Here is a 66646-nt window from a genome sequence, read left to right as displayed (position 1 = left end):
AATATGTAATTCAAAGTAATATTTTTTTGGACTATTGTTATGTTGTTTAATGATCTTACATCATATATGAATATTTTGATTGGATTATGATGTATATATTATTTTGTAAAAAGAACTTTAACATGTATTAAATTTCAACTCTTAGCCTGACTATGTATTGAACCCTACTAATTGGGTGTTATGCATTGGCACTCTGACTATTATTGAGCTCATTGATTCTGCTTCTAACCCCGTCATAGAGTATAAATATGGTATTTTGGTCCACTCCGTAGAGTATAAATATAGTATTTTGTTTCACTCTATAGGGTATAAGTGTGGTATTCTAGCTCACTCCGTAGGATATAAGTGTGGTTTTGTTTCTCGCCTGGCCACAAGGTATACGTGTGGCCATATTTAAAGGCTGTTGATTTGAATATGATTTGTTTTGAATCAAATTTATGAATGCGCATATGAATATTTGAAGATATAAATTTTAATGAATTTGTGTTTTGAAACGGAATTGGTTGTCTCTATACTGATTCCTAGTAATTTCTGTTTTACTACTGTATCTTACGTTATTACATAAATTATCTAATTAGGTTATTCATTACTTACAAGAATGTCAAGCTCATTATTCTTTCTTTTTTTTCGATTCTGAGAACTAAAATGGCACAGGGTTATGATCGGAAGAGTGACCATAGGCCAAATTTAATATCTTTAATTTAGAATAGGATTTGACTAGAGTTTGATATAAGATCTTTTAAATATTGTTGGTTCTATGAGATATTAAAATTTGATTATAGTTATTTAAATTAAAGTTTGAATATTGATTATTTAAATTTATTTTGCTGCTTGTTTATGATATCAAAATGAGATGCCTTGCATACTTGTGGAGAAAGTTTTTTGAGAGTATGCAACAGTTGTCGTAACCCCTGGCTCACAATTTCGACTTGGGGTGTGACAATTATTATGGTATTAGAGCATAAGTGGATAAATGATAATATATAGAATCAGACATAGGATGAGTGCAGATGGGTAGACACTATTCGAGAATGTAAATATATATTGACTATAGAATAAATTATTTGAAGAATTAAGACATCTTATTGGAGGATTTCTAAATAAAGAAAAAAATTGTACATCATCTATTTGATATTTTCGGATCTTTTCATTGAAAGACATTTAGTGAATCTAGAGAATATTGGCGGTTTAGATTAGAGTTGTGCAACGAAAGCATGGTTTATATTTTTTTAAAATTAGTCAGATACGATAACTTTGATTTGAGAACTATGATTACCTGATTTGGAAGAAGCATCCTCAACTCTTTGAAGACTCTATTAATAAAATTTTAAGAACGAAATCTTTTATGGGGAGAATGTAACACCCGACCAGCTAATAAGGAACTAGGCATAGTTCACTTGGTCGGCCCAAATGTAAGAGTTCGGGTAGAAGATGAAAAAAAAAGGATAGAGCCCTGTTCGACTTGGAGTAGGAGACAGACTCCTCCATTTCGATTTTCTATATAGAGCTAGAAAACCTAGCCTCCAACAGCCATTTAAAGACCCTACACCCCCTTCGCCTCACCGTCGATAGGTATTGTTGATTGCCACCGCTACACCATTGTTGCCTTATTCTCCTTCTCCTATTGAATTCCAATGGCCTTAGCTCATGATGCGCACCAAAGATTTTAGTTAAGCACTCACCAGAATCCTAGGTTCTAAGAGGGATTGTCAAAATTATTTGAACCTATAGTTTTGTTTCACTCGCAAGGTAAGTATGATCTGCCCTTTATAGATTTTTTATTTATATAATATTATTTTTATATCAAATAAGTTGTTAATCAATTTATATATGATTTTATGAATTTTATGTATCACGCTCCAAATCCGAAGCATGACATTGTCATGCTATCGAGGGGTATAACCTATAATAATATGAAGCCAACATTACATTTAGCTTTCAATTCCATCACAAACAAAATATAATAATTAAAAGTCTAATCTTATCATCCATTAAATAAAACTAATATTGGTTCAAAGTGTCTAATCTAAACATAAGTACAAAATCCATAATCTTTACTATTCAGAAAATCACTGACTACAATTTTATAATCAACTGAAGAACTAAAGTTCTGATTTGTTATATATATCGCCAAACTTATTATCACGAACTCCAAGCCTAGATCATTCTTCGTTCCTATTAACTTTATTCATCTAGAGAGAGAAAAAAATAAAGGTATATGAGTGACACGGCTCGATAAGTAAACCTTTCATTATCTTACCGAATCAAGCATAAGTTTTTTTATGTCAATGCATCATTTAAGAAAAATAATAGATATTCCAAGATAAGCATTTCATAGTATAGAATATTTAAATATTTTATAATTTTTAATTGAATTAAAATAATAAGAAATAGAGACGATTAACCGGATGATAGCTTTCGACAATTTCAGGTGGGTCAGGCCTGAGCGATTCAATCAATAAATCATAAGGCATGGACTCTATCAGGGCTAAGATCGTTTAACATAGTTCATCATCAGTGGGCTCCATGGACACTTGACAAGGTCGAGTGATTGGTTCAATAGGTGACGCGGGCACTAGAACAATTTAGGGCCTCTTTTCAGGAATCAACTTGGGTTCGTTGGTTAGGTCAACAGGACCCAATTCTGGGTTTCTTAGATATTCTAGAGAAAAAAGATAGAGAGAGAAATAAGAGAGAAGAAAGAAAGAGAGAGAAGAGGGGAGAAGAGAGAGAAACCCCCTCTTTCCTCTCTTCATGAACAAGGAGGCTTGTCCGCCCCTTCTCCTTTCCTCCACCGCTCCTTTCCCCACAAGTCCAAGGGGGCAGCCATGGCAGCTTGGCTCTTACTCGTCGGCGGCCATAGGCGACCGCAGCCCCGGCCAAACTGGCTTCCAAAGATGGCTAAGCTTAGAAGAAGAGGAAGGTGAAACAGGGATTGCCCTATTTCATGCATTCCGGCGGCTCGTCAGCCCCAGATCAAGCAGTGGCAGCAGCCATGAAGCCGAAAATCCAAGAGGAAGAAGAAGCTTGACCCATAACCTCAGTCCGATGAAGTTCCGATAGCATTTCCATCAAGGAATCAATGAGGAGATTCGGAGAAGAAGCTTGGAATTCGCAGCTATACCTTGAGAGATTGGTGATAGAATTCAATAGAGGAAGAGGATTAAATAGATGAAGCCCTCGAGTTTTAGATGAACTTGGATGGCCTTCGATCTTGCTGAAATTGGAAGAGGAAGAAGACTCCAATTCGAAGTCTTCTTCTTCCTCTCCTGATGCAACAGTATAAGCTCCGGCTAATAGACCTATTCTTCTGGGACCGACCCATTAGCCCAAGTAAATTGGGCTGGGCTACTATATTATGAGAGGATGTTTCGAATGAAAAATAAATATGTAATCTAGAGTAATTTTTTTGGACTATTGTTATATTGTTTAATGATCTTACATCATATATGCATATTGATTGGATTATGATGTATATGTTATTTGGTAAAATGAAATTTGACATGTATCAAATTTGAACTCTTATCCTGACTATGTATTGGACCCTACCAATTAGGGATTATGCATTGGGACTCTGACTATTATTAAGCTCATTTGATTCTGCTTCTAGCCCTGCCACACGATATAAATGTAGTATTCTAGCCCACTCCACATGATATAAATATGGTACTCCGGCCCACTCCGTAGAGTATAAGTGCAGCAATCCAGCCCACTCCATAGAATATAAGTGCAGCAATCTGGCCCACTCCACAAAGTATAAGTGAGGTAATCTGGCCTACTCCACAAGATATAAGTGCATTATTTCGGCCCACTCCACAAAGTATAAGTAAGATTTTGTTTCTGACTAGTCATAGGGTATAAATGTGGACATAGTTGAAGGCTATTAAGTTGAATGTGATTCGTTTCGAATCAAATTTATAAATATGTATATGAATATTTGAAAGATATAGATTTTTAATGGATTTGTATTTTGAAACCGAATTAGTTATGTTTTTACATTGATCCGTAGTTATTTGTGTTTTACTATTATATCTTATATTATTATATGAATTATTTAGATAGGGTATTCATTACTTCTAAGCTATCGAGCTCATTATCCTTTCTTTTTTTTCAGATTTTGAGAACTAAGATGACACTTGGTTATGATCAGGAGAGTGACTAGAGGCCAAATTTGATATCTTTAATTTAGACAAGGATTTGATAAAACTTTGATGTAAGTTGGTTCTTTGAGACAATAAAATTTGATTTTAATTATTTAAATAAAGTTTGCATATTGAATAAAGTAACTACTATATATATAAATATATATATATACACACACACCAGGAAGAACTAATGTTGAAATCAAACTATAGAAATTTGTAAGCTGTGTTAAGAATTAAGGGAGTGTTTGCTGATAATAAGAACTTAAGATGGTCCGGTCGCTGAATCTATAATATATGCATCACAAAGAGCATGACAATCCAAGCATCTGCAATGTTGCTAGCTAGAATGACTATTAAGAAGTGATCATTTATATGCTTCCCCACAATGAAGCCTTTTCTTCATAGCCAAGAACAAAATATTGCAAGATACTAAGATACTCATAGTCTTTACAAGCCCATTCATGAGTTGAAAGGGAAAGGAAGTTACTAAAGGCAACAGCTAGCACATACTACGATCCTAAATAGTTAAGCCTTTCGAGAGCTCCTGATTTGCGTGGAACCATAAAGGACCAAAACAAAAGGGGAAGAAAAACAGCACAGAAATGTCCGGTACCACTAAAGTCTTGAAGCTTTAAGCCAGAAAGCAAGCATCTCTCAAGCCTTGAGTGCTCAAAAGAGTGAGTAACCTACTTCAAAAACATCAGTTAGTGAGGAAGCTGGTGGAGAGGAGTCCGAAACCTGAGGCAATGACCCACAAACTGGAGCTTGCATCAAGGAAGAGCTAAGATCCCCCATGCTACTAATAGTGGTGGCAGGGAACTCGCATGCACTAAGTTCCCACAGTGGCTCATCCAACCAGAACCCACCGTTCATTTCGGTGAGGCAAGGGAAGTCCACTGAGGTCATTGCACCCATTCCACCACTGTAGGCATCAAAAAGAGCCCCATTTGTTGCAGAATAAGAAGAGGAGGCACTGTTGGAGCCATGACTCTGAACTTGGCTAGGAGGGGAGAGGATTTGGGCATTCAACTCACATGAGCTGCTGATATCCTGGCTTGGAGAAGAGTGTTTTGGCGAGGACCTGAGGCAGCTCTCAGGGATTATACTGCTCAAGTAACCGGACCGGCTGTCATCGGAGAATAGGAAGTCATTAGCAATGTCGGTCTCCATCGATGAATTGGAGGTGGGCATGGTGCTAGTGTTGCCACCGGATTGGAAGGCGAAGTGGTGGCTCATGGGGCACTCACTTGGAATACTCTGATTGGTAGTTTGCATGGATGTAGGGACAAGGAGGTGGTGTGGTTGGGTTGGAGGTGGTGGCATTGGTGGTGGGATGAAGCTTTGGGAGTGGAAAGGAGTGAGGAGGGAATGGAAAGTGGAGATGGGGGTGTCTGTATAGATGAAGTTGGTCCTGGCTTGGGTGCCTTTCATGGAGAGGGCAGCCCTGTCATAGGCCAGGGCAGCCTCTTGGGCTGTGTCGAAGGTCCCAAGCCAATGCCTTTCCTTGGTTGTAGGGTCCCTTATCTCAGCAGCATATCTCCCCCAAGGCCTTCTCCTCACACCAAGGAACCTCCCCGGCTCTGTGGGCTTTCTCCTCCCTCTCCTCTCGGTAGGTGAGGTGGCTGGGGTTGGAGATGATGTTGATGGTGATGAAGAGAATGGTGAATGTGATGTTTTAGCTTGGCAGAAGCCCATCAGGGGTGTGCTGTGGCCTTGAGCTTTCTGTGCTGTGGTGTCCAAGGACTTTGAGGAAGACATTGGTTGGAAAGGTGAGGAGAAGAGAAGAGAGGGAGCTGAAGGAAGGCAGAAGTGGCTATGAGTGAGGTTGTTTGGGTATGGAGTGGGGTGGGTGTGAAGAGAGGTATAGGGGATTTAAAATGTGTGCTGTTGGATATGTTCGGAGGGAAAAGGACATTGTAGATGGGATAGGGGATGTCATGGATTCATGACCAGCATCACAAATTAAAATAGCACTTTCATATTGTATTCATTCCTGGCTTTTATTTTCTTTTTTATCTTTTAGTAGTTATGAATGCATAATTGAAGGGAAATAAGTAGTATTACGATGCTCCAAACTTACTAGATTTGGTCAGCTAATCCTGTTCAGTTCTTCCCTTATTCTATTCAAGTAAACTGATAGTTCCTCTCTTCAATGTTCTTCTTAAATTAATCTGCTGCACATGGACATACCGTGTATTGGGAGTGTAAAAGATAGCACAGAATTTTTGTGGATCCTCCACCTATTCGCTGCTTCGCATTTGTAATTTTGTATCAAGAAGTTTCGGGGCATAATTCATATAATATCGTCGGATACCTTGCAGTACCTAATACCTTGTTTAAGAATCAGAACCACATTGGATTGCCTTGGGATTATATTTCTCTGATAGTCCTAACCTCTAACCAAAGAGTTCTACATATATATCTGATGTGTCATCATAATGTATGAATGTGATGTGAATAAAGTTGTAATCAAGCCAAGTAGAGAAGGCAGAGATTGATATGTTAATCGTATAATTTGCATTCGCATGGCCATGTCGGTTTCTCAACATGTGAATTTAAAACAGACCTACTAGGCTTTCTTTTCCTACGTAAGCTTCGCCATGTGCTTCCGCATTTTAAGCGAAATAAAAATGGATCAAATTGCTGAAGAGCTACTTGTCTGCTTCAAAATTTTCAAATGGAGCAGTTAGGATGGTCTTATAATTAATATGGAAAATTTTTGACCAAATCAAGACATTCTTTCCAATAGTTTTGTCTTGCTTTGTGGGGGAAATATAAAGCTCAAGTGACTGTCACATGAGGGGGTTCCTTAGTAGGCCCCATGGATTTCCTCCCTTTGACTCCCTCAATGGAGCCACCTTCGGTTTGTTTGCTTCATGTGCTTGAAACAAGTGGGCAGGCACAAAGGATTATGAACTTAGATTACAAAACAATGGGATTAGATTAGTGCGTGGGTGCATGCTCGTATAAGTCCTAATTATAACAACTCAAGAGGCAATCATATCAAAATTAGCTAAAGGAGAGAACTATGTCTTTCATGTCTCATCAAAAGTAATTTGGAAAGGCAAGGAGGACATTGAGGGGTCAAAAAGAGAGAAAAGGATCAGCATATATAATGCCTAATCCAACACTGAAGACTATTTAGTGGGTCTCATGTTAATTTGATTAGAAGAAGAACAACAAGTGGAAACAGGGGACTTGCCTTTGCATCCTTTTTGCTCAACCTTATCAAAAACTTGGGTCTTGACAACACCAACACAAAACTCCAAATTTAACCCAATGGCCCTACTGCATCTTTTTCTTGTTTTCGGCAATCCATAACCAAAGCACCCCAATGCCCCACCAGTCACTACCATAGCCTTAGTCTCATTATAAAAGTACATCATACTGATATATAAGATTGGAAAAGAAAGAAGAAACATCAAGAGGCTCACCTGAGGTTGAGCTAAGAATTATGAATAAGTTTATTAGGTTTTAAACGTCCGTGACGCAACATGTTCGGTCTCGGAATCTATGACCCTTGACTTCTCCACTTAGTATTTTGTTTATTTTGAGGCATATGATGAGCTCCCTTTGATCCTTCCCAGTTGTAGAAAAACGAACAGGCTCCACAATAGCAGATGTTTTTGAGAAGTTGCCCTTCTTGTGTGCCTAGTTTACTGAAGCAGCATTTCAAGCACTACTCCAATCTTAGCATTGTCTGCCTACTCTCAATCTTTGATACAGAACAAAAGGGTCCTCCACAAGCTATCAGGCTCTAACAACTACATAAAGGTTGATCATTTCCTTAGGTGTATATAAGCTTGTATGAAATTTTGAACATCTTCCCTTCTATGAGATTGATAATATAAGTTGGTAAATGTAGAACATAATAGCTATAACAGGAGAGTCATGCTCATCTAAAAAGGTGTGAGGAAAGGTGGTCTATGTGGGGATATAATGATAGTAAATAATAGAAGAAAATAGTGAGGGTGGGTGATTTCATTGGAAGGGTGAGAGAATAATAAAATTTAAATGGTGAGTGAGTTTTTCTTTACCAAATTGTAGTAGAAATGGATGGGGCACAACACCCAAAACAAATGCTTTTGTCGCTACTATAGGTCGCCCGGGATTTTGGGGATGTCTTTATACTACTTTGACTTCAGCTTATAATAGGGGGAAAGAAGTAGGAGAGAGAGATGCTTGGTGATTGCCCACCTTAATCTCCTTATTTAATTAACATGATGAAACGAGGACTATAAAGAAGTTAATGATGGACATTATAGCATGTTCATGGCTTCATGCATCTCAAAGTCTCAAAGGGCATGGGATTTCCTCCAAGAAGTCTTAGATGGTTTTTCCTGTAAAAAGATAGATTGCTTGTCAAAAATGCTGAAGGCCAAGTTATAGATGAACATGACCTAGCTTATGTTGAGCGCCATCGAGCACCACATCAACAGTGCACCATAGGAATAAACTCCGACGAGATGAGCAAGACGGCAATCCAAAACAAGCACGTGATGAATGGAGCCCAGAGAAATGAGATGAGGTGATTGGCATGGTGCACCGACATATAATGCACGTAGTGTATGATATAATTTCTCCTATCTGGCCTAACTTGAGTCCTTGTCATGCTCAAGCTATCTAACTTTGAGTTCAATTGCCTGCCTTCTAAACTGGACCATGTATATTGTAACATGTATTATTTATATGGCATTCTCATAGTGTATGCACTAAACATGTGCTACTTGAGCAATGCATAATGAATCTCTCTCTCTCTAGTTAAACTTGGGCCAGGCCAAATTAGTTCAGGCAGAGTTATGTTTTCAGTATCGACCAGAACTGGAGGTCCTGGACTCAAGTTAGGATAACTAAGACTTAGGGTGAACTATATCAAGCCTAGCATTATGCACTGCTAAGTTCAGGGAACACCCATTGTTTGGTCAAAACGTAGTACACGATAAAAAGGTACCCATAACTTGTTTGGATTTTAGTATTTGTCAGATATCATGTTAATTTGCAAAGCAACTGACATTTAACACCAGACTTTTAGTGATTTTGACGTTGCTCTACCAAAGAATGGGGGAAAAAATAATGGATATATGGGAGATGATCAATATCACATTCATCTGCAAACGAATTGAGATAAAGTTTTATGCATCAAAAGCAGCCAATGTAGGCCCAGCCATACTTCAAGTTTCCATGAGCCTACTTTGAACAAAGCTCATTTAGTTCCCCATCAGTTGATACAACTTTTGTCATTCAATAAACTCGCCTAGGGAATGATAAACTTATTTATATATGCATATAATCTCGTACTGCTTATGATTTCTCTCCATCGCCTTCTTTTTGAGCAAGAAGTCTTATCAATCTGGAAACGTGACCAGTGAAAATAAGCTATTCTCATTTAACGAGTTTAAAATCTTAGGAAATTCAGGGACATGGATATATAATTTGTTCAAGCCATTAAAATTTTCTCCTCATATGAATTTAAAGGATATATAGTAGTTGGCTTCTAAGAGAGAGAGAGAGAGAGAGAGAGAGAGAGAGAGAAACTCCAACTCACTTAGCCATGACCGTAAGATCATGTATATAGGGTATCAGTTTATTCAATGCTCTATTATTGGGTGATCTCTATTGTAAGGTGAGAACTTTGAGATTGGAAATATGATCGCAATGCAGTTAGCTGAAACTAAACGTTTACTTTAGTTACAACAAAAGTAATAGTATCAGCATCATGTTGTAGTATTTAGCTATATATCTATGCCATTCATTTGAAGAATTCAAAAAACAAATGCATGACACACATGTCCATCTAGTGAGATAGCGGCCAGCTGATGAATTCTATCGTAAACAATTAAGAGAAATGGTACAATAACTTATAAGCCTCACAAACAATGCTAAAAGTAAGATTAAGCTTTATAAAATTTCGACGTAGCTATGTGGTGCTAATTATCCTGCTGTTTCTTCAAAATTGTTTTCAGGAGTCCTAGTTGCATCACATTTTTCTGGGCATATGGTGCACAACTAGTAGAAATGCTGCATGTTGTCAGATAAACTAAGAGCAGCTACCAAAATTAAACTCTCTTTATAACAACAGTTAAGATTCATGATATGAATCTTAATGGTTGTTCTCATTATAACTGCATCTCTCTCTCTCTCTCTCTCATTGGTTCATTTATGTCTCCATGGTTGGAAGAAGTGTGAAGCCCTCATCCAAAGGAAATGCTGACTGAAAGAATGAAACAGTGGAGGATTGAAACAGTGGAGAGGAGGAGATGGGCGACGACTACAGCGCCCTACAGGATCGTACATAGGTACGTGGGGGGCGGGATCTCGCGAGCGTAGGTTCGATTTCGATCTCCACCGAGGTAGGGGAGGGGTTTTCGATTGCGCGTGCTACAGCGAGATACGGCAACCCAGCCTTAATATTATAGATAGAGTAGAGATAGCTCACGTAGAGGGGGGAGGGGGAGGGAGAGAGGGGGAGAGAGAGAGAGAGAGAGAGCTAGAGATCGAGATCTTTGTGGCCGGGTCTCCAGGATTTGACGTGTCCAATTGATGGCAGGAGGAATGGGTGCAGTCTGAGTAGAATATCCTCCATTCTTCTCCCGAATGAAGATGAATGAAAGAAAGGTGTCACTGTTCCAGTTCAACTCCCAGGGTGAATGGGAGTCAGAAACAAACTTCTCCCAAAAGGTTGGGTTTTGGACCGAAGGGCTTGCGTGACTTTGCAAATTGGGCTTTGCATGAAGGATAGAGTTTGACAAATGAAAATGGTTATTGACCAAAGAAAATGGCCATTGATCACCAAAGTCTCTCTCTCTCTCTCTCTCTCTCTCTCACACACACACACACACACACACACACAATTCTTTTAAATATTAATTTTGATGTAAATATGGATGCACATTAAGTTGGATCATTGTGTTACTTCCTTAGCTAGCCCAATTTTTTTAAATGATTAAACATGGTCTTCAACATAGATGGGGTCAAACTGGTAGTTTAATGTAATAAATTGAAGCATTGACCCCCATAGTCTCAAATAATATAAGTCAAATATATTTTGAGATTTTGGCCAAGATGATGTGAATTGATGAGCTGAGATTTTCTGATAGTTAGCATGTGGTAATTGATCTCATTTTACTATTTAGATTGATATGTTGGTATCTTGGTCATTATATATTAATCAATAAATGAGAATATCTTGACTATCTCAAATTTATCTAGCCTACTATATGGGAATGCGGAGATATTGTAATACACCCACCTTGAGCTTTTATTAAATGAAAGAAGAATATACATGAGGCATAGAAAGAGGCTGCCACATACCGTTACCTTTTACAATTAAGCTCTCAAATCTTCTGTATAGCTATGAATCAAAGGTGTATTTTTGGGGCTGCAGAGTGCACCCAAAATTTGAAAATGGATAATAGAGTCATAGAGATGATTATGGAGTGAACCAAGACTGCTTATTTGAGAAAGATACAATGATTCCTCTTCTTCTATAATTGTTGACAAATAGCTTCTCACGCTTTCCTTGTCTATGGCACACTACAAAAGAAATAACATTTTCCGGCACTTTTTAGAGTCTTTAATGATGCTTATAAGCGTCGATAATTTTTGTGCCGACGCTTCCAAAAACGTCGCGAAAGCATCGAACAGGTGAGGGTGGGATTTTTTTTCTTTCCGACGCTTTTTGAAAGCGTTGTTATAAACAGACTCTACGCCGATGCTTTTAAGCATCGTCTATTTTGGATTCTGCCGACGCTTATAAGCGTCGGCCGAAATCGAATATAGGCCAACGCTTCTTAACATCGGCTCATTTTGGACTCCGCCAACGCTAATTAGCGTCGGCTCATTTTGGATTCTACCAACGCTTAATTAGCGTCGGCTCCTTTTGGATTCTATCGACGCTTTTAAGCGTCGGCGAAATCCAAAGCATGCTGGGCTTTCTCCGATGCTTAAAAGCGTCGGCCCAAGCTTGGACCACCCCTTGCCATGCCGGTTTACTTATTGCGTCGGCAATAGTGATTATTTTTAAATATATATATATAAGTAATTTTTAAACCTGTATACATTACTTTCCAACACAAGAAACACACAATATAAATCACATAGATAACAAAAGTCACGTCACAAACAAGAACTTTTCATTCGAAATATTCATATTATCATATTTGATTACATTATACTTTGAAAACATTAAAAACATACATATCAAATTCCTAAATAAATAATCTACGATATATCAAGGGTCGATGGCATTATCATCTCTACGAGCAGATAAAGTATTAGCAACCTACAAAAAAAAAAGAAGACACTTTAGAAAGTAAGAATACGAAAGTCATTATGTTCGTGCAAAAATATGTCATAATTATGTAAAATATTCAAATAGATTTAGTTATTTGCCGGAGAGACAAATTTCTGCAATAAAGATGAAATCTGGTCAAGCTGATCCTACAAAGATTGTATCTTTAACTCATAGCTCTGCTTCAACTCCGCAATATTGGTCCTATGGCTCTGCCTTATCTCCTCTATCTTATAGCTCTGCCTTATCTGCTCTATCTCTATCTTCAAACTACAAACCTCTGCAGTGCTACTATCTTATCTGGCATCTTGGGTATATCGGCTCACTGCAGACAACTAAATGTAGGTAACTCCAACTAAGAGATGATTATAGAGTGAACCAAGACTGCTTATTTGAGAAAGATACAATGATTCCTCTTCTTCTATAATGTTGACAAATAGCTTCTGACGCTTTCCTTGTCTATGGCGCGCACGATTCTCTCCTTTCTCCAAATTGTCCAAAAAGAAACTAGGCTAGGAGCATCACCTTTGAGGCTCAAAGATATTAGAACACACTATAGCATATGGATTTCAATATGTCTTGTTAGCCTTAGTAGTTAAAGGAGGTCATATAAACCTCTGAATTCTTCATTTTCAATGAAAGTTAGAGGGCCTAATTATCTTGAACATGTTCATCTTGATATCAATGAATGTAAAAGTTCATATAAACATCTAAAGATCATGTTCTTCTTTATATCATTCAATCCTCAAAATAGCTATGATATCGAATTTTGAATAAGCTCAATCCAAATTATTTGATGTGACTTTGATTTATGCAAAGCCTAGCCTAATATGTGCAAGCCTAAATAATCCAATTGAAAACTTAGACTCCCGACTCCTTACCTGAAAACGAGGGTGTATGACTAATAAGTAAACATGGAAATTTATTATCCAATGCATCAATCCAACCTGCTAACAAGCTATTTTAAGTAGGTTTAGATTTGACATAAATAGATTTGGGTCATAACCAAGTCAACCTACCTAGACCCATTTATTAAATAGGTCAAGTTCGTATTTAGACTTTTGATCCATTTAACCTATTTTGGCTCATTTGATAGTTGAGTCAAACCATGATCTGATCATTTAACCTGTTTAAAATCTGTTTAACATGCTTAACCATGTTTAAAATTTACTTAAAATATTTTATTTAACCCAACTTGCTTAACCTATTTAACCTGTTTAAGTCTATTTAATTTGATAAAAACTCGTTTAATCTATTTAAACCCATCTAACTTGATTCGACCGACTTAGTAAATGGGTTATATGGGTCGAGTTGAGTTACCTATTTAACAAATAGGTCCAGTTCACATCTCAAGACCTATTAAAAAATAGGTCGAGTTCGGGTTGACAAATTTTTAACCCGACCCGACCTATATCTAATTTGACCTGACTGAATTGTCATCCCGACGACTAAGCTAATGCTTAGGTTACAACCGTTGTCTCATACATTTAACAAGCAAAATAGAAAGCCACACTTTTATATACCTAACATATTGATATTAACAAGCAAAATAGATAGCCACACTTTTATATACCTAACATATTGATATTGCCTTTAAAGTATCGGAGAATATTCTAAACAAAAGTAAGTAAAACCAAAAAAAAAAATCTATCCTCTAATGAGTCGGTGAAGTGACGATATTTGAGGATGCATTGATGGTTTTGGGTGTGATCCTACATCTGATAATTGAACTCCCGATTTAGCTATTGCACTCTCGTTTCTCTCTAAGCTGAACTTGAACTAATTATGGTATATTTCTGTTATAGAAGGGGGTATATGTGGAGTGCCTGTGGCAAATGGAGGCTCAAGGATGGTAGATTGGACTAGTTTAAGCTATAGTAGAATGCACACACCACTCTGCTGCCATTGCTGACTATGCACTTGAAGTCAAAGCAATTGGACTTCTAAGAAACTTTTACCATCACCTTGAGATAAGCCAAAAAACCAAAAAAGATCTTTGCAAGAGGAAGAACTGGGATCCATTCCACATTATATACCATCCCATACCCACATATATACCATCCATGCTTGCAAACACTTTGGATAAGAAAGCTGGAAAACCCATAGGGATGAGCTTTTTTTTGGGTTGGAAAGTTAGCATATTGGTTGCGATATGGAAAGCCAAATATTCGGCTTTTATGACCATTGATTTATGTAACTATTGAAAATATTTACTTCAAAATAGTTATAATTTAATGGAGAATTAAAGGGTTTGCAAGCCATAGTGAGATTTAATTTGGATTGGCTAGTTAATTATATGAACTGACAAGAGACAACCACGAGAGAAAGACATACCTCGATGAAAAAGAAATGGTGCTAACTTAATCAAAGAGAGGAGTAATTAATTAGCACGCATTTGTAGACGAAATTGCCATAATTTTGTAATATCTTCATTAGTATCAGTCCAAGGCATTTTGGAGAACTCCATGAGGATAATAAAATCTATATATCTATTTGCTTTTAAGAGTACTGTAGATAAAGCAAGCGTAAGCTATCATATGGGCCAACTCAAGATTTAGTTCGCCTTTCAATAGAGGTTTTTAGCACAATGGTAGGGTAGGTCAAATGGCTAATATATTCTGTGCCAGAGCACGCTAGAAGTCTTTTGCTAGATTGGATATAACCATTAAGTCCTCTATGTTACTCTATTTGTTGCTTTCTGATTAGGATAAATTGAGAGAGTTGGGATCCTTTCCAGACCGATGTTGGACTGGGGAGGGCCAACACGAATGGTTTTGATTATTGAGTTTATTCTGAGCTCTTTAATGCACTTCAGAGGTTGTGCCATTAATTATCTGATAAAAGGATCAGTACCCAAACTTTCATTCAAAAAATCTATGCCCTCACTTCTAATTAGTTTTTTTTTGAAAAAAAAGAATGATGAGAGATTCTAACCCCACACCCTACTTTATACCCATGCCCAACTCTCTACCAAACCCAAGTCCCTCCAGATCAAACTGAATCCAATGCTCGGAGAATTGGGATACTGAAAAATAGGGGTTCAAAGAAGGGTCGATGTTCTTCTAAATCGAACCCCCACCCTTTGTCTAAAGTGGCAAGAGATAGTATTATCCGAAGTAATGTTTAGTGGTCACTTCTACTTAATAGTTACAAACCTAAATATAAAATGCACATGTGTATATTTGTAACAATAGTCACCAAAGGATTGATTGACCTAGGCACTAGGCATGCAAAACCCATTCGCTACTTTAAGGGCATGCTTGGTTAGGAGGAGTTAGACTCTATAATGGAAATAAGAATGAGTGACTCCCATTCTAGCCATTTGGTTAGAGGGAGTTCTATTTCCATTATAATTCCAAGGAGAATCCGAATACCCCAATCTCCCAAAACTCAATTTCTACTCTCCCTTAGTATTTGAATTCTATTTTGATTTCAATCATAAATTAAACATGTTGGCAGATTGGCCACTCCAATTCTCATTCCAATCCATTCCGATTCTGGTCACGAACCAAATATGCCCTAAGTTCCTTGTCTCTTTTAAGACCCGATGAAATTATTTTGTTTCTGTAAATTGTTTATAAAATCTTTAGAGTTTTGATAGCAAGGGTTTATGTCTTTCGAAAAAAGAGAGAACATAAAGAATAATAAAAGTTTTCTACAAATACTATCTTCAACATCAATCTACATATGGTCAAGGTAAAAAAAAAAACATGAATTCAATGATGATAACAAATAGGAACTTGCTCAATCATAGGTCCAATTCTCATCTCAAAGAGTAGCAGGTTAGTAGTTTAGTAATTTAGTGAAATCATTGATTCAAAAAAATGGCCAGTTCAGATGCCCGTGATGGGCCTCACCCAGAGAACTGAGGCTAGCAAAGTTTGGCCCATAAGTTCTTGTTTTCTACCCTGTATTATAGACATTTGCAGTGCTTCGCTTACATAGATATTGGCATGGTATCATTAATTCTCTGCCATTAGGATTAATTGCATGAGCCATAGATGTCAATTTCGATTTTGTTTTCCAACTCGCTGGTCCCAAAACCTTAAAAGCTAAATGAAGAAAGTATGCAAAATGTTTAATATACTGTTGCAGTTCATAGAATGGCTGTCTGTGGATTTTATAATGTGACAGGAAAGTGTGCGTTCCTTATTCTTGGGGGAACAATGTTCCAAAGGATGAAGAAATATGCTTCCGGGCCCCTGTCTTTCATCAGTGCACTTCATCCTTCCATGCACTCATACGTTTGAACAATTGGAGTTCCAAAAAACTGCTATTAAAAATTAATATACAAATTCATAATGTTATACAGGTATAGTGACTACTCCACTGGTGGTCAGTTTATGTGAGTTAGAACTGTTGGAACAATATTATATGGAGGACATGACAATTAGCTATTGCAATTTGCGACGCTAGGGGATAATTTATTCAAAATCCTATGCACTAGCTAGCATGCATCTAAAACTTTAGGGAAAATTAGAAAGGACATCCTCTCATCATTGTGCCAATCTCAAAGGCAACCCCTCGATTTTAAAAAGTTTTAAATGGATCTCTCAAGTTTGTAAACTATTCCAAACTAGTCATATAATTCATCTCAGTTAACTGGGTAGTATCACATCACCATCATACGGTAACATAAAATTGTATTATAACCAAACTGCCCTTCATATCATAAAAGGATCGTCCATCGCACAATAGTGTTAAGACTCACCTTCCTTCGTATGAATCCACCATTCGATCATCTATTGCATAGATCTCAAAGTGCTTCAAACTCCTTTATCAGCCTCCTGCACATATCTCAAAGCAACCAATGCATGACTAGGATCATTCATCCACTTGCACAAAGCGACTAGTGGATGTCATCCGTATGCACAAATCTCAAAAGCAACCAGATAGATAATCCAGATTATTCATCATTTTGCACATATTTCAAAGCAATTAGTGGATGATTAAGATTATTCAGCCACCTATATAGATCTCAAAGCCTAGATTAGTTATCTATCAACACATCTCAAAATTGGATGGATGATCGAGATTCATGCGAATAGGAAAACGAGAAAGGGCATTTCCTCCATCCCAACCAATATTGGTGATGCCTTGTCCCATGATTCGAGCTCGAGAAATTTGGGTTTGGTATGGTGAGAATGGGTTGGGGCAATTGGAGAGGTTGAAACAATGCCGCATCGGAGATCATCGAGGCAGACTTCGAAGCTGGAGATCAAGAGATTAGATAAAACTGGGGGAAAATTAGAGTTTGGGAGGATGGGGAGCCTTGGATTTTGGGGAAAAAGAAAGATTCGCCAAATTTGAGGGGCAATGGCATGTCGGTGTTGCCAGTGCTACTGTGAGAGGCTCAACGATACTACCCTCTGTGCTCTCTGCCGGCCACTGGCAACGTGGAGGAAGAGGAAGAATAAGAGAAGAGGTGATTCGAAGGGGATGATGCTCACACTAATCTCAAAGCACCGCAGATGATCCAGATATCATTCGTTGCACAAATCTCAAAGCATCTGCAAATGATTCAAATATTTATCCACTTGCATATATCTCAAAGCAATCACTAATCTCAAAGCAACTGCAAATGATCTAGATATTTATCCACCTGCACAGATCTCAAAAGCGATCAGTGGATGATCAAGATTATTCATCCATCTGCATAGATCTCGAAGCAATCAAAATATTCAATTGCCTGCATGGATCTCAAGGTGACCATGTGGATAATTTAGATTATTCATCCATCTGCATAGATCTTAAAAAAAAAATAATGGAATAGGCTAAAAGAGAGAAAGGGCATTTTCGCCAACTGAAATGGCAAGACTAATGCCATCCGTTGCTCGGGGAGTCAAATGATCAGTTTGGAACAGTTTGCAAACTTTAGGAACTCATTTAAAATTTTTTAAAGTCAAGAAGTGTCTTAGAGATTGGCCTGAAGTTGAGGAGGTGTTTCTGTAATTTTCTCAAAAATATAAACATATCATGTTAAACATCAAAAAAAATGAACTTGTTATATGTCTCTTCCACCCCTCTCATCGATCACATATGTGGAGAGATACATGGACCATGTCTAGTTTGGATGATCATAGGCTCATTGTGATCAAAAAGAATTTCACCTAAGACCACTTTGCTCTAGCAAAATTTGCTTTCCAAGTTGCGACAAAGTTTTCCACTTTCATATTCCTTCTTAGATTTCCACATTATTTCACCTTTACTGTCATTTGAAAAACAATGATGATGGCAATGAATTATTGCCATCCACATGATTGTAAGTAGAAAAGCATTGCATTGAATTAAAAATATCCAATGCAATGCAATTAAAATATGTCCAAGTACAACAATGATTACAGTGATTAAAGCAGTTATAGACTTAGCAATTTTAAGTTAGGTACTCGCCTTATAAGTTTCCATGAACAATCAAGAATTGTAGAATGAGTAAGAAAGATATATATTACAGGAGTCAATGACTTCTAATCACAAAAAAAATGCTTTATAAATCTACTTTTACATAAAACCTCCATAGTGGGTTGTTGAGACAACGTAGGCACTTATTATGATGATCTTGTATTTTAAGTTTTCTTAGAACTTTTGAGTGTTATAATTACTATGATGATCTTGCAGTGCCAAAAACAATAATAATGCAACCATGGCCACCAAGTGTGAAAAAACATGGGCCAAAACTTTCATCTTAATAGCACATTTTGAACATGAAAATTAAATTCAGACCATGTCTGTCTTGTGCTGCATTGTCACTTTGCTGAGTTTTTTTTTCAAAAAAATAATCTTTATGTTGATAAAGTAGTTTATATTATTAGTTCAACCCGGCATGGGTGAATCCAGTATTCGAATTAGTGAATCATATTATTTACTTCATAGGCAACTGTTGGCAAAATGAACACCTTATGCTCCTTATACATTGTATTCACTATGCCACTGTGGTGCTTAAGTGGGTTATTGTTTTCTTACAGGGCCCAGCTATCATTCTCAACAACCATCCAATGTGGGCGTGCATCTCCAATGCTGTCTTCGCATTATTCTACCAATGTAATTAGGCTGGATCAACAAATGTCCTGCTGCATCCTCTGATGATGTTTCTTTGCTCATGGGCATTTGTTACATGGCGATCCATTCAGTTCGACTCCAAAGTTTCCATACCAATGTCATGGGCATTTGTCGTATGGCTCTTCATTTAGTTCAACTCCAAAGTTCCCATACCTACGGCTCATAGCATCGACATCATGTAAATGGACCACTTTCACCACTTATATTTTGCAGATGGTTTAATCAAACCTAGACCATCAAAGTTTTGAGCCGACCAGACTAATATGCACCTTTCATAAGGAAATAGTTCTCTCATGTCCAAGTTGATTTTGAAAACTAAGGTCTCAAGCGATCTCAACCACGGAAGGTTAAAAAAATTGCAAAGAATCCAATCTTTTGTTAAAAATCTAGGATATTAAAATCTCGGCCAATATAGTAAATTAAAAATTAATAACTTTATTAGGCCATTGATTTTAAAGTTTATTAATTAAAATCTAAATTAGGAAATAAAAGAAGGTGGTTGAATAATATTGGCGGATATTGTTACAATCCAGCACTTCACCCAAAAAGGCTGGTTGGATATTTTTTATGGGTTCCTTAATCCTATATAAGTACCCAGGATCTTCTCGGCGAATAACTGATGTGGGACTAAATACATATCCGCACGGGTTCCCACATACTCCTCCCGTTCAAGTCCTGACGTTCTCGTCAAGATAAGGGTTCAAATCCATTTCAGTTTAATCACAACCACCACGATCGGCTCGTGGTCAGCTTCTATAAACCCATGCTGCAGTATTCTCTAGTCCATATAAATTATGGACCGAGTTCGCTCCGATACCATTTGTTATAACCCAAGACCTCACCCAAAAAAGCTAGCTGGGAAGTATTTTTTGGTTCTTTAGTTCTGTATAATTATCCAAGATCTCCTCAACGAATAATAATTAGGGGACTAAATACATGCACGTACGAGTCCTCATAGATATTTTTATATCTTATTGAATAATACCTTGGTATATTTCTTTATATTGATTGAGGTATTAGTGGACTGAGTTATTAAGGGCTGAGATCTACTATACATCGTATTGGGGGTGTATCAACATGTCCACTAAGATCTTAGTTAAGATTAAAAACATGGACATCCGTGTGATGGTTCATATAGAAATTAGACATAACAATTATGCAATGTTTGCTTATATATTGGTTTCTAGCCATCATGGTGACAATATTCTCTGTGTTTTTGAAAAATTCTTGAACTACTCTCAATTTTTTCTTGATGGGTTATTCTTTGAATTATTGCCAAAAATGAATTGATCCAGAACTATTTAATTATTCATGAATTATATTTACAATTTATTTAGAATCATGATTAATTTAAAGAATTTCTGCATTATAAATTAATAATACCGTATATTATTCCTAGCACTGATATATAAGAATAGCTTGTCATTGATTATTTTTGTTTTCTTATACTTATTTGGATTAATTATGCTTTTTGTCTTCTAAGTTTAGATTAGTTTTTTAATAAGTCTCTAAACTTTCAAAAGCTCAAAGTTGGTCCCTATTATTTCTTAACTCTTCTAATTTCCTCCCTATTCCGGCTATTTTTCTCACCACAAATCACTTCTGGCATTAACCGATGATTACGTAACTGATTATATGGTAGAAACCTCTTAGATAGATGATTAATTGGCCGAATGGCGATGATGTGGCATAACATATGAATTTTTTTTTATTTCAATGATGCCGTTTATGGATAATAATGGGGCACATGCTGTGGAATTTTCTGCCCATAAGTGTCCAAGTGCCCCATCATCATCCATATGCACGTCATCACCCATATGTCTTGTAATCACCCATTCACCATAAATTATATTTTCAGTCCTCTAAGTTTCATAACTATTTTTACATGATTCTTATAGTTTAATAACTCTTATTAGGTCTCTTGCTTTCAAGTATGATTTAATGTAACCTTTCCAGCCTTGCGGTGGGGTAGGTGACGATTCTGAAGTGAGACGAGTTTAAAAAGCTAGAAAAGGTTTCAGTGTTTGAAACGAGGAGGCTGGGGATAGATCCGGAGATGGTCTTAAAGTAGATCAAGTTTGGGGATCTAAATATCAGGGTCGTGGCCGCAGTGGCAATAGTGGAGAAGTACACAGGCTCAATGTTCTCGGTCTCACCATCATCAAGCTCGTTGTTGTTGCTGAGTCTCTCCTTAAAGAAGGATGGGTTGGTGATTGTGGAATATGCGATTAAGGAGCTCAGGCATTTGCTCGGGTTGGAGTAGAATGAGGAAGTCAAGAGAATAAATGAATTAAAAATAGAAATCGTTTTCTTTATTTTTTATCCTCTTCTGCCTTCTATTCTTCTTGGGTTCGGATCAGACTCTCTCCATTTGCATTTAAAAAAAAATGGATACAGTAGATGGAATGGAAGATTAGATGAATAATATGTGATGGGGTGTTATATACGAGCCATGGTAGTGTAGATTTTTCTTTTTTTCCCTTGTGGATGGAGTTAAGGATATGATTGAAGATGGAGTAGAATCATATATTTATATATAATCTCTTTGTATTAGTTTTAATTGTCCTCTTCATAGTAGTTTTACATTAAATCACACTTGAAAATCAAGGAATCTAATTAGAGATTTTAAAATATAAGGACTATATAAAAACAATTGTGAAACTTAGAGGATTAAAAACATAATTTATGGTATATAAATGATGACATGGCATATAGGTGATGATGTGGCACTCATTGACTAAATACTTTTGGACGAACAAAAATCATATGGTGCGCGTACCATACTAGATCGTATGGCGAATCTCAAAAAAAAAACGGAAGTCCCCACACTCCGCCTCGAGTCCCCGCAGCGCCCCACGTTTCTAAGTGCCCCCCACCCTCAATTCCCAAAATACCCAACCCACGTTCCCAGACTAATCCCCATATTTTTTCTTCCCAAAATGCACCCCGTTACCATTTTCTCCTCTATTTAAACCAGCATCTCCTCCCATCCCTTCCCCTGTTCCAAGGAAAAACAGAGCATTGGTTCCAAAGGATAACACCATGAGAGATAGATAGATAGATAGATAGATAGAGAAAGAGAGAAAGAGAGAATATTGATACATAGTTTTCAGAATATAATATTTAAAACATGGTATTCGCCAATATATATGATTTTTTGATACATTATCTATAGTCAGAATATGTCAACTCTTCAAATTTTCAATGATATATTCATCTCACATTAATGCATACAAAAGTGCCAAAAATGGAGAGATATTTACAACTAAAAGTTTCTAATGAACAAAAAAGGGTACGCATAATCCAAGCAGCAACCTCTTTCCAATCAATTACCTGCAATGCAATAAAAACTTGATGAGCTCCAGTAGATATGTTCACTAGATTTTTTAAAACTTTAAAATGAAATATGAATAGTAATGTTAAGTAAAGACTTCTAGTTAAATGTCCATATCTTTTCTCAAAGTTTAGCTTGCGAGGCACCAACTGTTGTTGACTTGGAACCATGTAATACTGCAAAATATAAATACATATATTATCATGATATATATTAATGAGAGATACCAACTAATACTAAAAATGTTGTTAACTTGTACCATATGCGGGTTGAGATGATAAGGCACCGAAGAATTTGGATATGGATATGGGCATGTTTGAGGAGTTCAATTAACTAAATGATTCATATTTCCTTGCATTATTGAATCTCAAACATTGATGGAGCATCCATAATAAGGTGTATGTGCTCTTGTGAAAGAATAGATGATTCTTGAGAAGGAACAACATCACCAGATCCTCCTAGCACATAGATGTTAATAAGAAATTGTCACACACAACAAGTTATAATATTCAATTGACATATTAAGTATTATAATTCATAGATTATCAATTAGCATCACTTACTTGTATCTCCTTTCGATATAGCTTCTCTATTCTTTTTCCTTCTTTTCTCAAGTGCACTCTTCATCCTTTTAGTGGTTGGACCTTTCTTAATAGGTGGGGGCTTGATTGTTATATGATTGCTAGGTATCTCCATATTACATATTTCTGATACAACATTTTTTTCTTTTCCATTGTCAACATTATTTATATTCATTTGATGTAGCATCCCTTCGACCTCCGTAGTCAATTTATCAAGTCCATTTTCTAGAATATTTAAAATATCACTTGAAATAGCACCTTTGACTGCAACAGCGATTGCCTTTTGACATACTCTGGTATAATAAGAAGCCAATGTTTCCTTGTCATCTGAATGGACCCCTAGGTTGATGACTGTTTGAGAATGCTCCATCTTTTGCATACTTAGTCCATCGTTTTAGTATATATTTAGATGGCAAATGAAGAATATTATTATAATGAAGAACCTTCAGTGCATGCAAACATAAAATGCCCATACTCTCAAATTTTAAACAGCTACATTTAACTAAGATATCAAGCGAATTAAATTCAACAAAACAAGGATAACAACCATCTAATGGAGTAATCTTATAAGTGTATTTGCCGCCCTCACATCCTATACATTCACAAAGACATGCAAGTTGGCTCTTGAACTCCTCTTCGAAATCACTAGAAACATGTCTTGTATATTTTTCAGCTGCTTCAAGTAACATAGGCAGTCCTCGAACATAAACAACTGGTTTTGTTTGTCTTGATTTAAAATCTTCATACAAGGGAATTGGATAGAGATGGGTTGGAGAGATGGCTTGATGAAGAATTGGATAGAAGGGAAAGCTTAACGAAGAAGAAAGAGGATATGAATAGTCTCTCTTCTTGATACGGGGACACAAGAAAGAAAGAGGATACGGTGGTATAATTATTTCTCCTTGGAACAGAGGAAGGGATGGGAGGAGATGCTGGTTTAAACTGGGTATTTTGGGAATTGAGAGGGTGGGGGTTACTTAGAAACGTGGGGCGCTGCGGGGACTCGAGGCGGAGTGTGGGCTTCCATTTTTTTTTTAAGATTCGCGTACCATACTGACGTGGCCGAAATAGGAGCGCGTACCATACGATCTAGTGGTGCGCGCACCATATGATTTTTGTTCCTTTTGGACAAAAAATTCCATCCCACATCATCACCCATTTGCCACATCATCACCTATATGCAATACATCACCAATAGGCTATGCAATCACCTATCTAAGCGGTTTCTGCCACATAATTAGCCACGTAAACACTGGTTAATACCAGCAGGAATTTCTGATCAGAGAAACTGCAGGAATTGAGGGAAAGGATGACATTAAAACAATTGTAAAATAATAGGAACCAAATTTGAGCTTTTGAAATTTAGAAACTTATTAAAAAACCAATCTAAACTTAGAGAACCAAAAGCATAATTGACCCTACTTATTTTTAAATAAATAAATATAGAAATATCTTAAGAAAAGTATAGTTTTTTATTTTTTTCTTTTAGTAATAAAGAATAGGGCTGCAAATGGGTCAGGTTGAACTAGGGTATGCCCCAACACAACTTGATTTCATATTTGGATCATGGTTTGGAACCATATCTAACTTATTAGTTGATTAGGCCAAGTTCGGTCCACAAACAACTAGCCTAAAATGTTTAGGCTCAAATTGTGATTGGATAAATCAAGTTTGCAGTCTACATAAACCATTAGCTTTTTTAAACCTAAAATATAGTAATTGATAATTAAATATGAAATTGTTTAAAAATAAATATAACTAAAAAATTCATATTAAACTTGAATTTCATTCAACAACTTTTAATTTCATCAAAGAAATTGATTATTTTTAATTTTACAAACTATATTTTTCAATATATATATACTTAGAATATTATAAATAAGAATTTACCAAAATAAATAATAAAATATAAATGTTTAAATATAATAAAGTGAATATGCATGTGAGATGTAGTTATTGAGATGGAAAAAGAGTTCATTCAATGAATTAAGAGAGATATTTCAAATGGAGGTAGTTTACATGGTTTGGATTTTTGTGATGAGCTAGATCAAGCTCATTTCAGTTCCGGCCCTTTTTTTTTATACCTAAATTAAGCTTGGATGATATCGGGTTGGATGGTTTAATGATACAAGATTCAAACCCAACCTAGAATTTAGAAGCATCTAATTCTTTAGCTCATCCATGGATCTTCGAATATGGATTAGACTGATCTAATTGGGTTAGAACTGGGTCAGGCCACGGGTGTGGACCCGATTTGTAGCCTTAACTATGCTAGAAGCCACGATAGAACGATATTCTTAATGAACGCAAGCCTTATAAAAATCCCCGCGCAGTATCTCTCGGAATCCCTTGATCCTACGGTCCGGAAAGCAGCCACCGACCGCATTCCATCATTCGCCGCTGCTCCGGGTTCACACTGCTGTCTAACCTAATGCAGCAGCTGCCTTTATATCCAATCATTATCAAACACGTTACGGACTTCTTGCGGGCTCCACGTGCATCCTGCCTGCCAACACCAGCTGAACTTCGTCAAAGTCCGAGACCAGATCGGAGCCCGTGGCTTCCCCAGTCAAAACCAAGTTTTCCCCATGCTGACCGGCTGCCCCCGGTAACCAACCCCCAAACCCCCCCCCCGCGTCACCGGCGTTTCCCAGTAACGACACCCACCTACTCCCCAACTCCCATCCATCAATGCGGACTGATACTTGATCTTCACCGTCCATTCTCCATCATCCGTCCACGATCTCCTCCTCCCGAACCGCCCGACCCATCCTTGGACCGGACAACCGAGCAGCAACTCGCTCCCTGATGCCCACGCGTCTTCTCCCGATTGGTCGTCGCCGAGCGTCGAATAACCCGTGTCCGTACCCGTCGCGCCAAAACCACCGCTCTGCCACTCTTGGTTACCTCGCTCGAACATTACCAAACTACCCCCCCGCTCGCATTGCCGACAGTCTCCCATCTCCGAGGACGCCGCAGATCCGCTGAACCCCTGAGGAAAAAGGACAACTTCATCAGCGTATGACCATTCGCCGCGTGTACTGTTCGCCCACGTATCACGCCATAGGCGTACATCCCTCCGTTTCTCCACGGGGCTAATCATCCCTGATAGCATCCACCAGCGCAGAATTGAACGCCGCGTCAGCAACCGGGCAATACCGTCCAATTAAAAATCCGACCTAGGGGCTTAAACGTAATTTCACAAATATTGGGGTTTTCGCTAAAACAGGAAGGGATTAATTTAATTCGAGGACTAGTTTGCAGTTTTTTTTTTTTAAGGGGAATTACGGTTCGAGAGGGGGCAATTAATAAATACGAACTTTTTGTACCAAAAAAATAGATACGAACTTTGGCTTATGCTTGGCGGGTATAAAAACCAAGAGACGAGAAGGGCCGAGCGAGAGGGCGAGAAAAGATCAGAGCGCTTTGAAAACGGGGGAGGAAGGAAAAGAGAGCAGCCGAGAGTAGAGACAGAAAGCGTGAAAACACGAAAAAAAAAAGAGAGAAAGAGTAAAAGGGGGGGAAAAAAAAGAAGTGAAGAGGGGGGAAAATTGTCGAACGCGGTGGAAGACGAGGGGAATCGATCCTTTCAATCTCTCTCCATTAGGCCAATCCTGCTCGATCGGAGGCTTCCAGAACCTTCGGGAGCCTTCTAGAAGGCCAACACGCACGGCCGCCCGCGATTCCCGGGATGGAGCTGCACGGACGGAGGCCCGCAACGGAGGGCGCCCATCCGGATCCCGACACTGGCGTGGAAGGTAGTTGCTACTTGTTTTCTTAGATTTTTTTTTTTTTTGGGATATTTTTGGGGGCGGAAATTTGGGGGAGTAGTTAGGGTTTAGAGTTTGGGTGTGGAATTGGGCTGATGGGAGATAGTGGCTTTTTTTGTTGGCCGCTGCGGTAGAATCCATGTGGAGGTTGGGATTGGGCGGCGGCGGCGGCGGTGATATGCCGTACCCGGAGCGACCCGGCGAGCCCGACTGTGCCTACTACATGCGCACCGGATCGTGTGGCTATGGCGAGAGGTGCCGCTACAATCACCCCCGCGATCGCGGAGCGGTAAGGTTCCTTTGATCTTTCCTTTGCAGTTGATTCAACTAGGGCTTCGATATTGCTATTGCTTGTAATGTGTGTGGTTTTATTGCTTTCGAGTCAAGCTGGAAGTGTGTTAAGTTCATTGATTGAGTTATGGAGTAGTTAAATATGAATTTAATGAAGCAAGTTTCGCATTTTTGAGCTATTGAATCCGGCGAGATGTGAAATTTCTATGCTTCATAGCTTTTGCTGATAATTGGACAATTAAATCATCGTTCATTGAATTTATGGTATTTATGGATACCTTATCTAGCGAAGCGGCGGTGGAAGGACCGGAGTGGGAGAGTATCCAGAGCGCGTGGGCCAACCTGTGTGTGAGGTACTATGCTTAGTTTGGCATGTGGTCTTGTTTAATTTTGGAACTTGGTATATTGAAACAAATTGAAATTGGACCACTGTCATGGTGGAAATGGTGGTTCGATGGATAAGAAAAACTTTGTTTTGTTTTCGGTTATGACACGCCCAATGTTTTGCAGTATTACATGAGGACCGGAACTTGCAAATTTGGTTCTACGTGCAAGTACCACCACCCGAGACAAGGAGGTGGATCTGTGCGGCCAGTGTTGTTCAATTATTATGGATTCCCGCTACGGCCGGTTGGTGATTTTTTCCTAGATTTATGTCGACTACGTTTTTTTTTTTTGTTTAGTGGGCTCTATCTTGTTGGTTTGATGTAGTTTGTTTGGGCATTGCTGATCATAGTAGTGGGATTACAAAATGCAGGGTGAAAAAGAGTGCTCCTACTATATGAAAACAGGACAGTGCAAGTTTGGGTCAACCTGTAAATTCCATCATCCACAACCTGCTGGTGCTTCAGTGCCTTCACCTGCACCTACATTTTATCCAACGGTGCAGTCTCCTGCAGTTCCTTCACCTCATCCATATTCATCTTTAGGCGGTTGGCAAGTGGGAAGGCCTTCAGTGTTGCCTGGGTCATACATGCCAGGGTCTTATGGTCCCATGCTGCTTTCTCCTGGAGTTGTTCCAGTTCAGGGTTGGGGTCCTTATCCGGTTTGTAAAATTCTTTTGGCGCATAAGTTTGCCTTACGCTTATTTTTGTGTGTAGTGACAAGAGAGTGAAGTTGAGATCTCTTATTCTGTATTGTTCTATATGAGCAGGCTCCTGTAAGTCCAGTAGTCTCCCCTGGTGGGCAACAAACTGTTCAAGCAGGACATTTGTATGGGTTATCCAGCCAAACTGCTTCAGTCCCTGCTTACCCAGGACCTTATACTCCAGTATCTTCCTCAGCTGGGCCTTCAAGCAGTAGTCAGAGGGAACACACATTTCCAGAGCGACCTGGCCAACCTGAGTGCCAGTTCTACATGAGGACAGGAGATTGTAAATTTGGAGCCACATGTAGATACCATCATCCACGAGACTGGAGCATACCAAAAACAAACTGTGCTCTTAGCCCTCTAGGTCTCCCTCTTCGTCCGGTATGCATCACCGCCTCTTTTTAGTCTCTTTTGTAATATAAAATGTGGGCTGATTCCCTCATCCTACTGTTGATTATCTAGAAATGAAATTATTATCTTTTTACATTAAAGTTCAACTGGGATGTGTAGGCTGATGTGATATTTGCATTTTGTAACAGTGCTTAAGCTGGAAGTTGTAGTACAACCTGTGACTTCTATTAAATCTTCAGCATGATGAAAAATTGTTATTCTCTTGGTACTCTCCCGAAAAGTCCTGGATGTTAAACATATGTTGATTTCCTTGTGTAACTAATTAACATTAGAACCTTTAGAACATGTCGTGATCTAAGGGTATGGCATCAGGTAATACGAATCAGGGACCTAGTTGGAGGACATGGTTGAGGTATATATGTGTATCTGGGGCATTTAAATTGTCATCTTGGTTTGACTGCATTCCCCTCCATTATTGCTTTACTATGAAAGTTACTTTAGATCCATTTGTACGGGGAATCCTGTCACTTCTGCAATTGATAATTTTCTTGTTTTGAAGAATTATGAATCACATTATCTTTTTGATATACAGAGAGTTCTTCCACAACTAACTCTAACTACTAAACTCACATTTGCGAAAGGAAACCTATATATTGGAGAAGATAAACACAGAGTTGTGATAAGAGACATAATTTGGATAATAGTTGTCTATTAGTTGAGCATTTATATCTCACACCCTACGAGAGATTCATGGGTTTGACTTAAAAGCGATGAGTGGGAGTTTTGATGAGTGTGATAGTGTATATCAGATGTTCTAAATCATATTATCTTGAATGATTTAAACAAAAAGTCTTGACAGGGGGATGACTCTGTGAATGATTTGCTTTAAAAATGGCTAGGCAGGTATTACCAAATAACTTGTGTGAGATGGCCGGTGGGAAAAGAAACCCTCTTTGTGTTCGGAAGTTCAAGATGAAAAGCATAAGTACTCTGTAGGCGAAGAGGTGTGTAGAGGAATTGTTGGTTTTTTCTGGGATCTTAATTAATAATGGTGAACTTGATGGTATGAGATGCTGGACTCCAATTAATTACTATTCAAAACAAGAAAGGATAAGTTTGTCTAACGAAGTGACTACATTGTAAACTTGAAGCACCTTCAGTTTGTTATGACTAGGAAGAGTTTGAGGAAGTTGAGCTAGCTGGTTGAATAAAATACTTGTTGTGATTGCAAATTCTATGCTTGTTGAATAATCTTGATAGACAGGCATCAGCATGCGCAACCATCTCTCTCTCTCTTTTTTTGAGATTAGCCTTAATGTTAGTTACTTGTTAAATCAGGCATCAAGGTTAAAGATCATTATAGAGAAGATATAGAGAAGATATTGCCTGCCATGTCCCCGTCAATTTGGTATATACTTGCTCTTTCGTTGATGGGAACCGTGCACCATTCCCAACCCTTGTGAAAGAAGAAAAAAGGATCCCTTGAAAAACTTCAATAATTTAAAATTAAATGATTAATGTATGTGGGGTATTTGGTGATATAATGGGGAAAATTCATTTGAACTTGACGCATATTTGGAAGTTGAATCTTATTATCACCCTTTTTGATAAAGAATAATGATCACTAAAGATTGCTTTGATGTATCAAACTAGATGTGGAGATGTGAATTGCCAAACTTTAAGCTGGAATTTTCTCTTGTTAAGCAGCAGCTCTTGACTGCATAAAGAAGGAAAAAAAGGATAACCCAATGTGCTCAAATAATCCCAAGAAAGTGGAATTCTTATGGCATGCCAGACTAGATGATTATAAATAATTCATTGTAAATATTTTATCCTAATAATACTCATGCACAAGAAGTTTAAAAGAATTCCAAGTCATGCTAACTTGCTTGAGTCAATGATACTTCCATATTATAAAGCATTAAAACTTAAAAATTAGGGCTGTCAAATGAGTGATTTCTTTGTGAATAGCTTATGCTTTGCTCAAAATTTGGCTTGCTTAATTTTAAAATAGGAATAAATATATAATAAATATATATTGCATATTAATTAAATTTTATTTTTAGTTATCGTTATTAAAAATAATATAGTTTATATTTCAAAATTTAATGGTAGAAATTAGCTCAATATACATATACACAAATGTTTATGTATGTTTGCAGGTACATGTTTTTGTATGCATGAGTCTTGAAAGATGCCATGCTTTCATAAGATCTCTTAAATGAGCTGTTTGTGAGCTGCTCAAGTATAGCTAGGAACTAAATGAGCTGGCTTGAGCTCAACTTTACAAAATGAGCTAAGCTTGAGCTAGGCCCAGCTTGCTTAAGCTCGGCTTGTTTATAGAGCTCTTAGAATCTCTTTGTAAAGCTTGTAAATTAGTTGTGCATACATGATTATTTGAATGAATGATAGCATCACATATTGCATTAACTCAACTCAACTAAGCCTTAATCCAAACTAGTTGGGTTTGGCTACATATTGTCAGTTAATTTTTCTTGTAGCATGCATGAATTTTAGAAAACTTCTCTCATCTGCATGATTCACTATCCCTCACCATTTGCTTCTGCCATATCTGACCATTCTTGTCCTGTTTCCCATGTAGTAGATGGTAATGTGATGCATTGTTATGTCCTAAAGCCTATGATTTATTGTTTCCTTGCTTGAAAAATGCTGGATTTATGACATACTTGTTGACCTAAACCTTTCATTATGTTAATAATATGTTCAATATCCTGCTTGACAACTCACCTTTATTGGTGAGTGGACTTCACTTTGTTGATGGAGTATGAAATGGCATGCTTTTCAAGCCTGAAAAGAGTAAATTTTCAGAAAAATTAGATAATAGCATTTGATAAAATATAGTGGTTCCTAGGCTCTGTTTGGCATTGCTTTTGGAGCGCCATAAAGCACTTTTTAGAGGGTTAGAAGCTCTTTTGAGTGATTTTGAAGTGTTTGGTAAGGATTTGGGAGCAACTTTTTGGCTCCTCCAAAAGTTAAAAAAGGTATACTAAGGAAAAACTCCAATTTGGAGCTTTTGGAGCATAAGCTCTATTTAAGATGCATCTGGAAGCACTTCTTTTTTTAAAGGCAAAGCTCACTCTAGAGACCCGAATTTGAGTCCTATCAATCAATTTTTTTAAAGAAATAATAATTTAAAATAATTACAAGTTGATAATACTTTATAGCATCAATTTTTGAATGTACAGTAATACAATATGATACAATATAACATTATAATACGAAGAATATTATATAAATTATAATAATATTATATTATTGTCATTATTAATATATTATAATGATCATATTATAGTAATGTAATACCATTATACTATAATAATATTATAATATAATACTTTATAATATAGTAAAATAATAATATCATATTATAATGATATTATAAAAATATTATTATATGTTATATAAACTTAAAATCTATTAATCTTATATATTTAGGTTAAATATAAAATTAAATAATTTATAAACCAAGAATACTTTATAGTAATGATTTTTGAAAGTACAAATAGTTAACAATTTAAAACACTATGTAGTGTCCTTTGTTATCATTTTTTTCAATACTAAAAGCACTTTCTCAATTTCGTTACCAAATAGATATTGAAGTTCCACAATAGTTTAGAAATGTAGTTACTAAATAGAAACAACTTTTTATTTAAAACTCTATTAGCGAAAGCTCTACTGCCCAAAGCTCTACTACCTATAGCAATGACAAACAAGGCCTTAATGAGATGAGATACATGTGCTTGTTACAAGTGAAGAAAAGTTGGTTATGTCATGTTACATGTCCAGAACATCTTATATTGTTCCACTACTAATTACAGCCATAAATCAACTTCTTGCCACATCAATCATTTCAGGCTAATGCCGACCAATTACTCTAGGGACACATCAGAGGGTACCATTCTAGCTTCATCAACTAAATTGCTATTTCATTATGACATCATCAGCATATTGTTCAATCTTTTTTTTTCTTATTTACAATCTCTGCTTTCCAGAAGTGTTTTTTTAACCTTAGTTTTACAATCAACGGCCAGAGCTCTCTTTTGGGACTGTCTGATTGATGATTATCTGATTACTCGGTTACTCTTCATCATGAGTTTGTATGTGCACCATTTGCTTATTTGCACATCTGGCATCAATCATGGCATGTAATTATGAATTTAAAAATCCTTGAAGTTTCCTATGAGACGGATAAAGGAACAATGCCTCATCTAAGAAGTAAATTATTTATGCCCTACATTCCAATGATGAGCTCTGAGGATGGGACTAGAATATTGTCGAGTCATAAAAGAAAATGATGCCTTCTTAACCAAATAAAACTCAACTATTTCATGTGGTCAAGTCAGCACTTTGCAACTGAAAGTTTCATGTCCGTTTGAATGTTTATTTTCTGTTTTTCTGACTGATGGATGTAAAATAACTCTGTCTAAGAGAAGTTGTATATATGACAAAACCACGTTTCTTGTCCAAAATTATATTCCCATATAGATCAACAAGTTGAATCAGGTCATCTAGTTGGTTAAAGACACTGGACTAGGGGCATCGGTCATCTAGGGCTGCCCAATAGGCCTGAAGGACCAGTCTAAGAATTGTGATTTCGTATTCTTGAGTATAAAAGCTAGGCTTTAACATGAACTTTGGTCTTTAGAACCTAGAGTTTCATGTTAAAATTAAGCCCAGCTGCATTGCAGTACAAAAGGTTTTATCTAATTGATAAACAGCTCTTTGAAGAAAACCCTTAATTCTCTCCTCTCTTAAGTTTCTCCCTGGCCAGCCACTGCCCTAGGTTGTTCTCCTCTCTTCTATGTTTTATCTCAAGGCTACTGGCTAGGGGGCAGGCTGGTTGACAATGAAGTGCTGAATCCTTTTCCGCTTTATATTTTAAATTGCAAATATGACTTAGGGTACACTCTCTGTTTGTTTTTGTACATGAATATTATATAGCAAAGAAAATCTAGAAATTCGAATTTGTTTTTAAAATTTTCGTCCATCATTAAAATTTCACAGCAAGTTTTAAGGCTTGTGGAAATTTCAGATTACTAATAAGCATATAAGCTTGGGGTCTTCAAATTAGTATGTTTGTCTCTGATTTTGGAGTCCGCCCGCCCCCCCAATCTCTTTACTTCTTCATATATTCTTGTTTTGAACAATAACAATGTTCATATGCACGGGCTAGCCAGCTTGAGTCTGGTTTTAGGTCAGCTCCGGGCCATGTTGAAGCCCAAAATTGGAGATGGGATGATTGGAAGACCAAGTATGAACATTATGATTGCAGGACTAATTGGCTTAGAATCGGCTCATGTGGATGCTGATAGTTCTGGGTCACTTAAGTCCATTCATCTGAGGCACCTTTTATGCGGGTTGCAAAGCTTTTATCTTTGAGAATCATACTTTATCTATTCATTCTGTCTTTTTATGATTTTTTTATAGAAAAAGTTGAAGTGATTAGGAAGACTTTCTGAAGATTATGTCGCATGAAGTATTTAGTGTGAAAGAAAATCCCCCTTTTCATGTTACAGAATGTAAATTGCTGAACAATGTTAACAAACTTATAGAATATCCAGAGCTATTATTGAAAGAACAATGATGAACAAATTCTAGAGTAAAACACAGTTTACTTCTATAACCTTGTTTTACTATGGCAGTACTGGTGATCCCAGCTACTGATTATTTTCATTAGTTATATCTACCCCCACAAATTAAGTCATTTTTTGTGTCTCTGGTACAGAATAATGCACATGAACAAATATCTAGAAAAGGAAAATCAGAACTGCTTTATTTTTTGATGGACATGAATCTTAGTAATAGCTTCTACTTATTGTGCTCTTTTGGAAGTTTTATTCATTGTTTGGGCATTATGGAAGAAAAAATGATCACAATAATTGGCAGGATGAGAAACTTGAGTCTGTGAATGAGATGTGTTTCAACTTTCTTCTTGTATGAAGATGAACATGTATATAGTTCATATTATTTTTCCCTTTGTTTCATATTGTTTCATATTTATTTCAATATTTGAAGTTTTTGTTCAAAAGCATAAACTGCCCATTTCTGTTAGTTTCATGTTATTTTAGGCTGCTACAGATGGAAATTGCTAAAAAAGTGAACTGGAAATTTATAGATAAGCAGCACATATAATTAGACGGAAGCATGATATTCAACATGAAAAATATTCTAGAAATGTTTTGGCATTAACTGTATCGATTGTGTAGCTTAAGAAAATTCAGTATGCTACAATTTGATGTATGAGTGTTTCATATAATAGTGAATGTGAGTAAATTTAATTAATGATAAATTTTGTAGAAGCTCTATCTTAGAAAAAAAATGAAATCAATCACATAGAGCAAGCTTTTGTTATATTGCCTCCAAATGCAGTGAAATCTAGGTTTTTCACTTGGCCATTGTTTCTCATCAAACCTGTGAAACAGGCCCAAACAGGCCTATAACATTCATATAGCTGTTTCAGCATCCGTCTTGGTTTGGTAGGACAAAAACCTTAAATTGCATGGTGGGCAAAATTGTAATCCATGAGCTGTGATTTCCTCCCTTCTGAATTCATCATTAATGTATATCCAATATCCTTGCACGCCAGCAATCATCTAGTCCATTTTAGTAAAGAGAGTACCAGAAGTTGCATAGTTCCGTAGCAGAATCTGTTACTTGTTACATGAGCAATGAGAGCTTAGAGAGGAGCTTTAGAAAATAAGCCCAGTGATTGTACTTTCAAACTTCCATAGTCATGCTGGAGAATTCTCTTAGGCAAAAGAACATTCTCTGTAATTTCACATCAAGTTTGTCTTTTAGATGCTTACTTGCGCTCTCAGCATAACACTATTATTTTGCATTGGCAGGATCTTCAGTGTGAAGAAAGAAAAGAAAAAGTAGCGAGGAATGCGAAAATAAATTGTCAACGAACCATAGTATAAACTATAAAGTCCTGTATCAATACGTTCCTTTTACCTTTCCAAATAAAAGGGTTTCTTTATGTATAACTACTATAAAATATTCTGTTCACATTTTTAAGTGTTTATTGGTTCTGGAATTCTGTTTATTATGACAATAGACATATCATTCCTTCTTTTGAAATTATTAGCTGAGTTGTAATAGTTTCTTACTTGTAATGAATATCTTGCTGCTATGACAGGGGGCTCAGCCTTGTGCATACTATGCTCAACATGGAGTGTGTAAGTTTGGGCCAACATGCAAATTTGATCATCCAATGGGAACTTTGAGCTACAGTCCTTCTGCTTCTTCTCTTTCTGATATGCCTGTTGCTCCCTACCCAATTGGATTCTCTGTGGCGACATTGGCTCCATCCTCATCATCTTCAGATCTACGGCCTGAATTCATTTCTACCAAGGAGTCTTTCCCTACCCGAGTGCCATCATCTGAGAGCACATCTAGTGGTTCTGTTGGTTCAATTTTTTCAAGGGGGAGTTTCCTTCCCCACTCCCTCATTCAACCACAAGCTTCTACGTTGAGTAGCAGCAGCAACATAGGTCATGGTGGTGAGATATCTGGTTCAAGCTGAGAAAATCTGAAGTGTATTCTTTTCAAATTTTTCTTCAAGACAAGTTTGGAACTCCCAACAGGTTTTACATTGTTCTTGACACGAGTGGAGATGCTTCAGGCTGTCTCCATTTCTATTCTTGTTTCTATCATCTCTCTCTGGTCTATCCCACGCTCTGGTAGTCCTTGTGTTCATACAATCTTTATCAGTCCAACTTTTGCCACTCAAATAAGCTATAGTCAACATAGAAGAGGCATAGCAAAGCACTAGGGTCTTCCCCCTCCCTTTCCAATAACTGCAACAGGAAGCCCTTTGATAAATTAAAAGCCAAATGTGTCTGCCTGCTGGTGTCTATTCATGATTTGATCTTTTCGAAATGAGAAAGGATCATACATGTCATGGCTTCTCTACATTCCCTACTTAGCAGTTTTAGCTTCATTGCCTTAATGGTTGCATAATTCGACACAGAGCAGCCTCCAGTTTCTGGCTTTCAAGCACGTCTACACATGTAAGGCTGCCATGGTTTTGCCTCTCCCAGTTGTTCAGGTTCTTATCTTTGTATCTTCTCATATTTATTTTGAGCAGAACTTTATAGACTCAAATGTAATATATGATTGCTGTCCACCTGACACAAGGGACGGTGTTATCATGAGAAATTCTGAATGCTTAATTTAATCAGCCAAGGAAAATCCAATCAATTTCTGTGTGGTGCTTGGACGTGTAAATTAGTTAGATCCATCAAGCTCAAGTGTCAGAGATGATCGGATATGAATTTGGGTCCTGTTTCGTGCTTTTATTTTCAGGATTTCTTTGGGTTTGGGCATGTTATTTAACCGTAAATAGCTCCACAATATAATTCCGTCTTTTAGACATTTTCCATACAATTGAATACTAATTTTAAAATAAGATAACTTTTATATAGTGGTTTTTTCAGTTTTATAATTAAATAGTTGACATCTTTTTTTGTTGCATTTATTATGATGAAAAGTATCTTAACCAATAGGAGCAACGGGCCATGACCTTTCCACAGTCAATTTATTAATTCCTTCAAGCTTGATAGCTTTTTTTGTTTTATTGATGAAGTAAATTCGATACATCTGACCAAAACATAAGATATAGTATTTTTATTGGACCAAAATGCCGAATGGGAATATGTAATTCATGTTCTCCATGCTGCTCTGGTACAAATTGTTATTGAATTATTAGAATCAAAACTTAATTGCTCAGAAATTAAGGTTGGACAATTGGATTAGCATGGACTCAGAAATTCTCTGTTCTGGTCATCCATGATAATTCATGGGTGAATATCACCTCTAATTCCTCTAGTTGTTATATATCTAGAAGGTTTTGAAAAACTCAATCTTCCACTGTTATCATAGAAATAATTATGTAAATGCCATTCGGACATTCTTCTTGGATTTGGCATGGGACACATTTTGACCATCAGAATTAGTTTCAGGTCACCCTCTAATGATTCTGGGAAAGCATTCATGAAAGATTTTGTAGTGTTCCTCTCAAGATGGGCAGCGTTTGTCTCTAAATTTGAAAGGGATTAATGCAGAAAACCTCTCGCGACAGTAAGCCATTCCACTAAAAAGGAAAAGAAATCTTGCATGGGTCATCCCCGAACTGCTGATTTTCTTGGGATGTTATGGTTGGAGCTGGACCTGAGCCTAGGCTGGCCTGATTCCATGCGACCCAGATGACTATCGGCTTGACCTCAACCTAATTAGGGCAAACCAGATTTGGTTCACGGCACCGGACCTCTCACTCATATGAGATACAACTTGCTAGGAGGTTGAGATTTCTGGGACATATCAAATATCCGCTTTTGGTTCCCCATTGATCCAAAATTTAATGAGAATGATGGATTGGTTGTTTCTCTCAGACCTAAGTGCAAGTATCTCAACAGGTTCATTTTCGTAGCCTATCAATGCATCAGGTTCTGATCCCAACTCGATCTTAACGCAACTCGATTTGTTTGGGTTTGATAAGAATTTTTTATCCAACAGACTGCCCTAGCGCCTAGAGTACTTCTGTCTTATAAAACAAGCAATATAATATGTGAAGATAATTTTGGATAGTTATAGTTTTATAGTGTTATTGCCATTATATGTAAGAACTACTACATATATGGTGCCTTGGCAATTCTGTTTAAAGCCTAGCAAATATTGCTGTTTTTATACTTTTGCTGGCCACGTGTATATATATAGGTAGATTATGATTTGGTTAAGTGGTTCTTTACTCAAATCCGTTTGGGTCATGATTGAATGATGGGGATTGGTGCGTAAATATTTTAGAGGTGGTAGATAACATGCAACGATTTGGATCATCGATGTTGAATCTTATCGTCCAATTAGGATCTCACAAGATCCGAACTTGATCTAATCCTAGTGTCTCTCTATCATATATATGTGTACATTCATTGTCCAAGTACACAATCCCTCCTCTTTTTTCTTTTCTTGTTCTTCTTTCGGTTTCGTTTTTCATGTTATTATATTTTGTTTCTTTTTTTGGTATCACCTGCAAGAACGAGTTTTTGATATATTGCCTTGCCTAAAATCCAAATTGAAACCCGAGATCCTTCTTCTTTTTCTGGCATGACCAGCAAGAATGAGTTCTTGATATATTGCTTTGCGTAATAAAAAGTCGAGAGCAACAAGAATGAGTTCTTGATATATTAAGTTGCCTAAAAAACAAAAACCCAAGATTCTTCTTCTTCTTTTTTCTCCCCCATCTTTCTCCTCCTTTTTCTTCAAGTTGCAAGTGAACCGATGGTTCGACTCTCGCTTCCAGACTTCGTGGAGTTTCCTGTAGTTCCTTCTTGCCTTTCGTTCTTGTTTTCTTTCGTCGGTTCTATATTTTTACATTAATGTGAATATCGTAAATCTTGTTTTCCAGTTTCCAATTATTTAGAAAGGAAAAAAAGGTTTGATGGCTGGATTGCTTTCTTGACTCGATCTACAGGGGATTTTATGCATGGAGTAGGGGAGGAGGTGTACTACTTCACTCCCAGGCATAGGGCGAGCGCCAACGGGAGTGTGTGTAGGGCGAACCGCAATACTGGGGAGGGCTTCTGGCATGGCAATGCTCGGGGCCAGCTCATCTTCAAGGATGGCTTCTCCGAGGTGATCAGGCATAAGTCGTCCCTTGTCTTCAAGTTCAGAGACAGCCAGCGGAAGAGACTGCACCCTAACTGGATCATGCACGAGTACCTCCTCCACTCTCCTGATGGCAAGGTATGTAATTTTTTATTTTTTTTTCTTTCTTATGAATCTAATTTTGTTATGATCTTTCGTCATGGTTTTGTTTGATATATTTGATTATCTATTACTTTTTGAGAAATTTGATCATGTTTTTCTTTCTTTCAATCCTTGCTAGAATTTTCTAGCACTAATTGGTAGGATCTTTCTTTCAGAAGATGGCTCTATGCAGAATTTATCCCAAGGGGAACAGCAAAGAAGCTGGTGATGATTTTCCTGCCGCACGTGACCGCAAGAGAAGACGGATACATGCTACGATCAGGCCTATGAGGCCAACGATTGCAGCAGCAGTGATGGTGTTGTGAATGAGACTACTGCTTGGACGGAGCAAAAGATTGCATCTCAGTTGGTGCCACTGCCAGGAGTACTTGTCGATGACCGCTCCACTAGCACCACTATCCCCGCTTTCACTTCTCGCGATGCTGGCTTCATCGATTCTAACATCTTGAACTGGGTCGACAACGTGATCTTAGCACCACCATCTTCTCCTACATCAGTTTCTTCTGGCAACCAACCTATGGAGGTGCCACCACCAGGAGTACTGGTAGATGATGTTAGCAATATATCATATAAATAAACAATAAATCTATTAATTTAATTAATGAAAAATTTTAAAGGGAATAATATACGTGTATATTATTCAGCATCCAAATAATTCTATTTTAATACAAAATAAATCTATTCTAGCACAAAATAAATCTATGCATTTAATAAATTTATATTATAGAAATTCAAATCCTACAAATCTACTAATATTAAATTAAAAATAAAAGTAGAAGAAAGTAGCCTGATTGAAGGCAGGTCGAAGCGCGTAGACGCTGTCCCAAAGAAGTATTTGCCCCCACGTACAGGTCACCCGGCAATCCTTCTCGGAGATACGACGACCCTACAACTTCTTCTTCGGCACGTCTCGGAAGAAGTCAAAGCGAACCCAATCGGACTTGCAGATCCAGCAAAGAACGGAATGAAAAGAACTAAATAAACTGAATAAAAATGTAAAAATAAAATTTGGAAGTAACTAAGAGGGAGAAGAATTTTTTCAGAATTTTTCCACTATTTTTCTGAAATTTTTCGTGTGTCAAAAGAGATGAAATAGGGGGTTTATATAGGGGTTTTACGTAGGGGCAAAATGGTCTTTTTGGCGGACACGTCCACGTCCGCATCCGCGTCCGCGCTCTTCACGCGAACGTGGGCAACGTGCGCCAGTTGGCGCCCGCTGGCGTGTTCCCATTTAAACCAAAAACGCCCGTTGGGCGTTTCCAATTCAAACGGGCACGCCCGTTTTATTTCTCAAACGCGCATGCAGCCCGAGACCGGCCGCGTGCGCATTTAAATCCTTCTTTAAAAGCCCGGTTGTTTCCAAAACCAAACGCGCACGCGGACGGAGACTCGGCCGCGTGCGCATTTAATTTTTCCTACAATCCCCCACAAAAATTATTTTTTTTTTAAATAATTTTTAAAATCAAAACAAAATGCTGGATATCTTATATTATGTAATAGGTGTAGGTACCTTTCGGTTTGAACCTTCACTTAGTGACAATTGATTACATCTGTGGAGCCAAGGTGGTCTTAACCTTGAACCTCGGTCCATGGCTCAGATTAAATCAACAACACACATAATATAGCCCGATCTGGGTTCTATGCGGGTTGCGCTGTTATGGCCATGCGCAGATATCTATCATGTGCTTTTTAGGGAATCGCCCATTTTCCATAATCGCGGCCTCACGACTGCACATATAGGTGAGTCCTAATAAGGAAGCTAGCAAGGAAGCTCCTGCCACTTGGGTCTCGGATTCATTAAGAGTTATACAAACGAACTCATCCTACCGCTTGCTTTTATGAGCACTAGCGCCATAGGGATGAGGAAAACATGAAATAGTGCTCCTCTTAGTCACACTCCGGTTTGTTTCTACCCATTGAACCTTTTAAGGTTGGGTTCCCACCGTGGTGATCTATCTTTATGGGCTAAGCCCCATCCCCCTCGACGACTCTAGAACTACTGTTCTAGACAAGCCTTTAGTAAGCTGATCAGCCAAGTTATTTTCTGATTTAACAAAATTTAAGGCAATAATATTATTTTTCAATTTATATCTTAATGATTTATGACGCACTTTTAAGTGCCTGTTCATTTTACATTGGCATTTTCTTGGTTGCACTTATCTATTGCAGATTTACAATCACAATGTAAGGAGACAGGTGGTAAAGGTGACTCATCTACAGGAAGGTCTATTAGTAGATCTCTGAGCCACTCAGCCTCAGTGCTAGTAGTGTCTAAAGCTATCAGTTCAGACTCCATGGTACTCCTAGATATTAAGGTTTGTTTGGTGGATTTCCAAGACACAGCAGCACCTCCTAGGAGAAAGACGTATCCTGTGGTGGATTTAACATCTAAGGTATCGCTGATCCAGTTGGCATCACTATAGCCTTCTAGAACAGCAGGAAACCCACTAAAGTGCAAACTATAGGATTTGGTACCCTTAAGATACCTAAGAATTTTCTCTAATGCTATCCAGTGATCTCTATTTGGATTAATAGTATATCTACTAAGTCTATTTACAGCATATGCTATGTCTGGCCTGGTGTAGTTTGTTAGGAATCCTAGTGAGCCTATGATTTGAGCATATAGGCTTTGAAGGACAGGAGTTCCTAAGTTCTTCTTAAGATGAATAGAGGGATCAAATGGAGTAGAGACAGGCTGACAATCGGAATAATTAAATTTATTAAGTATCTTGTCAACATAATGACTTTGGGATAACTCAATACTTTTTGCACTTCTAATTATTTTGGTATTTAAAATTAAGTCAGCTTGTCCCAAGTCTTTCATATCAAACTTATGACTTAAAAATTGTTTTACTTCATCAATTATCTGAAGATCTGTCCCAAAGATCAGTATATCATCTACATAAAGGCACAAGATCACAAATTTGTGTCCAACTCTCTTATGATATACACATTCGTCTGTGCTATTGATTTCAAATCCAAATGTCATTATGGTTTCATCAAATTTCAAGTGCCATTGCTTGGGTGCTTGTTTAAGACCATAAAGAGATCTGACTAGTCTGCAAACTTTATTTTTTTGGCCTGGGATTTTAAATCCCTCTGGCTGGTCGATATAAATTTCTTCATTTAAGTCTCCATTTAGAAAAGCTATCTTAACATCCATCTGATGAATCACTAATTTATGAATGGAGGCTAATGCTATAAGGACCCTAATAGTAGTACCCCTTCCACTTCTGGTGATGCTGGCTTCAACGACTCTGACATCTTGAGCTGGGTGGACAACGTGATCTTAGCAACACCATCTTTTCCTACACCAGTTCCTTCTGGTAGCCAACCTATGGAGGTGCCACCGCCAGGAGTACCTGTGGATGATCGCTCCACCGGCACCACTGTCCCCCCTTCCACTTCTGGCAATGCTAGCTTACAACGTGTTCTTAACACTACCATCTTCTCCTACATCAATTTCTTTTGGCAACCAACCTATGGAGGTGCCTATGTCATCGAATGGTGGAAACCTTAGTGATGCCGGTGTCTTAGAGTGGATTGATAGCTTGGTAGCAGCTGAGGATGGCCTGATAGCATAGTCATCTTCTTTTGCAACCAGATCTCCAATCTTCTCAGAGTGGGCAGCTAGCTATCTTGGAAGCTAGAGAGGATGCGTTTGCACTTGGATTTCTATAGTTGTTCTATTTTATCACCTCTCTTGTATTTAGGTAGATATTGTATTGAGTTGAAAAGTGTATTTAAACTCTTTTTAGATTTATTTTTTACCACCCATGTGCTTTCGTAGATATTCAATGTGTTGACTAGTGTATTTAGACTCTTTTACAAATTAATGAGATAAATGTTTCTTAATTTTTTCATTCATAATTTGGTGAGGTTGTAATTTTGATCAAACCATGCATATATTGGACGCAGCTGATCATACCATAAAATTAGGAATCAAATAATATTTTTTCGACTTTCTAGAAGTTTAACTTTCATGACGTGTGGTTAATGTTTCTTCTTCTCTTAATTGAGAAAAAATGAATTATAACCAACTATTCCACGGAATAAAGTTATACCATATTGCCACTTGCCATTTATATTTTACGTAATATACTGATCTTCTTATAGAGCTTCCAATCCATACCGAACCCAAACTTTGGGTGGGCTTGTGGAAATAGCGAATTCAACATAACTTGAATTCAGATTGCAATTTGCTGAGGTGTCCGAGGACATGACTTGACTTAAGCTGGTTCAGATAATTTTGATAAGCTAAGCAAACAAGTGCGGAGAAATTTAAAGCAGATCGAAAACCAAGAACAAATACAATGACAAGGAATTTTTGGGTAGCATTGCACCAATGATCATTTAGATTTTAGGGCTACAACTAGATCAGGCTAGGTCCATATCTAGACTAACCTAGCACAACGAAAACTACTAGCTTTAAAGCTAAGTCCATATCTAGACTAACCCAGCACATCTTCACGAGATAGAACATACACTAAACCAGATTGGTCAAATGATACTGTGTGACGAAACATTAAGACATATATGCATGTATATTTGTATATGTATACGTATGCATGCATGTATGTATGTATATATGTACGCATGTACGTATGTGTGTATGTATGCAACATGTATGATGTATGTGTGTGTGCATATATGTATTATGTATGTACGTTTATGTATATATACAATATGTATGTATGTATGCATGCATGCATCTGTATACGTGCATGCAGGTTTGTGCGTACATTAGTTTAACTCGAAAACCATGGTTGAAGACGTCGGCGATAAAACCAAGTCTCGTCATTGCTTCAACAAAGCAAGAGGCATCCATAGAAGGTGATATCCTATGAACATGAATCAAGAAGAAAAAAACTACCTTCCTAGCCCATCCCTCCCTTTCTATAGTTAATAGTTGTCTCCACAGCTGATGCGGGACTCGTAGAAGTCTGGCTTCTCCCTCTCCTTCTGTTAAAACCCCTCCCAGACCCAGCGTTAAATCCTTTCTCGCCGAAGAAGAATGGTTGGGCTGGCTCGAAATGCCCTTGAGAAGTCTCTGTTAGGAAAAGAATAGGTGGAGGCTACTGGGCTCGTACCGGATGGGCTTACGTATAGTATTTTATTCGACGAGCATGCAAATGTGGGAATTCAGAGGTCTTTGTGGCGCTCTTCGAAGAAATGGCAGGGAAAGGTGGTAAAATAGGGGACTACACATGTAGCATTCTGTTGAATAGGCTCTGCAAGGATATGAAGGTTTCAAAGCCGGAAGGGGCCATGGACGTACAACAGGTGGTTTACAATACCATCGTCGATGGATACCGTCGGGTTGGCGACCTGGAGGAGGCATTCGCACCGGTGAGGCAGATGGAGTTGCATGCACTGAAACCAAATTGCTAACTTACAATTCGCCGTGCATGGGCCGCGTAAGTTGCGGAAGATGGCTGAGGCAGGGGAATTGGTGATGGAGAATGAAAAGAATGGAGTGGCCCCGAGTGTGGAGACTTACAATATCCTGATTGATGCCCATGGACGGGCTGGCCGGTTCGAGAGGTGCTAAGAAATTCTTGATGAGATGCGGGAGAAGATGGGGCTTAAGCCAAATGTGGTATCCTATGGCTCTCTTCTGAATGGCTTGTGCAAGAAGGGAAAGCTCCTCGAAGCAGAAGCTATCTTCCATGACATGGTGAATAGAGAAATTTCACCCAATGTGCAGGCCCGTACCATGTTTATTGATGCATATTGTGCAGCAGGTAAGATCCAGAAAGCCTGTGCACTGTTTGAGGACATGAAGAGAAGAGGGATCTCTCCAAATACCGTAACTTATAATGCTCTCATAAAAGGTCTCTGCAAAGAAGGGCGTCTATCTGAAGCTGAAGAACTGACCCTTTGTCTAGAAGATGGTGGTCTGAGGCCCGATGTGGTTACGTGCAATATGATGATCTCGGCACGCTGCAACGGCGGCAATACACATAGAGGTATATGAAGAGATGGAGAAGTTACGAATCAAACCAACTCGAATCACATATCATGCATTAATAAGTACAATGTGTAATGAAGGATGGAAGAAGTTGATGAAATACATCAGCAGATGCTGCAGAGGAATATGCCTCCTAATAGAGGCATTTATAACTTACTTTACAGAATGTGAAGATGAACGCAAGGTTCTTTCTTTACAGAAAGAAATGGCCGAAAAGGGCATATTAACTCGAGGGATGAGAAGAAATAATTCGGTAATGGATAAGTTTGCAGCTCAGATGTGAGTGGCATATTGCTTGATACAGAATTAAAGACTTAAACCAGCAGTGTTGCCGGTAATTTGCTGTTGAAAGGGTTTCCCAAGTGATTGCCTTCAATACCTTTTCCATGTCAAACATGGCGAGCACTTTCTCTTGTCAGAAATTTAAGTCACCACAACACACTCAAAATTTCGCATCTTTCCTCCTTGAGCAGTCAGCTATCTCCTGTTCGCACGGCAAAGACCAGGGAGCATCATTAGTAACTATTCTAGCTGACACAGTAGACAACAACTGAAAACATGACCTTCAATCTAAAAGCTCTCTTAGCAACCAATCCTGGTTCTTTCTCACTTCGGTTAACTGAAAAAAAAATGAGACTTTCTCCTCTCAAAAGGGTTTCTAATCAAGCAGCCACCATATCTAGCTTGACTCGTGAGTAATTTGTGTATAAAAATGCCAGTCTTTTTTCCAACAGTGCATTATTGTTTCTCCATGCCCATTTTGCTGAGAAACATTGGATTTTTTTTATCACCACCATGATGAGCTATACAACTGATTGTAGCCTGGGAACCATAGTAGCTCGATGACCAATTTGAAGTTACTGAGACAATATTTATAAACGACTTACTAATGCGAGTATTTTGCCACACCAGACCACAGCAAACATGGAGCACCCACTATCGACTAAATTACACTTCCGTAGGTAACATATCAAAAACTGGAACGCTTGCACGAGTTATATGCCACTCCTGGCCACACATAACTATGTTGAGTCCTTTATACTGATTTTCTTACAATTCCCTGAGTAAAATAAATTACTAAATACAGATCTAGTTAAAAGACTTGGGAAAAAGAAAAGCAAAGAAAAGAACAGATACTCTACGGCCAAAGTTTAACCATCTGAATAGCTTACCTTCCTCAGCTGCCATGCAAAAAGAGCACCCAGCTAAACATAGTAGATCATACCCACTTCAATGAGGCTGATGTGAGGGATGTTTAAGGCTACTGCCGGGCCCCTGCAATTTTTTCGGAGGAAAGAGTAGGCAACATTGATGACAAACTTCTTTAAAAATGATGAAGTCCTCCTGGCCTTTATATAAGAGTGGCCCATGATATATGCAACTCCTGCCTGTTTTGCTTCCACAAGGGCCATTAGCTCTTCTCTAACCTGTGAGTCCATAGACTCTTCTTCTGACACCTCAAATCGAACCCGCCGTCTTTGGTTCACACTAGGTGATTCTTGCTCATATAGTGATTGCAAGCTTCGAAGGGTTTCTGATTTGCTGCTCCTCACAATGGTAGAGTCACCCGCATTCTCATCAGACTCCCTCATTAACAGCCTTGAGCCAGATGTTTCAGAAGTTCGTATAACAGCCATTCTTCCTTCAGGAGATGTGTCATAACTCCCTGAGGATGTTTCCTCAGCTTCCATCTGAATGAACTTGGCAATGCTCATCACTAATTGGTTTTCAAAGTTGTCGTCATCCCTCTGCACATCCTTGTACCCGTATCTCACAATGCACCTGTACATCCGGTAGGCTCTAGGACCAATCCTACCTATAAGATACCGTTCGTCCATTGGAACATAGGGGACCGGCACCGACTTCACACAAACAAAGACGAGAACTTGATGGAAAGCTGGAAGGTTGGTGACAAAGTGTGAGAAGATAGCAGGTACTCCCGTAACCAGCTCTGTGTAGATAAGCCCAATTCCAGGAACACGAACAATTCCAAGGCTGGGGCCAAGAGTGAGGATCCATTTCATAGAGACCTTGTTTTGTAGGTCAAATTGATATTTCCTTCTAGTGCCATAATGCCAGACATACATGATGACCATAAAAACAAATGAGAGCACAAGAGGTGCCCATCCTCCCTGGGGAACTTTCATAATTGAAGATGAAAGATAAACAGCCTCGATTGATCCAAAAAATATAAGGAACAACAAAGCAAGTACGACATGCCTTTGCCATACAAAGATGATAACCAGCGCCATCAAACATGTGGTCACAAACATTACGGTTATGCATGCAATGCCTGAAATTATAAAACAAGTATCCAGCTTAGAAATTAATATATGAGGGTGACTGGTAATATTAGTTAGCATTAAGTATACAGAAGACCTAATACCAATACACAAAAATTAAGAGCAGAAGGTAGCATGAATATATCCAAAGATATGTAAGCATCATTTCTGGGACAACCATGAAAATATGCAATAATAGACAAAAAATTTTGAGCTTTTGCTTTATAATATTTATCAAGTTGATATAGTCACTTACCATAAGCATTTCCAATAACGGTTGTGTCACGAAAACCCATAGTGACAGCCAGACAAAGGACCATGAGAATCCAGTTTATTTCGGGTATGTATATCTGACCATAAATCCACCTTGATGTGTGGACAACCTTGACACGTGGAAAACAACCCAAAGCATGACACTGCTTGACAATTGAGAATGTTGCTGAGATGATGGCTTGGCTAGCAACTATAGCAGCAAGAGTGGCTAACACAAAAACAGGCCAAAACACAGGTTCTGCAAGAAAAATGCAAACACAACATAAACATATTATGCCTGAGAAAATGTTTGCATAATCTGAAGGTATTGACGCTTACCCGGAATGGAATCATAGAAGCTTGTAGGTACATCAGAAAAATTTTTAGAAAGAAATGCTGCTTGCCCCATATACTGCAATACCAGACAAGGGTAAATGACAGCAACAAAAGCAACCTGCACATAGCAAGAATGTCATTGAGTATCACAGTATAAATCACATGAATCAGGTAAGAAAGTGTACGTGCAAAGATTATAGTGAAATACAAGTAGGTAATACTAGATGCATCACCTTTCCAAAAAAACAGTGCCAACGTGCCCACCAAAACAAAATCTATATGCTCCTTCAACCTTAGAGTGAATTCTTTATGGTACAAACCACGGTCTGCTATGCCGGTATCAGGCACCATACCGGCTGGCAGGCGGTACGAGTCGGTATGGGCTGCGCGGTGCCGTGCCAGGCCTGTACCGACACAACAGATGAGGCAGGGAAGAGAGCGAACGAAAGAGAGCGAACAAAAAAGAAAAAAAGAGAGAGAGAGGAGGAGAGAGGGAGGGAGAGAGGAGGCCGACGGAGGCCCCGGCGATGAAGGCCAGGGCCAGATTCATGTTTCGTTCGAAATAGGGATCCAACCATTAAAAAATTTGCAATTTTTAAGTGAAGTCGGCAAATCGTTTGCCAACTTCACTTAAATATTGCAAAATTAATATATATATATATATATTAAATATAGTATGCGAAGTCAGCAATAGGTTTGTCGATTTCAACTAAAAATCTGCAAAAATAAAAGGCCAGCGGAGCTCCACCTCCGCGTCTCCCCGGCCTCCGCCTCCTTCGCATGAAGGCTCTCTGGCCTCAGCCGGCCGGCCCCTCCCTCTCCTCCTCTCTCTCTCCCTCTCCCTCCGTCCCCTCCTCTCTCTCTCTCTCTTCCTCTTTTTCCTTCTCCTTCTCCCCCACCGGCGACCGGGTCTCAGTTTGGTTGTCGAACAATCTCAGTCCGCCGCCGGTACGGCTCAGGACGCTCCAAATCGGACGGTTCAAGACGGTTCCACCGACCATGGTACAAACATATGAGAAACAAGAAAATTCCTTGAAGGGTTGAAAGAAATTCAAAGGAGAATGAGGTAGTTAGGGGTAGAGGAGAATAAGTTCAAAGATAATAATAATAATAATAATAAATTATTAAAAATAAAAAAGAAAAAAGAAAGCTTCTTTGGGGGTTGGAAGGGGGGTATCACGTGGTGCAGCCTCTCCTTCCTCATTTTGAGAACTGCAGCAATGAGAAACTTCCTCTTATATAGTAGAGCATCATGAAAAAGCCTATCCATTTCTTCAACTTTCTTAAATCTGATTCATAGAAAAATCATAATAACAGAACGACCCCCCTCCCCCCACCCCCTGACCAATAATGCAGATTCTCATCAGTTGCCTTCATTCTGTCTCTTGGCCGTTTATGCATGCCATCCTCTCTTTTGCTTGGTGTACCACACTTTCCAAGTCACTTGCTGCACTTGCAGCCCTCAATTAGTAATTCGACACAACCCAAATACTTTGAACTTTTCTATTTCTATTGCAATTGTCTTTCTTTCATGATATAGAACATCTTTGAACAATCAACAGCTATTAGCATGGTCTGTTGGCACCTCTCTCCTCAGAGCTTGCTCTTGGGAAAGGTCCAAGGTTCAAACCCTGGTGGAAGAATCTTACCACCATGATGCTCAAAAATGACATCACATATTCCACACTAGTAGAGGTCCATGAAGAACTAATTTTTCATACGCATTACTCTATGTTCTCTACACCTATGCTTCATTATCTAGATTTTCTTGCTATAAGATGCAATTTTCATTCTCTCTTGGTCGTTATTGGCAGGTCATCTCCCAATTGCACTAGTGTGCTGCTATGTTTCCCCAAGATATTCTGCAGAAGGGCAGTACACCCAGTTTTAATTGGAAAAAAAAGGTGTACATGGGGGTTTGGTTGTTCATTTGGGGCCACAAGCCCAACTCTGCCCTTGGCAGCTGAAGAAAAACCATGAGTTGCAGCTATTTCAGGGAGGTCATGGGGGAACACCAAGCATTTTCCATTGGATTAATTGCTTCCTAATTTTGGCATCAACTAGTTGCAGTTCAAAATGCCTCTAGAAAGAGATTTGAGTGATCAAGGCTCATATTGAGTTTGCACGAAAGTGCCATCAAAACTGTTAAACTAGCCAAAAAATGGAAAGATGACATTCAGATACATAGATGCCCAAGTCAAAAAAAAAATACAAGGATGTGTTGTTTAGGTGCAAAACAGGATGATCATGCTTTGCCAAACCTCTTTAACCTTTTATTAATGTAATTAAACCTCTTTAACCTAAAACTTCATATCAATCAAATTGTTTTACTCAATACCAGTCCATTGCTTTCCTCGAAGCTTAGAGTACTTTTAAATGCCTCTCTTAAGTCATCATCATCATGCAAATAAATCTCACACTTACCAATCATGCTTCATGTGGTCTCGCTAAGTAACAACTCAGCTTGTTTAGCACCTATTATTTTTCACAGAATTGCTCTTACAACCTTTGTTCATCAACTGCAAAGGTCCTGTCCAAGGTCAGCCAAACCATCTTGAATTGGGTAATTCAGGCCATACCGAACTAAACCGATCAAGAACCAGGATGGTTTGCTCCTTTAAAAACCACCGAGCCACCCCCAGGTCTCAACCCTTTCGATCGATCGATCGACCAATCTCTCCCTCTCTCTCAATTGATCTCGCCCCCCCTCTTCCGCATGATGGAGCTCAAAGCTCTATGGTGCGTGTCGCCAAAGACCACTAGTGATGGTAACTCTGACGCTCCCCTCAATCAATCCCGACAACAACTCCGACGACCCCTCTTTCTCACTTCCTCTCCTTCTCCCTCTCCCCATCTACCCATCCCTCTTTCGCTTCTTCTTCCCTCCAACCCTCGGTTCTCCCAAAGTTAGGGTTAGGGTTTTCCCTCCCTCTCTCTACCCCACCCACCCCCCTCTCTCTCTCCCCCCTCCCTCCCTCTCCTTCTCCCTCTCCCTATTGTGGTACGCCCCAACATGGTACGGTGTGGACCAATATCGTATCGAACCAGTCACCAACTGGTACAAGCCTCAATACCAATCCGACCGACCTTGGTCCTGCTTATCACACATCTCTTGTTAATGGTCATACGTACTCAAACAGCACCTTGACTTCATTCCAAATACAGAAAACCTCAACCATTTAATGTCTGTCATTCTCATCTTTGTATACCACTTCTCTCGCACCTTCCTTTCTCATTGTTTGGCTATTTTATTTTATGGTCATGCTCAACAACATTTCGAGATATGTTATCAAAACAAATTGTATTAAAAAATCAAGAACTCGAGAAAATAATAGAACAAAGAGAGAGCCAAACTATAAGAGACACCTCAATTAATAAGCACAATAAGATACAATATGAATGATCTCAGAAAATTACTCATTTGCATGAGATCATGAATTACTCATAAAAGTCGTCAAACTACATAAACGCCTGCTTTTTCATCAAATCAGGACGAAAATGGACTGAGAGGTTTGTCTGAAAATTCAATATTAACCAAAAAAAAACCTCTCTGTAATTCGGATGATCATCAAAATAGTGCATGATCTACCTTAAGATGGAAAAGGGGCATAGACAAAGTAGGTCTATTAGCAAGTAAGTGCTTATTATACTACATAACTCAAGGTTTTGCCTGTATATACCATTTCATTCTTATGTATAAGTTCTATCATTAGAATTCCAAATTATAGTCTACTGATGAATTCTGTACATGATTTCTTGAATGTGGTGTCATTGCTCATAAAGTGTGCTTTAATTTTGCAATATTGACTTAACATCCTCAAGCGTGTAAGCATTTACTTTTATCACTTTGCCTCTTTTTTTTCAATATTACATATGATATATCACTGCTATGCATCATCAGAAACTAGGAACTTTGACGTCTCTTGAGAGTCGAAGAAAATGGAAAAGAAAGATAATGGGCATCCACTGCTGTTTACTATAGCAGGGTGACCCAACGGAGACAGTAATATGAATGATCACAAGCACAACTCTATATTTAGTCATGACAAGTAATAAAAAAAAGACAAGTTTGCTTTTGCATTAGTTAATATTCATTTGAAAGAAAAGATTTTTGCTTTCATATCATCATATTCACAATGGCACTTTCTTCTTCTAGACAATTTCTACTTGATCACTTCTCTTTCACAAACACTGAAACCTCTAAGAGAAAATAAACAGATATGTTTAACTACCACACCTTAATGGATGAATCAGTGAAGTGGCCAAGATCCGCAAACATAGCTTCAGTACCTGCAGATATCATGAAAATTCGACATAAGATGCTACTAATAGATGAAAATGAAAAGCATCTTGGACTGTGTTCAGCAAAATAACCTGTAATACAAAGGAGTATTCCCCCTAAAGAAATCCAGCCATCTTTTCCTGTCCTTCTGAAGAACTTAATGATATAGTGTGGAGAAAGAGCATGATAAATTGTGGGGTTCCAGCGAACAATATTGTATAGACCAATTACACCAATGCACAAGAGCCAAATGATAACAACAGGTGCAAACAGAAAGGCTACCCTCTGAGTACCTCTATGTTGTAAAGCAAAGAGGCCAACCAGCACAATGCAGGCAATAATAATCACCTCAGCTGTGCATTAGATAATATAGCATTCTCAGAAATTAAGCAGATTAATGAATGATATTTTACATTTTGTTATATAAACGGCTAATATAGATGTCATGACAAACAAGCATTTTCTGATGCAGGAAAACTTAGAATTATTTCTGCACAAAGTCAAACTAGAGTATTTTCTCTGTAACAGGTATAAATCTATAAAGGCTGTTATTAAGCAGGTGTTATTAAAAATGCTAATTAAATAATAGAATATCATGTTTGCAACCAACCACAACTGACATATTTGCTTGAAAAAATAATTTTTAGTAATCTCAGCAATAGTGATAAGCCTTGCGAAGAAAGGAAACTATGTAGAATTCCTGAGTTTTTCGTGGATGATTAGATCCAATAACAGGTAGAAAATTAGCACCAAGAAGGCAAGGATAAGAAAGATGGTAGCTTCCTCACAATAACCAAGAGATTTGCATGCAGAAAGAAAAGAAATGATAGCAAAGATCAAAAACCACAGGAGAAAAAAAGGTCTTCTTTGATTTTCGGGGTGTCAATAGATCAGGCCAGGTCTAGGTGTCTAGCTTAGATCAGATCAAATTCAGGTCATCTCAAAAAACCTTTAACCTATAACTGACCAATTTACAATTGGGTTAAAAAGAATAAACCCATGTCCGACTCATTTACTAAGAGTAGCAGTCGGGTCGGGTACAGGTCAAGTTAGATATGGATCAGGTCGAAAATCTGTCAACTCAAACTGAATTGTTTATTAAACAAGTCAAAAATCCAAACCCAAAGCTGACATTTTATTAAATAGGTAATCTGACCAGACCTGCATAACCCATTTAAAAAATAGGTTGAATCTGGTTAAACGAGTTGAGCAAGTCTTAAATGGGTTAAGCAAGTCCTAAGCGAGTGAAATGGGTCAAGTCATGGCCTAACCTAATTAATAAATGGTCAAAATGGGTTTAGCAAGTCAGGATTCTAAATCTGAACCCGACCTATTTAATGAACGGGTTAGGACGGTCGACTCGTTTATGATCCGGACCCATTTATGCCAAACCTAAACCTGCCTAACATGGGTTGGTTATGGGTCAAACTGGCAGGTCGGGTTATAAATTGTCATTTATTTTATGAGGACTCGTACCCAACCTACAACCTAATTTAAGGCTTAACTTGTAAATTATATACCTTTAAAAATGAAACTTAACCAAGGAACCAAGAGGGGATCCAGTGTTCGGCACCCAAGTAAAGTGGGAGTAGGGGTCTCAAAGGATTAGGTTCAAGTTGGATCTGGCCATATCCATACCTAACCAAAATATATTTGTTAAATTCAAACAAACCCAAACCCATTAAACGCTATACACAAACACAATATTGGACCCAAAAATATCAAGTATTAGGTCGGGTTACAGATAGAAATGGATAATTTTTTTCCTACACTTTTGGACTATTTTCTCAAATTATTTAATGCACCCAAAATGCTACCTCATGAACTATGAACACAAAAGCTTATAATGATATAAAAATGTAAGTTACACACATGAATGTATTTATATATGTATCTATGTATTTATGTGTGTGTGTGCTTATACTCTATATGTATGCATACGGTCAAGTCAGATTTCAGGTTTCGAGTATGGATGTACCTAAATCCAAACCCGGCCTAATAAGACTTGGGTCTAATTTCAGAATTCAAACCTGTCTCAATAGCTTATTGGGTTTGTTTTTCATATCTAAACCCTAAGTTTTGGGTCAATTTTGGCTCAGGTTAGTGGATTATTGACCTCCATTGACACCCCTACCTGGGAGAGATAAAGAAAGAGAGGAGAAAATAAGAAATAGAAAAGAAAACATGGTAAATCCCAAAAATATTTTCTGCTCCACTTCTTTCTCCAATAATGTTTAATGCAAGGAATGCTGAACCAACCCATACCGGTCGCGCGTTAAAATATGGTACCGGATGGTACCGTCCCGTATCGGCCCGAACTGGTCCGTACCAGTTCCAATTTTTTTGGGGCTTTTAGATGTGTGAACCAGACCGAACCAGTGGTACCGATTCGTATCGGCCTGAACCGGTACCGTACCAGTCCGGTAGCCGACCAGTACGCCTACTGGTACCAATTCGGTGATCCTTAGTTTAATGTCTCTTAACCATGAACTTCATCACCTTCCTAATCACCCAATCTATTCCTTGACTAGCCCATAATTCTCTGAGTTGTGAGCACTATCCTAGGGGCCTACTAGTGCTTCAAGGGCTAGTCCGCTTTATCATTAACTAGGACATGCTAGCATGCTTCTAGCATTCTTGTTGATGCCATCCTATAAGTCTCTGCGCTAGACATGGCAAGTGTTGACACCATATGGTTAGTAAAGTATACACAACGCCGGATATATTTAGCTTGCTTCAAACCAACCAAAAGGTCTAATCTTTCCCATCCTAACTCCTAAACACTAAAAGCCTAATCCAATTTGATCAAGGTTATAAAGTAGCCAAAATAAGGCCTTATATCTACCAATAACTTCCAAATCATTATCAGTGCAAAAACGCCACTTCATATTCCAAATGAATTAAACAAATCCAATTAGTTTCATGCAAGGTCGGAGACCTGGTACCGGGCACCATACCGGTTTTTAGGCGGGATGACTCGGTACGGGCCGTGTTGAGCCTGTACCAAGAGAGGGCACGGCACAGTGGGAGAGAGGAAAAGAGAAAGAGAGAGCGAGCAGGGGAGGGAGGGTCGGCAGAGGCCGTGGAGGGGGAGGGGCAAAGGCCGCAGAGGACGAAGGGAGCAGGTCACGACTAAAAAATTTTGCGATTTTTAAGTGAAGTCGGCAAATTTTTTAGCCGTGGTCAGATCCCTATTTCATTCAAAATAGAAAAAGCGGCCATGACCTCACCTGCTGCGGCCTCCGCCAGCCCTCCCTCCCATGCTCGCTCTCTCTTTCTTTCTCCTTCTCCAGCTCTGATAGCGGTCTTATTTACGTTGCCGGAACCGTACTGGTGAACCATCGGTACGGCTCAAATTGGCCGAAACCGCCAAATTCAGGACGGTTCCACCGACTTTAGTTTGATGTATAGTATGAACGATGATATGATTAAAAATGTTTATGTTGTGATTCACTTCGGATAGCTAAAAATTATTACTCTTCTGCCTAAAGAAAGAGAACTACCTTACATATTAATATTTATTGCACTTCATATAAGCATAAGGACAAATTCTATTATATAGGTGATAGACTCATAAATAATGTGCTTCATGGTGGTGAAATGATTAAAGAATGGTTTATCTGACATGATGTGGAAACCATTAGAGGATTTTCGAATCACACAACCCTTACATTAAATGCACCCAATGTTAATGATCATTACATAAATAAAAAGATCACAATTTTCATAGGCTCTTCCTAGTACCTGCTCATAAAGCTAAACGGTGTATTAGTAAATTCACTACTATGTGTATACAATACCAATACCCTAACATAACCACACATATACATGAGTGCAAGATGGATTGACCAATATTATACAATCACACATGGCTTCAAACTTTTAAAAAATACATATATATATATATGAGCAATAACTCAAAAGTGAATATTTAAAATTCAAGATATGAGTAACACTTTAAGCTTTAGTAGCAATGCATAATTAAAATTTTTTAAAAAAAAGTAGTAGGACAGGAGAAAGCCTGACCAAAATTGAAAGATGGCGGGACGCAATCACAGGTCATGGGTACCACTATCATAATAATTCCTAGTTTACAAGTAACAACAACTGTTAGACTATTGGATTAGAAGAAAGGTGGTCGGTTCATGCATCCAAGTTCATCTCTCAGGACCTTCTTTTGTTTTCTTTTCTTTGTAGCAAAAGAAGATAAAAAAACCAACAAGTGAAATTACCTAGGTTCAATACTTGGAGAAACACCTCCAAGCTTCAAATTGGAATCTATTCATTTGAAAGGGAAAAGTGATCCTATAGTTTTAGAAATTATAAGTTTGACATTAAGATATTAAGTAAATTTCTAAAAATCATACTTAAAAAATTTGCAAAATTATTGAAAATTTCTCAAATTGTTCTTGGTTTGTCTCTTGACCAAACGATTCTCTATATAATTCTCCAAAATGAGTCAATCCAAAACTATTCAATTATTCTGGAATTACACACAAATTTTATGATTTATTGATGAATTATTCATGACTTCTTTGAGAAATGTTTATGTGTTACAAATTTTTGCCATATATCATTGCTAATACCAATGGTTTTTCTTCTATCACTTGTTATTTTGCCTCTCCTATACTTATTTTTAAGTCAATAAACTTACAAATATTTTAGAAAGTTCATATTTTTTTAGTTTGATTATTTTTCTAATTCTTTGTTACCTGATATCTTTTCGAATTTTTGAAAAATTTTCTGGATTTTCCCCGAATTCCAAATAATTACATCTAGCTGACTTGTTTCCGAATGTTGAATTTGTGACTATGCTAAAAACAACCAGCAATTTTAAATTGCATATATCCTCTCTTTTTTTGTTTTGGGTTTTGGGGGGGAGGGGGAGGGGGGATACTTCAAAATTGATGCATACCATTATGTAATTTCTTCGCACGAACTTGCAACCCAGAAATGGATGACAACACTGCAAAAAAGAAAAGGAAAGAAAAACTTAAAACTGAGGTGTAGCATGAGACCAAATGACAATGAAATAATTATCTTATAAAAAAAAGGCAATGTGTATCAAAATTGACAGGCATCATGCAGAAAATAATCAAAATAGAGAAAAAAGTGCAAATCTATGGCATTGTTACCAGAAATTGCTGGTGTAAGAACACCATCACCTATCACCATGCAAGCGCCAAATAGAACTATAAGAAGTAAGCAAGTTCTCAGCCTTTTATGCTTCTCTAGAAACCTTTTCAATGGAGAGGTAATCATATTGCGAGACATTTGTCCATGCCTATAGTAAGTAGAAAGCTCCTCATCAGCTGCCTGCTGATTCGGAAGCAAACTGAACTTTGCATGTCTGCAGAGGAGAGAGTATAAAGCAAATGGTCCTCCTATACCAAAAACCACAAATCATCATTACAAATTGAATAAGAAAACAAAAAATAAATAGATAGTCAAAGGAAGCTTCCGGGCTCACCTTCACCATTATCATTAGCACTCAAGACAATGAGCACATACTTCAGCAATGGGATCAGAGTGAATGTCCAAAAAATCAAGGAAAATACACCAAATATTGTCTCTTCATCTTGATGACGGCGTAGCTTCCCAGAAAATGCACTTCGATACACGTAAAGAGGAGATGTACTCAAGTCACCATACACCACCCCAAAACTTTGATATGCTAAAAGAAACAAGTTTTTGTAGTAAGTCTTCCAGTGAATCTGCAAGTTGATGGACCAACAGATTCTCCATTATTAAAGGATAGTATTGCATTTTATCAGATACGCTAACCATATAACTGAGAGGTTCCTAAGAACATCTCGAAGCAAAATTATGGTTCAAACCTAATAGGCACAGTCATCACATACCACTATTAATAGTTGATTTGTACTACAAACAGTAAATTTTCATTATGCAGGCAAAGGTAGGTTAATGATTAGCCACTGCCCTGAGGCTTGCATCTTGCCAACAAAACAAACCAAAAAAAGAAAGAAGGCAACAACTCAATTGCATTTTGCTTATGCGACACTTCAAAAGAAGTATTTTCCTTTGTTCAATACCTCCCATGTAACAACTCCCCCAACCCTTTCTCTAGGGCGCCTCAAGCAGAAACCAAATACTAATGTTCAATGTAGGAATAAAGAATTCTACAAATTTAGGTGTAATATCTAAGTACCGAGAGCCTTTTCATACATATCTCTGTTTTCGTATAGCCTTTCTTTTTCAGGTGGACTGTTTAAAGTCATATGATAATATGCATCTCCCTGATCCAGGTTCCAATGAAAAATTATAGACAACAAATAAAAGAATTAATTATTAGGTTTTGGTCATGAAAGACTGGCAACTGCAGAACATTAAGGCGAGATATCGAATTCATGGATCTCGCCAGCTGTGCTAGTTTGTTATCTCCAATCAATTGAGATAGTATGGATACAAGTATGCCGCATAAGATTTCCCTTAGCATAAATGAACACGAATAATATCTTTGTCAACATTTTTAATACAAAAAATCACAGTGCCAACAACTGTTATCATGATCAATTGGCACCCCACACCTAAGGGGCTGCACTTCAGGAGGTCCAAGGTGCAAAACCAGGGTATTGCTTTAGGAAAAAAAAAATCAGATAATAAGTATTGCTTTGGAAACTAAAATCAGGTAGTAATTTGGAGCAACTATCAAATCCTCAAACTCCTCGACTCAAGTACAAGTAGATAGGTCGTAAGTTGTAATTATTTAAACTACTATTAGCACCAAATTACACATATAAGCTTCACTTCTAAATTATTTCTACAGTAGTTTTAAAATAGAAAAGATACTTTTAAACAAGGATTTAAATCCCGCAAGACAGTAATGTCCTAGTTCCTTCTTGGAATGGGAGAACCCGCTGTCATTCCCCACCCCGATGGCACTCTCAGAAGGTACCCTCCATCTCCCTCCCTTTCTTCATTCCTTTCTATCTTTATTTGTTTTTCCTTTTTTTTTCTTCTTTCTTTCATTTGTTCCTTATTTCCTTCCTTTCTTTTTCTTCTAGCTTTCTTTTTTTTCTTTTTCTTCTTCTCTCTTTTTCTTATCCCTTCTTTTCTTTCTTTCCTTCCTTTTTATTCTTCTTTATCTTTCCTTTCTTCCTTCTTCTCTTCCTACTTTTTCTTCTACCTTTCTTTCTTTTCTTTTTCTTCTAGTTTCTTTTTCTTATCCCTTCTTTTCTTTCTTTCCTTCCTTTTTATTCTTCTTTATCTTTTCTTTCTTCCTTCTTTTCTTCCTTTCTTTCTTTTCTTCTACTTTCTTTCTTCATTTCTTCTTCTTCTTTCATTTCACTATTTTTTTTCTTCATCTTTCCTTCCCTTCTTTCCCGTGTGAATGGATTTTGGAGTCCCAACCTACATCCTAGTCCCATTTTCTCACAGGAATGGGGCGGGGCTGCCGGGACGCACCCCTTCCCGCCAGGACTTAAGACTTTGCTTTTAAGTATTGAAAGTTAAATACTAACAAAAGTCTGATTTCCATGTATTAGTAAGTATACACTTGACTTGTGTGTTATTTGATAAATGTTCAATTTCCTTCTCGGTTCTTTTCCATTTTTTAAGTTAAAATTCTCGGCAAAATCATAACTCAATGGATCTGGAATCTTACATCTTGAGCTTGATGGAGTGCCATACAAACTAACGTGTTCCATGCACATAACCATGCATCTGATTGTGATGATGATGATGATGATGATGATGTAATTTTCAGTCTTAACCATTGAGTATAACTAAAGACATAAAGAATAATCAATTCAATATAAACTATATCTGCATAATATCTGGTTGTCGTATTAATATAATTTAAGTCAATGCAATCCATACTATGAAGATTGACATGCCCTGCCACAAGTAATGCAATGTACTCAAATTAGCAAGAGGGACAGTCATATTATTCCCTGTTTCTCTAATTATGATGAATAATTTTCCCTGACACATAATAAATTATCTATTTTATTTGGCAGCATCTTTGCCAATTTCTACTGGCCACAACCTCCCCGAGCAACCTCCTCAGAAATTATCCTTCAACTATACAAGAGGGTTGTTCCAATCAGTCCCATCATATATTCTGTCATAGAAGAGGGTCGTTCTAATTCATCAATCATATGTTCATCCAGTCCTCTCTGCAAAAGCCTGGATACCTATTTTTTCGGTACCCCACCAACACCACCCATACGTTTTCCTCTTTATATTCCCTAAGCTACAGGATTAAACATACAAACAAAAGGCACCAAATTCCAATTGCACTTAAAATCCAAACTTTAACTAAATTTCAAGTCCTCGTCCAAAATCTAAACTATTAAACAGACAACCAAAACAAAGTACACCGTTAAAGCCATTACTTACAAATCCCCAATTAGATAAGCTTCTTTCACTTCCAAATATCTATATAATCTAGCTTTAACCATCTTACAAAGTAAGTTTGTTTTTCCTTTAATCCCAATATATACCATGTCAAAAGAAATTAAATGAAAATATCACTCAATTGATAATCATAGATGTCTATGCAATCTATACTATGAAGATTGGCATGCCCTGCCACAAGTAATGCAATGCACTCAAATGAACAAGATGGCCAGTCATATTATACCCTATTTTTATAATTATGATGAATAATTTTCCCTGACAAATAATAAATTATATATTTTGTCTGGTAGCATCTTTGCCGATGCCACAACCTCCCCTGAGCCACCTCCTCAGAATTATCCTTCAACTATACAAGAGGGTTGTTCCAATCAGTCCCATCATATATTCTGTCATAGAAGAGGGTCGTTCTAATTCACCTGTCATATGTTCTTCCAGTCCTCTCCGCAAAAGCCTGGATACATACTTTTTCGCTACCCCACCAATACCACCCATACCTTTTCCTCATTATATTCCCTAAGCAACAGGATTAAACATACAAACACAAGGTACCAAATTCCAATTGCACTTAAAATCCAAACTTTAACTAAATTTCAAGTCCTCATCCAAAATCTAAACTATTAAACAGACAACCAAAACAAAAAAGTACACCGTTGAAGCCATTACTTACAAATCCTCAATTAGTTAAGCTCCTTTCACTTCCAAATATCTATATAATCTAGCTTTAACCATTTTACAAAGTAAGTTTTTTTTTCCTTTAATCCCAATATATACCATGTCAAAAGAAATTAGACGAAAATATCACTCAATTGATAATCATAGAAGTAGAGAGAGTACAACTCCTTCAATCACGTGAATCTATGAACAAATATTAAGAACGATAAGGTTTGGAAAATTAGATAGCCACAGCGTCGCTAACACTAAACCCTAACCGCAGATTAATCAAAAAAGATAAAAAAAACAATAGACACTGCTCACCCTCTGGTTGTCGGAAGCCATCCCTCCCTCCTGATCCATCGCGAGCGATCCCACCGCCGCTGCTGCTATTATCTACCGCGACGAGCGAATCGAAAGGATTAGAAAGAAATCTCCATTTCAAATCCGTGGGAGGTCGCCGCGAAACGAGGAAAACGATCGATCAGAATCAAAAGAAATTTGAGGGGGGAGAGAGAGAGAGAGAGACGAGTGGGTTGGTTAAAAAAGAGTTGGGGTGGGGGGGATAACGATTTGAGCCCCGGCGGTACCCTGCACATAGCCAACGCTGAGCTGGAGGGATGTGGTCACCGCACCCGGAGTCATGGGTACTGTTACCGCAATTGCTGGGGACGATCTCACGCGCTCAATTAAAAACAAGAAAATTATAAAAACTTGCCCAAATGACATGGCTAAGCTTGATCTCCCACTGGTCTTGTGATCTTCTACTAAATAAACCAAATTCTGGATCTGTGAATCTCAATGTTTTCATTTCAGCATATTCTAGAAATATCATTTTCTTGCATATCCATGTCAACCTATAAAATAACCATGACTACAAGTGGGACAACTTGGTGTTGTCTTATAATTGTATTTTTCTTACATATGAAAGTAAATTATAAGATGCTGATGCTATTCATATGAGGTCATCAAATTTAATCTATAGCTCGTATTACAATCATGGATAATGCAAAATATTTTGAGATTTTTTTTTTTTTTTGATTTAGTGGTGTTAATCTTAAAATCTAGGCAAAAAAAAGTTTGTTTGAAATTAATATAAAATATAAAGTACTCAAGTCAAACAAGTTTGGATACTATCTAGATTAAGATTGAATCAGATGTTATATCCGATAATCATAACCATCCATGAATCACATGACTATCTCCGGATTATAGGTTCCCACATGTTACATAGGCATTATACTTCATGTTTTCACAAAACCTATACAATAATCATGGGCCATCATGTGATACCTAAATAACTCTGGTTGTAGGATGAGATCTCAGTTGTTGAACCATTAAGCTGGTGAGAAGCTCGGGTCAAATACGGTCCATTGAGGGATCGAAGTGCGAGTAAGAAATGGGAGGTGAGGGGATCCCCATCATCCATCTAAGAATTTTTGTAGGCAAGTAAGAAGGAAGCGGGCTGAGATTGATGTGACAGCGCTGGAACACCGCGGGGGAACCGTGTGCCAGTGCCATTGTGCGGCCCCTGTATTTGGCCGCATGAATCCAAACAATAAAATAACAAAAAATATTTGTCGCACCTACTCTAAAGGACACCCACTTCCAAACTCCGTTCATTGAATGGCTGGCCAGATGGGGCCCACAAATCTTGTTGTCTTACGCATTTGGAGCTTTCTTCGCGTGGACAGGATATGGACAGGCAAGACTTTCAAAAGAAAAACCGAAAAAAAAAGGGTAATTATTTGCGGGCCTACGTTTATAATAAAATATATATCACTATTGTCAAGTTAAACGTGTAATCTAATCCAACCGTGTCGCCAGGAGTTGACTCCAACAATGAACCTCAGTGTGGAGAAATTGATGCATTCTTGCCTCTTTTTAAAAACATTTTTTTTAATTAAAAGGTCTTATTTAGATATATAATAATAAATGAAACTAATATCATATAATATGTAATAAAATTAAAATTATATAACTATGGGAATAATTGTGTGAAAATTTTCATTCCTGTCAAAATTAGTTCTCAAATCACCCCTATTAAACTTCCTTACTGATCTTGTTTCAAATTCATTATCGATAAACCTTTATCAAACCTTCTCATTAGGTATAATTCCACATGCTTGTTTCAAGATCTATGAAAATGGGTTTTGATCATTGACCGAAAATTCCTAGCCAAGCCCTTCGATCTTTGAAGTTATAGGAAATAACATTGGCGTTATATAAATTTTTAGAACAACTGTCTGTTTCAAGTGAAAACAAAATAATACACATGTAAAGGTTATTTATGCATATATTTTTCATCAGAACATCTTAACTATATGATACTCATATAACAACTAAAGTGAAAGAAATTATTCTCAAGCTTTATGTTTCAGACTAGTATTGTTCCTGCAAGATGTAGGATAACATTAGAAGATTTTTAGAAGAAAATATAATAAAGATGGTTGCTGCAATTCTAAGCTAGGCCAATCCATGTTCTACTTCACTTCATACTAGCAGGTTTGCCTATGTTAGGGAATATTCATATGAGCTAAGCTTACATCCAAATACTCTAACCTGATTTAAGAATAGGTTCAGCTTGCGACAGCACTAACAAAGCTTGATTGAATGTCTTAGCTAGGTCTAATTGGCATATATGTTATATTATATCATATGAAGGCCATAGTTAAAAATGTATAGCCTGAGTGCAATTCAGGGGACCTTAGACCAATCTCAGGTCAAAATATATCAAGCTGCGGACTAAATAGACTCGAGACGACATTGAGTAATGTTGGGATTCATTTGGGCATGGGACCTTGGACCAATCTCAGACCAAAATATATCAAACTGAGAACTAAATAGACTCGGGACAACATTTTGAGTAATGTTGGGATTCATAGGGGCTAAATTATAACCTGCCCTAGGTTGCCTATTCAACACTATGAGGCTGTTTAAAGTTCTATAAGTGAAGTTGTATGCCGCTTTAAGTTGTCAGCACAGGCCAATCTACTTGTTTGGATGCCTGCAATTTAAGTTGCATTATAAGTTTAGTTGCTCATTAAGAACTTAGGGCTACATTGTGATATGTCATCTCCAAACTGTGAGACAAGTTGCAAGCACTCAAGTAGATATTGTAATTGAGAAAAGGATTTTCTTTCTTCCCTTTTTCTTTTCTCTATTTTGCCCCCTTCTCTACTGTGGCTGTTGCCCATCCCCTCCACCTCTACACTGCCATGCACTACCTCTAGTCTCTAACCTCACCCCTTTCTTTCACTTAAGGCCGACATCACCTCCCACTCCCTCCATGTGGGCACCAAGGTCCACACCGAGGCCCTCATCATCGACGGTTTTGATGGCAACCTCTACATCCATAACACCTTTATCACTCTATGTACATGGAGTGCTCCGACTTCATATATACTCGCTTGGTGTTCCACAGAATGTCTATCAAAGATACTTGTTTTCTCAAAACTCTCTTCCAAACACAAGACATGAGCTTCCTTGTAAGTCAACTATTGTAACTTAAGTTGCAATGCAACTTAAAATTGCAGCAGATAGCCAAATTTCATGCTTGAATAGTGCAAGAAAAATGCCCATCTAATAAGATCCATGTCAATGTAGATGTTAAGAAGGCCATGAAAATGAAAAGATTTGACATCCATGGTGAAAGCATATCTTTTTTCTGCCCATGATATATTAGTTGGAACATCTTCAGCCTATATGCTGATGGAAAGTTGATTTCAGCACATATAAGTTTCCAATTCCAAGAACAGAATGGCAAATTGGGTACCATATCCTTTTCTGGCCCTAATCTCAAGCTCACACGTAATCAATAGATAATTTGGAGTACGGTAACAAACCTTACAATTCCCGATAATACAATGCCAAATGTTCCCCTAAATCTAATCTGTTATATAGGCATAACAGCTTAATATATAATCAGGAGCATAGCAACAAACCCATTATGTTTTTTCTAAATATTTCAATTTCTTTTAAGATAGATAATTGTTAGAATCCAAAGAGTCATGAAATTCTGTTTATTAAAAATCTTCTAGTTGTAAACATATAAATCTACCATAATCAACATATTATTTTTTATGAGTTTACCATATGGTCAAAATTTTACAATGAGGAACGAGAATTAATCTATTTAGTATTTGCAAAGTTCGTCACAAGATATATTGTTAAATAAACCTTAGCAATATTCAAGACAACAATGCTCTATCCAAAATTGTCCTTCATCCCCCCCAAAAGGATCTGCTTTCCATTTTCATTTGTTAGGAAATGCATGGAGGTATATATATTTTCTTTTTGTTGCACCATATAGGAGACTCAGGTTGTATCTTTTGTGTGAAATAAGGATTCACCTTCTGTTACATGAATTTACGGTTAGATCATCCACCACACAGATCTTAAAGCACTCCAAACTCCATTCTGCATATAAAGTGAGCACTGGATGAAAAGGATTCACCTTCATTTGCTCGAATTCACCATTGAATCATCCACCACACATATCTTAAAGCACTTTGAACTCTATTCTGTACAGCTCTCAAAATAAGCAGCGGATGGTCCAACTCCAAAGAAGACCGGTGCAACGGAAGGTGAATCCTTCTTTAACACGAAGGACACAAACCAAGACTCTACGAAAACTTAAACCTAGCCTCGTGTTATGATCATCCATTTATAAAACCAATAGGTTGTTAAATAGCCCCCAAAGAACACATTATAACAGCCATTATCTTTTTCAGCCATAATTTATATATATTGTAATTTTTTGTTGGTAGTTAGTTTTTTTTTCTTTTTTTTGTT

General features: G+C 37.8%; 5 protein-coding genes across 6 annotated transcripts; 3 read left to right on the top strand and 2 right to left on the bottom strand.

Moving 5' to 3' along the window:
- Nucleotides 1–4814: 4814 nt before the first annotated feature.
- On the bottom strand, nt 4815–5903 carry LOC103716054 (ethylene-responsive transcription factor FZP-like). The gene has a single exon (XM_008803902.2). The coding sequence runs from the start codon at nt 5901–5903 to the stop codon at nt 4815–4817; it is 1089 nt and encodes a 362-aa protein (XP_008802124.2).
- A 20894-nt stretch (nt 5904–26797) lies between these two features.
- On the top strand, nt 26798–37131 carry LOC103716043 (zinc finger CCCH domain-containing protein 6-like). The gene is made up of 7 exons (XM_008803888.4): nt 26798–27164; nt 27311–27465; nt 27755–27820; nt 27978–28097; nt 28225–28512; nt 28621–28938; nt 36068–37131. Exons 1-7 carry the CDS (start codon nt 27098–27100, stop codon nt 36452–36454), a joined length of 1401 nt encoding a protein of 466 aa, XP_008802110.2. The 5' UTR covers nt 26798–27097; the 3' UTR covers nt 36455–37131.
- Nucleotides 37132–38706: 1575 nt separating this feature from the next.
- Nucleotides 38707–43216, top strand: LOC120110089 (NAC transcription factor NAM-A1-like). The gene is made up of 5 exons (XM_039124031.1): nt 38707–38716; nt 39335–39672; nt 39815–39900; nt 39982–40240; nt 42902–43216. Exons 1-5 carry the CDS (start codon nt 38707–38709, stop codon nt 43214–43216), a joined length of 1008 nt encoding a protein of 335 aa, XP_038979959.1.
- A 2046-nt stretch (nt 43217–45262) lies between these two features.
- On the top strand, nt 45263–45950 carry LOC120110086 (pentatricopeptide repeat-containing protein At5g12100, mitochondrial-like). Its single transcript, XM_039124030.1, has 2 exons — nt 45263–45665; nt 45832–45950. Exons 1-2 carry the CDS (start codon nt 45263–45265, stop codon nt 45948–45950), a joined length of 522 nt encoding a protein of 173 aa, XP_038979958.1.
- On the bottom strand, nt 45701–62215 carry LOC103716044 (probable potassium transporter 2). 2 transcript variants are annotated; one of them, XM_008803890.4, is made up of 10 exons: nt 62177–62215; nt 58290–58533; nt 57955–58203; nt 57735–57785; nt 52912–53172; nt 52775–52827; nt 48541–48655; nt 48206–48460; nt 46840–47960; nt 45701–46151 (listed from the first exon to the last, which is right to left on the bottom strand). In XM_008803890.4, the coding sequence occupies exons 1-9, from the start codon at nt 62213–62215 to the stop codon at nt 46873–46875; spliced, it is 2355 nt and encodes a 784-aa protein (XP_008802112.2). In that variant the 3' UTR covers nt 45701–46151; nt 46840–46872. The 2 variants fall into 2 exon arrangements, with proteins under 2 accessions (XP_008802112.2, XP_008802111.2); XM_008803889.4 differs by lacking the exon at nt 45701–46151 and having other exon boundaries at nt 46595–47960.
- Nucleotides 62216–66646: the final 4431 nt, after the last annotated feature.

The sequence above is a fragment of the Phoenix dactylifera genome, chromosome 3 (assembly GCF_009389715.1).
Source record: "Phoenix dactylifera cultivar Barhee BC4 chromosome 3, palm_55x_up_171113_PBpolish2nd_filt_p, whole genome shotgun sequence".
NCBI classification, from domain to species: Eukaryota; Viridiplantae; Streptophyta; class Magnoliopsida; order Arecales; family Arecaceae; genus Phoenix; species Phoenix dactylifera.
The sequence above is the reverse complement of the archived record's forward strand: the minus strand, read 5'-3'. Positions and strand labels throughout refer to the sequence as shown.

Bases quoted from the DNA above. Each gene is read 5' to 3' on its own strand.
- LOC120110089 (XM_039124031.1), top strand. The intron at 39,673-39,814 runs GTATGTAATTTT...AATCCTTGCTAG, and splicing joins TCCACTCTCCTGATGGCAAG to AATTTTCTAGCACTAATTGG. The intron at 40,241-42,901 runs GTAGATGATGTT...TAATGCTATAAG, and splicing joins TGCCACCACCAGGAGTACTG to GACCCTAATAGTAGTACCCC.
- LOC103716044 (XM_008803890.4), bottom strand. From the start codon at position 62,215: ATGGATCAGGAGGGAGGGATGGCTTCCGACAACCAGAGG. The intron at 53,173-57,734 runs GTATGCATCAAT...TCTAATGCACAG, and splicing joins TGCGAAGAAATTACATAATG to CTGAGGTGATTATTATTGCC. The intron at 48,461-48,540 runs GTAAGCGTCAAT...TTTTTCTTGCAG, and splicing joins CTTCTATGATTCCATTCCGG to AACCTGTGTTTTGGCCTGTT.
- LOC103716043 (XM_008803888.4), top strand. From the start codon at position 27,098: ATGGAGCTGCACGGACGGAGGCCCGCAACGGAGGGCGCCCATCCGGAT. The intron at 27,466-27,754 runs GTAAGGTTCCTT...TACCTTATCTAG, and splicing joins ACCCCCGCGATCGCGGAGCG to CGAAGCGGCGGTGGAAGGAC. The intron at 28,098-28,224 runs GTTGGTGATTTT...TACAAAATGCAG, and splicing joins ATGGATTCCCGCTACGGCCG to GGTGAAAAAGAGTGCTCCTA.
- LOC120110086 (XM_039124030.1), top strand. From the start codon at position 45,263: ATGCGGGAGAAGATGGGGCTTAAGCCAAATGTGGTATCCTATGGCTCT. The intron at 45,666-45,831 runs GTATATGAAGAG...CTTACTTTACAG, and splicing joins CGGCGGCAATACACATAGAG to AATGTGAAGATGAACGCAAG.
- LOC103716054 (XM_008803902.2), bottom strand. From the start codon at position 5,903: ATGTCTTCCTCAAAGTCCTTGGACACCACAGCACAGAAAGCTCAAGGC.